The sequence below is a fragment of the Vigna unguiculata genome, chromosome 8, assembly GCF_004118075.2.
Source record: "Vigna unguiculata cultivar IT97K-499-35 chromosome 8, ASM411807v1, whole genome shotgun sequence".
NCBI classification, from domain to species: Eukaryota; Viridiplantae; Streptophyta; class Magnoliopsida; order Fabales; family Fabaceae; genus Vigna; species Vigna unguiculata.
The window spans coordinates 27,148,448-27,220,536 of NC_040286.1; the positions used below are offsets into that span (position 1 = coordinate 27,148,448).

At 33.2% G+C, this 72,089-nt stretch overlaps 5 protein-coding genes across 14 annotated transcripts; 1 reads left to right on the top strand and 4 right to left on the bottom strand.

Moving 5' to 3' along the window:
* The first annotated feature begins 15,301 nt into the window (after positions 1 to 15,301).
* On the top strand, positions 15,302 to 19,364 carry LOC114193458 (VIN3-like protein 2). Of its 2 annotated transcripts, none has more exons than XM_028083269.1 (4): positions 15,302 to 15,503; positions 16,891 to 17,536; positions 17,785 to 18,104; positions 18,289 to 19,364. In XM_028083269.1, the coding sequence occupies exons 1-4, from the start codon at positions 15,446 to 15,448 to the stop codon at positions 19,095 to 19,097; spliced, it is 1,833 nt and encodes a 610-aa protein (XP_027939070.1). In that variant the 5' UTR covers positions 15,302 to 15,445; the 3' UTR covers positions 19,098 to 19,364. The 2 variants fall into 2 exon arrangements, with proteins under 2 accessions (XP_027939070.1, XP_027939069.1); XM_028083268.1 differs by lacking the exon at positions 15,302 to 15,503 and adding an exon at positions 15,669 to 15,798.
* An 848-nt stretch (positions 19,365 to 20,212) lies between these two features.
* On the bottom strand, positions 20,213 to 25,835 carry LOC114194326 (protein SICKLE). Of its 7 annotated transcripts, none has more exons than XM_028084471.1 (4): positions 25,702 to 25,835; positions 24,934 to 25,252; positions 22,142 to 22,456; positions 20,213 to 21,442 (listed from the first exon to the last, which is right to left on the bottom strand). In XM_028084471.1, the coding sequence occupies exons 3-4, from the start codon at positions 22,449 to 22,451 to the stop codon at positions 20,580 to 20,582; spliced, it is 1,173 nt and encodes a 390-aa protein (XP_027940272.1). In that variant the 5' UTR covers positions 22,452 to 22,456; positions 24,934 to 25,252; positions 25,702 to 25,835; the 3' UTR covers positions 20,213 to 20,579. The 7 variants fall into 7 exon arrangements, with proteins under 7 accessions (XP_027940272.1, XP_027940275.1, XP_027940271.1 ...); XM_028084474.1 differs by having other exon boundaries at positions 24,934 to 25,243; positions 25,702 to 25,808; XM_028084470.1 differs by lacking the exon at positions 24,934 to 25,252 and having other exon boundaries at positions 25,702 to 25,811.
* On the bottom strand, positions 23,498 to 24,463 carry LOC114195050. The gene has a single exon (XM_028085446.1). The coding sequence runs from the start codon at positions 24,461 to 24,463 to the stop codon at positions 23,498 to 23,500; it is 966 nt and encodes a 321-aa protein (XP_027941247.1).
* Positions 25,836 to 37,150: 11,315 nt separating the features above from the next.
* Positions 37,151 to 37,813, bottom strand: LOC114195051. The gene has a single exon (XM_028085447.1). The coding sequence runs from the start codon at positions 37,811 to 37,813 to the stop codon at positions 37,151 to 37,153; it is 663 nt and encodes a 220-aa protein (XP_027941248.1).
* Positions 37,814 to 40,254: 2,441 nt separating this feature from the next.
* Positions 40,255 to 56,750, bottom strand: LOC114194189 (serine/threonine-protein kinase CTR1). Of its 3 annotated transcripts, XM_028084284.1 has the most exons (16): positions 55,347 to 56,743; positions 54,954 to 55,255; positions 54,686 to 54,830; positions 54,441 to 54,556; positions 53,866 to 54,044; positions 53,622 to 53,714; positions 53,217 to 53,528; positions 53,092 to 53,132; positions 52,787 to 52,855; positions 42,317 to 42,417; positions 42,129 to 42,213; positions 41,938 to 42,036; positions 41,776 to 41,844; positions 41,139 to 41,270; positions 40,851 to 40,945; positions 40,255 to 40,607 (listed from the first exon to the last, which is right to left on the bottom strand). In XM_028084284.1, exons 1-16 carry the CDS (start codon positions 56,145 to 56,147, stop codon positions 40,511 to 40,513), a joined length of 2,736 nt encoding a protein of 911 aa, XP_027940085.1. In that variant the 5' UTR covers positions 56,148 to 56,743; the 3' UTR covers positions 40,255 to 40,510. The 3 variants fall into 3 exon arrangements, with proteins under 3 accessions (XP_027940085.1, XP_027940084.1, XP_027940086.1); XM_028084283.1 differs by having other exon boundaries at positions 53,217 to 53,714; positions 55,347 to 56,745; XM_028084285.1 differs by lacking the exons at positions 40,255 to 40,607; positions 40,851 to 40,945 and having other exon boundaries at positions 41,139 to 41,335; positions 53,217 to 53,714; positions 55,347 to 56,750.
* Between the last annotated feature and the right edge of the window lie 15,339 nt (positions 56,751 to 72,089).

The window sequence follows — 72,089 nt, forward strand, 5'->3', positions numbered from 1 at the left end:
AATTGATTTTTAAAGGTTTTTAAATCAATTTGAGCCTTTCTAAAAATGAATTTTATTTGGCATGTGCATTTTGTGGTTACTGTTTTGCAATAGTCCGAAGACTCTTGGCATGGTGTTTTTGTGTCAAAATAAGTCTGGGATTTTACAAATAATCCATTGTAATTTTGTGTTTCTACATGAACTTCAAACAAGAACTCTTGTATGACTTCGAATTTTGCAAGAAAAATGTTTGGGTTCATTTGTGGTGAGAAGCTACAAGAGGCAACATAGGTATGTGTTTGGGTTCTTGGTTCAAATGTCAACCCTGTTTTTATTTTTTCTTCATCAATAGTTCCCAGCTTTAAAGCCATTTGGGCTTCTTCTAAAGAATTAAAGCCTTTGTAAGTAGACCAAAATTGGTCTTGTTTTGCCTCAGAAAGGTCTTTGAAGGAAGTATAAACTCCTTTATTTGGCCCTGTAATTAGGGCATAATGTGTAAATCCTTTCCCAGAGGGAGAGGCTGGTGAAGTTAACAGAACTCCTTTGTTATCTGCATTGCAGAAATTGTATAGTGCGCTAATGATGCTTTGTTTCACCTTAGTGACTTGGTGTTCATTTTGAACTGTGTATTTTGGAATATTCCATATGTTGTCAATTAAAACATTTAATTTGACATTTGTGTTGTCTCTACCAGGAAAATGGTAGGTATTTGTGAGTATTGACAATTCTTGTTTGTCATACTTTGTGTATTGTTCCACCACAAAGGGGGACTTGACTGGCTTAGGACCTGAAAATCCTTTCTTTGTGTTTTGTATAAATTCCATTTTGGAATATTTGTACCTGCAATATAGAAGCAAATGGGTTAAGCAATAAAATGTCTGAGCATTTGTAGCTGATACTCCAAAACTCTGATGTTAGCTTTGTAGGAGGTAAGTGTAGAATAATATTGGAAGGGATTTTGTTGGCATAATTCTGTTTTTCGTAGCCTTAGGCATGATATCTTTCTTTTAAACCTTTTTATTTGTTTAGTGATTTTAATGGCAGGATTAGGGCTAAAGACAGGACTAATCCCTAGTGGTTGTATTTGTATTCTGACCCGAAATCCAGGAGGGATTTCAGGATCTTGAATTTGAATACGCAAGATATTCATATATTATGACTGTATAGTCTCACTTTTGTATGATGTACCTGGAAAGGATATCAGCAAACATATTGTCATTTCATTGGAATAGTTTTATTAATGGTTAAATGTGTTTTTTAAACTATTTTCGAAAGTTATATTTTGTTTTTATATTTATTTTGTTATTGTATTTTATGAATTATATAAAACATTTTTTCTATAGATTTTCAAAACATAGTTTAAAATGTAAATTTTTTTATGAATGTATACGAGGAATACTAAATATATAAAATATATTAAAATAAAGAAATCTTTTATTTATATATTAATTTAGATATATGTGAGAAAATTTTAGGAGGACAAATTTTCCTTAATCTTTAAGTAAACTTCCATTGTTCTAGTAAAAAATAAGTAAACAATAAGTGAAGGTTATGTTATAGTCTATTATGAAACTTCAGTTGTCAAATGATAAATATTTTACGTGTTATATATCTTTTATAAAGTTTAAAGAATAAATAATTTAGATAAAATATAATTATTTTAAATAACATACATATGAAAAACATATTTAACTATTTGTTCATCATTCAAAATATCATTATAGTTTTAATCTATTATATAACTAAAAAAAACTTAAGTCTAATGAAATTTCTTTAATATCCCAACTTATTTTCTTCCACGTGTTCATTTGTGTGAATTTTTGGTCATTCTACATAATTTTGCATATCAATTCTTTGTTTGACACATGTACAACTCCTTTTTATACTTCATTCACTTCATCCTTCTTTTCATCTCCTTCTTTCATATTCATCTTCTTCCTTCAATCTTCAAAGCTTTCCACCTCCTGCGTTCATATTCATCTTCTTCCATCTAGCTTGAAAGTTAGTTCATTCCTTTCTTGGTTGAAAGGTTACTTTTGTAGATGCTTGATTGACTATGCTTTCTATTGGGTATGGTTGAGGTTGGACGAGGAATTATAAGGTGGCATGGTTGACTTCCTATAACTGTTTGTGTTCCTACTTGGTGTGATATCTGTTGTGGTGGATGTTGTGATGAGTGAGCAGCCTCAGTTTATATTGGTGGTGGCTGTTGTGATGATTCTGGTGGCTGATGTGATGACTGTGTTGCCTGATTCTGTGTTGGTGGTGGCTGCTATGATGACTAACTTGGTTGAATCTGAGGTGGTGGTGGTGGCTGTTCTGATTCCACATTTGTTGGTTGAGTTGTTACAGGTGGTGGTGGTTGTTCTGATCCCATATTTGCTAGCTGAGTTGATTGAGTTGGTGGTGCTGACTAAGGTTGTTGGGGACAACTTTTTAGATTATGGCCTACTTCTTTACATTTGCCACCATTTTTAGTCAAGCCATGTTTTGTAATTTGCTTCCCATTTTTGTTCATCTCCCAAGCTTCAAGTCTTCTTTTTTTTGGGTCTTCCAAGTAGAATTCATTTAGGAGGGGGCAATACATTTGGAAATTTTGTTTGAACCCACATTTGTTGACCATTACAAGGGTATATGATGGAATTTCTCTTCATAGGTTGAGATTTTGAACCAATGAGGGATAAAATCTTCTTCACTTAAGTTCAGATTGCAGCCATTGCATGATAGTAAGATATCCTTATTAGACTCCACTTCCTACAAGTGATGTTCGTTGTCTATGTTGACCATAAATTTCTCCCTAGTAAATGATTTGTGCCTAACCTCAAATATCTTATTTGTTGACCATTTGTGTATCATAATTCAATACAAGTATAAATCACAAATCAGGCAATGGTGACTAAATCAAAACAGTGGACAATAATTTACAAGTACCTAGGAATCCAGTTTGTGGAATTTGTTGTTTCGTTGTCCAATCTTGTCTTAATTCTTGGACATATTGAGTTTTTGAAGGATTTTATCTTTGATCTATTTTCAGCCCATCTTTGCATCATATAAAGACGTATTTCCTCCATCATGGACATTATTGGCTTACTCCTTGCTTGTACAATTATACTATTGATTGCGTCGTTCATGTTATTCACGATTGTGTCACACAAAGGTCTGGGGATGAACCTTGATTTTCGCCAATACCTATTCAAGTGGCACACACAAATCAGTAATGCTTCATAATCAGTTTTCAGCAAAGTTGATTACGTTTAACTTGGGGGTATTCCTAACAGATGTTTGAAAGCATCGATGTTAACTTCTTTAATCTTCCTCATGACTTTCTCCCATTGCTATGGATATGTGCTATGAGTTGCTTCCAACATTAAAGCTTTCAAATTCTTTCCCGAGAATTTCTTCCTAAAGTTTGCACATAAATGCCTCATACAAAACCTTTGGTCAGCCCTATGCAAAAGGGATTGAATAATAGGCAACAAACCCTGCAAACGACAATTAAATTAACTTAGGCAGGGCACCAAATGTCTCAACAGTAAAAGGTAATAACAACAGTGTGCGAAAATAATATATGTACTTTTGTTGGTCTGACATGAACGTGTAGGATGCACAAATATCTGGTCCCCTAAGATCATCAATTAACAACTCCAAAAACCATGTCCATGTGTCCTTATTTTCCACTTCAACAACTGCACATGCAATTGGTACCATTTGGTCGTTGGCATCCCTTCCAACAACAGTTAGGAGTTCACCTCCATACTTGTATTTCAGAAAACAGCCATCTAAACTAATAAAAGGGTAGCATGAAATCATACAATCTTTGCATGCTTTTAAACACATGTAGAACCTGCTAAAATATCTTTCCCCTTCATTTCCTTCAACTTTCACCTTTGTTGTAGAACCAGGATTAGATCGAAGAATCTCATGTGCATAGTCATAAATTCGATTAAATTGTTCTATAAAAGACCCATCAACTTGCTCAACAGCCAATGTTGTTGCTCTACGAGCCATGGACTTTGTCACAAAAATATTCCACTTCCTAGTTACTTTATTTTGAATATCAAGTGCCCTCAGACTTGGGTTGTCTCTTAATGTGTTTTCCAACCTACTACTTAACCACTTAACATTTAACATTTTTAGATTAAATTCTTTGTTACACTTGAACTTGCCATTAATTCTCCTTAATTGCCATATGTTTGTTGCAGTCACATAAGCACAATAGGCAAACCAAGTACATTTTCCTTTCGCACCCAAACATATCACTATACATCTACATTTATCATTTTTTTTTGAAGTTTTAGCCTTCTTCTAGATTGCACTCCATATGTCCTTATTGCCTTTACAAATGTCTCTTTATCAGGAAAATATGTTCCAACTTCCCACTGGTATTGGGCCATGCTTTTGGGCATTTTAAAGGTCCCAAAGTTTACCTTACATTGGTTGCCACTGGCCAATGACTCATCACTATTTGGATCATCGTTGTCCATGTTATTTGATTCCCACCCTTCATTAGATAAACCCCTATCATGCATATCAACTGGGTACTGCCATCAAATTCTAACTCTTCCTCCTCAATATCTTCTTCCCTATTTCCTTCCCACAAATTGTCCTCATAATGGACATTTACATCATGTCATCAGAATCAGTTTGACCTTCATTTCTTTCCTCCACAATCCTTATTTCTGCCTCAGCTCCAGTATGTGCTTCTAAATCACACTCAGTTTGGACACCACCTACTGCCTCATGTGTAATACCTATGTGTACATCAACCTCAGGTTGGTCACCAACTTCTGCTTTAATCTCATTATTTTCCTCAACCAGAATTTGATCCACTTCAGTTTCTGGTTGAACCTCAACATTGACATCAACCACAATTTCAGCATGCACTTCAATTTGTGGCTACACCCTAATGTTATGGTGATTATTAGCGTCATCCTCCAATTCATATTCCATGTGATAACCATTATTATCTTGTTGCATTTCAGTCTCATGAACCACGTTATTATCCTCCACATAATTAATGTGTTCTCCATCGCCACAACCACTATGACCATCCACCTCACCCTGGATCTCAACATTTTTAGTTCCTGTTTTTGCCACCACCTCTTCAGGGAAATTGTAAGACCCGTGAAAATTAATTAAGTAAATAATTAATTAATTAATAAATGCAGGTAGTAGGAGCCTTTAAGACATTTAATGCAGATTGATATAACGTGGAAAAGTACTAGCTTAAGTGGTTAAGAGTACTTTAATTGTGTGAAAGTACTTGTGTTCAAGTCATATGTATGCCATTTGTGTGTTATTTAATTATTATTGTTTTTAATAATATACTAGAGCATATTAAGTGATAATATAATCATAAAATTATATTAATTATCATGAAACATGAATTGGTTGAATGGTTGCTCATTGAATTGAACATTGACATGGCTATGGGTTCGAAACTTGGTGGACCCCTAAACTAAACTTTCTTTTTGCCAAAATTTCCTTTAGCATGAATGTGAAAAGGTAGAGAAAATCCTAGCTAAGTGAGTAGCCATGGAGGCTGGAAACACCATCACTAAATGAGTATTGAATGGAAGTTAAAGTCATGTTAATGCCAGTTTTCGTTTTGGCCATTAACCTCAATTATAAACCAATTAAAGTGACCAATTAAGGAGCAGAGAAGGGTTTGGTAGGGATGCCATTGTTTTGCAACAATTTGAGAGAGAGAATTCATAGCGAAATTGGACTTTGAGTGAAGTATAGAGGCGTAATTGGAGAGAATTAAAGCAAGCCATTGGAAGCAAGGGAGAAGCAAATCTTAATTGTGTTTACGCAAGGAGTTCCAGGTTAGGGGAGCTGTACTCCGCTATTTTTGTATTCGTTTTGTGAATGATATGCAATATATGATGAATTTGATGTCCTTATTCTGGTTATTTTTTGTGATTCTACATTTCTTGAATTTTTTCAGAAACCACCTCGCGGGTGATGAATCACCGCCAGGCGACAATTCATTTTGTTCGGGTTTTGGGGTTCCTGCAGAGGGATCGCCTGGCGGCACACCCCTGCGACGCAAGTGGTTTTACCTTGTTTTTTATGTTTTTCTTGTTCTGGACGGATTATGATTAGAGGGAAATCTAGTCCTAACTGTTTGTGAATGATTTAATGTCATATGTTGACGAGATCACATGTATTGGGAAAATTAAATTGGGAAGAAATCACATGACCATGGTTAGGGATTGGGAAATTTGGGAATTTCGTGACAATGGTAAATAACGCGTGAATTGCAATGATTCAATGTGGATTTAAGATTTAACTTGATTATCAATGCATAAAATGAAGGCTAGTCAATTGAAATAGGGTAGTTCACGAAGGAACGCGTTTCTGGACAACTTGGGAATTTGGGAGTTTAGTTCGCGCAGTGCAAAAAGGAGTTCTAGAAATTCCAGAAAACTATGATATGTCTGGCGGTGAGTTGTGTGCCGCCAGGCGCCATGACAGCGAGAGTGGTTGTTTTAAATGCTACGAGGTGTTGTAGTGAAGCTAGAGTTTTATTGGTTTAGAAAATTTATGAAATTAGTTGGAATTGTTGCTTAAGAAATCAATTAGCGGAAATTGAACTTGGGTAATTTGCTATTATCAAATGGAAAGAGTAGTATAATGGGATTGTTAAATAATGGGAAGTGTGCGCGAAATTGTATTGGAGGAATTGTTGGAGAGAAGAGTTGTGTTAGTGCTGAAAATCGGAGTAAAACTGCTCAAAACAGTATACACCGCCTGGCGGCACGGGACTGGCCGCCAAGCGCCATATCAGAGATGTGAGGGGTGCTCTGGTTCACGAAAAACGCTGTTTTTCGTACTTTTCGCGCAACAGGGACCGCCCGACGGTAGTACAGTCTCGCCAGGCGCCACATCCTCACTTTTGGGCGTTAGGCGCCACCATTTTTCTAGTTTGCGTAGTTTTCGTAAAACTGCATTTCCCGATTTGTTAACCGTCTGATATATGTGAAATTTTTACAGGTGGTCCATAACATGTGGTTCTTCACTTTGAACGGTGGAGATTGGATTTGGAGGTCATTAGCTAAAGATATACATTTCTTAATATTGTTGATTTTGGAGTGTGTAAAATACATGAACAAGCTCTGGATAAGTTCAAGTAACTTCTAACGAAGCATGATTGGGTTATGTGGTAAGTCTCTATCAATTTGAATATTCCTTTGGATTAGTCACATGTGGAGAATTGGTTTGGTGAAGGCATGGGTGTCAGTATTAACTTGCATTGGTGCATAAGATCATGTGCTTAAAATTGTTAGAGTGTTGCTGCTTATATTTTGTTTGAGCATGCTTGGGATGGTCTATATGACTAGGGGATGAATGCACATGTGAGATGCTATAATGCCTAGAACATTATAGATGACAATGCTTTTCATTAGGGGTACTCTAGAATGAGAGCAAATGAGAGCAACCTGTGTGAAGTGTGCTTGAACCTTAACTAAAGCCAGTAATGTGCAAGTACTAGTGTAGCGACTGGCAGTACGTGTCCCCCGCCAGGCAATCTGGAAGCGGTAGCGACTGGCGGTACGTGTCCCCTGCCAGGCGATTTTGCTGTAGCAGATTGGTGTTATGCTTGCTATGATGTGCGTGATCTATAAGGCTTCTAGGATATCTTAAAGGTCAACTTGTTGGTGTTCCTTGAGTTGAGCTCGGAACGTATCCCTTGAGTTGAGCTCGGGATAGGGATTAAGCACGTGGTATTCCTTGAGTTGTGGCTCGGAATAACATCTCTTGAGTTGTGGCTCGGGATGACGGATGAACACGAGGAACTCTAGAGTTGTGGCTCAGGTTGGCGAGTGTTGCCGGTGTGAGTGTGCTGATTGTGGCCAGTACGGATGGGTCCAGATAGATTGCCCTCCTCAGTAGTTGACTGACGAGTTTGGTAGTCTTGGGACGTTGCGAACTATGTTCGTATTTGGGAACTTCACCCGGCGTTACGGTGTATGATCCGTAACATGGTTTCCAGCACGTGCTCTATCGGTTGTGGCCGATAGGTATGGCAGCAAGACACCTTGAGGTACCCACTAGAACATGTAGAAAACGAATAACATGGTGGTGGCCATGTGATGTGATATCAAAGGATGAAATTCCTTTGGTGTGATTGTGTGATTGGTATATTTGTGTCATATATATATATATATATATATATATGGTTATTTTGTTAGCTCACCCTATCTACTTGTGTTTGGCGATGATCGTGTACGCGGTACACGAGAGCAGATGATGTTGCAGGTGGATCTGGTGAGGCTTAGCAGCGGAGCAGGGAAAACTCATGGGAATAGTTTTATAGAGTTTTATCATTTATGATTTTGGAATAAAGATGTAATCTATTATGAGACTGTTTTAGTATTTTATTGAATTTTGAGAAGATTTGAACTTAGAGTTATATTTATTATGAAATAAATTCTTTGAAATTCTCGCGTCTTTGGAAAATGGATTTATAATAAATGTGATTTTATTTTCTTATTTTATATTATATTTTAAACCCATAATATCCGGCAGGGATGTTACAGAAATATTCCAAAAAATTGTCCACAACTTCAGCTTCATAAATTTAGTGAATAACAAACATATGAACCTGCCCATTCCTTCTAGCAATAATGACCATGTGCATTGCACCCTTGTCATCAGACAAAATTTTCAAATTGTTCTCCATGTGCATCTAACTTACTAAATTTATACCATAACTCTTTAATGTTTACATAACCTATTTCCCTAAGTATTCCCATTATCTCGAAAAAACTCCACCTATCTGGGTCACAAGCCAACGTGGTCGTTAACCCATTACTATAACTCAATGTTTCATTCGTTTCAAAGTATCCCCCATGGTGCACCACCACCTCAAATCTATCATCACACATCCCAACCTATAAAAAAACTTAAAACAAGTTACTCTATGCACTACCAATGCCCATGGATACAACACATATTACAACCCATACCCCAAAAAAGTTAAACACAATCTCCTTTAAAAGGGGACCACAACCCATTGATAACAAACCAACGGGACCACAACCCACACACCATTAAAAACATACAAAGATAGAATCACACATAAAAAACAATAGCAACGCCCACAATTTCAACAATATAAAAGTAAAAGGCAACAACGAATCCATTAAAAACCTTAAAACTTACCTTCGATTTGGTGCCACTACGAGCAAAGTGAGGACCCTATGCCACAACCAAGGAGATCGTGAATCCTTCCTCTTTGAATCGTCATCCTTCGATCACTTCTTCCTCGAATCAATGTTCTTCTCCACCAATATCCTCAATTTCTTCACCACACGAACCCTAATTTTACCCTCTTCGAAAACCCCAATACAGCTTCAATTTTTTATTTTATTGTCCACATCATCTGATCTCCCTACATTATCACGTAATTATCAATTGTCACAATCTCACATCAGAACACTCTGCCGTTAAATTATTTAACATTGTTAACGTCGAGGACTAAATTGAACCTCCTAAACAAACTAAAGGATTAAATTGAACCCCAAAAAAAATAGGGACCAAAATGAACCAAGTATATAAATTAGGGGACTAAAAGTCTAATTAAGCCTATTAATAACAAGCATATCTTATGATCCATTTCATTGACATGTATTATTTTTTAAATTCAGTTTCCCATCCAACAATGTTTAATATTCACAGTATTGCTTAATTCACTTTTACTGACATATGTGAAAATTTTTTGTTATTGTTAAATATTTTACATATTTAAACTTAAGTTTAATACATGAAATCAACAAAATAAATTTAATTTTGGAATTTTTATTTTACTTATTATGATTCATTTTAATATTAAAAATATTATTGAGTAATTTATTTATTAAGAAAAGATATATATTTCATCCACCATATTCGATATTTAAATTCATTTATTATCTATGTATTACCGATAATTAATGACCTTTTCTTCTTTATATATTTATTTATTAATTAAAATTATATGTTTATAAATTAAAAAATAATTAACATTCAAAAAAGCTTCAACTTAACGCACGAGTCTCGTACTAATTATTTAGAAAAAAAAAGGAGATGAAAAATAATTTTGGCAGTTAAATATTTTGAAAAACATTAAAAAGTAAAAACATAAGGGTGTGAGAAATTTTTAAATTAGGAGGAAAGAAACACAAAAATGATGACTGCCAAACAAATGCCTAAACCTTAAAAACAATCAAAATGTGACAAAGAAGCATGGAAGTGAGGTTTTGTGTGTAAGTTGTCTCATGCATTAGAGAAGGTGAGGAAATTAGTGAGAGTGTAAATAAACAATATCTTATATACCATTAATAGTGTAAAACTCTACTTGCATGTTAAACCTAATCACACTTTTTCTTGTTATTGCTCTTCTTTGATGAACTTGAGCATATGTGCAAGTTATTGGTACTAATAAAAACACACTTCAAAGATTACATCAAGTTAAATTCTAACAAAATAATAACACAATAAAGAATGCTTCGGATGAAATTTTACTCAGGATAAAAACTTATACAAGTTATAATTAAAAGCTAACTTTTTGTTAATTTCTAAATTCAACCAAGAGTGGATGTTATAAAGCCAATATTAATTAATCATAATATTAATAAAAAAACAGTGACATTGTTTTTGGATGAGATAATTTAAAAAAAAAATAGTTCATTTATTTAGTATTTTTTTTAGTAAAATAAGTCGTTTAAATGAATAAATTAAAGAAATTGAAATTTAAAAATATTTTAAATAACTAAAATAATACAATTTGAAATTCAACTATTTATTTTCTAGATAGACACATATACATATATATTAAAAAAATGAAGTTGTTAAATATTATTTAAATATTAAAACCTGATTAATATTTTTTTAATTATATACTTTAAAATAATCTTTTTAAAATAAAATTATATATCTTAAAAGAAAATTGTAATTACTTTATAAAAAAAATACTTAAATATAAAATATTTTATTTACTCTATTCAAATAAAAATATTTAAAAAATAAAAATAATTTAATCAAAAAAAATTTAAATATTGAGTATTTTAATTTCTTAAAATCATAGAAATGCCTTATCCAAATACAATATTAGGTAAAATACAAAACAATTGTATTTCTTTTTAAAATACTATAAGAAATTTAAAATATTTACAAAATAAGATAATGTTTATAAATATTAATTATAAGTTATTGTATTAAAAATAAATATCATTTAATATTTTTTGTAATATATTTAAAATCTTTATAGAATATTACCTTATGTAATAGTAATAGCCTTTAGGATTGCTGGAAAATATAACTTGTGATAAAGTGTTTTTATACTATTTTTGATTAACAAAATAATAAAAAGTATGTATGTGTATGTTTAATAGAAAGTTATAAATAATTATAGTTGTAATTATTATTATTATTATTATTGTTATTATTATTATTTATATATCTTCTCGATGTATTGATTAGCCAAAACATATTTATGTATACTAATTATTCATCTCTCGCTATCTATTACTTCTATAAAATATATTATATATTGAAGACGAAACAATGGATTCGATTTTTTTTTTTACTGAGGATAATTGAAAATGGGATTCTTCACTGTTAAATGATCTATTTTGTACGATTCTAATGTGAAAGGTGATATTTCTAATATTCCGCTGGAAAATAAAACTTATTTTCTATGTTTAGCTTGTTATTTTGTTTATGACAAAATGATTTGGATTTCAACTCATTTTTATTTGATTTTTTAAAGTTACATATCAGAAATATATGTTTCTTTAAATCATCATTAATTTGGCATAATATTAAGGATGCATGTGATGCTATTTTTGAAAATACTTTTTTGACATTAAGTAAGGGATGATTGTATTAATCTTTGTAATGATTGTTGGTGTTCTGGCATTTCCATATTTAAATTAGCTAGAATTCCTTATTTTGATAGAGTAAGCTTATACTTTATTACTAGCTTGGTTTGGACATGTACTCATTGTCAAAATTAATTTTGGTGGTGAGAAATAGTTGGTGCAAAAATACAACTAACATTATTGTCCTGGTGGTGAACTTGATACTTCTCAATATTTGGTTGTATGACTCAATCTATTCTCGTGTCTGTGATGGAGATTGTAGTGCAAGCTTTGGTGAAATTCGTGGTGAAGCCTGTGGTACAGTTGTCGGTACAGCTTGAGGTTCAATTTGTGATTGATTATGTGGTAGAGCATGTAATGCAGCTTATGGTGTACCTTGAGGTTCAACCCGTGATATAGCCACCAATGCAACTTGAGGTTCAACTTGTGTGGTGCAACATATGGTGCAACAATTCGTGATTTAGTCATTCGTACAACCTATTGTGGTGAAGTCTATTGCGGTACCTCTTGTTGCTCGGTCACAACTTGTTATTGTCTCTTGTTGCTCGGTCACAACTTGTTGTTGTGGTTCAACCTAATAATATTTGTTTGGTGAATGGATCATATTCTGTTAATAATTTATATGCTTCTAATGGTTGTGAGCTAGTGAAATTTGATTCCTTAACTGATGTTTTTTCTAGAGAATGTTACTCCTATTATAAATAATTTGTAGGGCTTACAACAAGTTGATTCGCATCATAGTAATTTTGAGACAATTCCTAATTCTTTCACGTCTAAGGAAGCTCATCTTGTAGATAAATTCAAATTAGGTTTTAAATGAATTGATATGGTTCATAAAGGAGAAAATTCTAATACCGAAACAGAAGATGAGCTAGCTCAAACTACTAGGAAATCCTGCAAGGTAGAAAAAAATTAATATTACATCTTTCAAAGTAGGGATTTTCAATAAACACTAATGAATTTTAGTAGATTGTGATTTTTGTTTGAAGTTTCACATATTTGATATTATTGATCAATTTATTTCATTTGTTATGGCGAATAGTGTTAAATTACAAGTTTCTTATGATGATAGTGCTACTAATGAATGACATGTGGAGTTCAATATTTCTCATGTTTTATGCGAAAAAATCATTATGTACATAAGTTTGTCATCTTGAATTTTATTCATTAGGAACAATATAAGTGATTTTCATGTATTTATTTAGAATATTTATTTATAATATGTGTTATTTTTCTATGTGTTTTTGAGATTTTTTTTTTATCATGTTTGGTGTAATTTTCCATTTGTTGTTCTAATTTTTTTGTTTAATAAAATTTTCAATGTGATGACTATTGTTGGATTTTGGAGTGTCTAACATAGTTGAGATATTAAAGTTTAGTGATACGTAACATGGACTTTATTTGGGATTAATCCAACTTTTGCTAATAAAAAAAAGGTTAGTTAAACTTTTTGTTATAAAAAATAGTTTTATTTGAGTAAATTATTTTTAGTGGCATCACTCATTTCTTGATAGATCTTTTGAAGGAATATTTTTTACAAAGAGTCAACAATAAGACTCAAACAGTAAGACTCAAACCAAACTCTTATGAGAAAATGACATAACTTCTAATTAAAAAAACTTAAAACAATAAATTTATAAGTTGTTTATCTTATAAAACATTCAACCTTTTCATTTTTATTTGATGTGAAACTTATACTCACACTTAAATTTGTAAATATATCAGTGTGGAATAGCATAAAAAAAAGAAAAAAAGAAAAACATAAATAGGTAAAGAATAGAAGATAGATTAAAGTTGAAATGTGTGGTGTAAAAGGAAAAAGGAGAAGGAAGAGAAATAAGGATACCTAAAGTAATGAGTATAAAATGAATGTTAATTATATCATTGATTATATTGTTCAAAAAATCATTATCTTTTTATCATTTTACACAAGTGATTGTTAATCCGTACATAATTAATCATGAGTGTGTATGTATGTTTGTCGATTTCTATTATAATAACAATATGAATATTAGCAAATCACTTTTTCTTATTTTTTTAATTAAATAATTACCTTTTCTGTCTATTTTTTTTTTTATTTTTTTCTAACTAAGCGAAATTATTCAATATAGATATATACCCAAAACTAACACTTAATATATTTAATTAAGTTGAAAATTTTAAGAAATTTATAATATATAGTTTAATAAATATAATTTTATTATATAATTTCAATGTAACTTCAATATTGTTTTATTAAAAACTACTATTTATCTTTGTTTGGATGATAAAGGGAGAATAAGAGAGTAAAAATGGAAAGAAAAAAAAAGAAAGAAAAATTTAATAGGTGAGTTTGTTTGAATTGATGAAAATAAGTAAAAATAAGATAATTCTATTTGTTATTAATAATTTTATTTATTATTTATTTTTATAATAAAATAATTAAAATATTTGTATTGATTTTTCCCGTCTAAATATTTCATGTTATTAGTCTTCAAGAACAATACTAATCTAGAAATTAAAATTAAAATTCTTTGCCACTAAACTAGATTTGAGAAAGAAAACCTTAAAATCATTATTAAAATATTAAAATATTGTATAATTAATTTAATTTAACTTTATCAGTACGTTTTTGAATGAAAATGATCATAAACATATTTATGGATAACACAAGTTACATGACACATTCAATATTTTTTGTATGAAGTGTATTTTTTTAATCCAACTATTGGACTATTAGAAGTTCCAATCATTATATTATATATATATATAGAAAACTTATATGGTTCTAAAATTATTTCTTATATTCACCAAAATTGATTAAATATATAAACATAAACTATTTTATCTTTCTAAAATTTGACACACACTATCAAAATAATATATACTCACAATACTTAAACTGTAAAAAAAAAAATATTCATTGCAATTGTTAAAGGAGTGAGAAATCTAGTGTTACCTATCACTCCTCTCTCAATTTTAAATTGGGTTTTACATAAAGTTCCGACTCTAATATAATTATAGGAAGAAGATTCATTATTAGGGAAATACAAGTTTCTTCTATAAAAGAGCATGTAAAATTTAATATTTTAAATTTTTATTTTTTATATAATCTTTATCTTTCTTATTTTTATTTAATATAAAATTATATATTTTTTGAATCTTGAGCAAAAACCCACCATGATCATTAAAAATTGACTTAAAGAAGATTAATATTGAGGTTTAAACAGTAAATCATTTTATCTAAAAGTTGCTGAATTTATTATTAAGAAGTATATATGAGATGAGATTTTAGTGATATGATATTAGACAATGAAACCTTGTTATAAAAATCATATGTTAATTAATTACTTGTGTCAACCCTAATACACCAAAAACCCTTTTATTATTTGATATTTTGGCACTTTTTGTTTTGAGTTTCCCTTTTCGGGAATTACGTTATACCAAATCACTCGTCACAGCATAAATTTTGTATCCTAGCATTGAATGCTCAATTACATGCCACTCCTTCTATCTTTTTCTCTCACTCTCTTTCTCTCTCCCACCAATACCATTAGATCAGCAATGCCGCTACTCACTCTCAGATAAAACTGCAAATTCTTGTGTGTGAGAGAATCATGAGCGAAGAAGAGACCAAGGGTTCTGCTTTTCTGGGAGCCAACACCTCTTATTCAGGTTACTTTTTTCTCATCACTTTCTCTCTCTTTGCTTTTTCACTATCTGGGGTTTTACGTTTTTTTCTTTACCATGTAAAATAAAAAATAAAAAAATCATGAACTTTGACGTTTTTCACTTTGTTTTCTTTTGTATCTCCCTGAATAAATCGTGGGTGTTCTTCACTTCACAATGTAGGTTATGAAAGTTTCAGTCTTCTTTATTTGCATTATTGCTTTGGTGGTTTGTGTAGTTGGGTGCTTTTACATTCCTATTTTCATCACACAACTGTTGGAAAAATGGGAAATTTGTAAAGGTAAATGGTTTTTCTTTGAGGCCATTCTTGGTCAGTTATATAAAAATTAATTTTTTTTTCCACTTTCCTCATTTTTGTTTAATGTTTTCCCTAAAAGCGGTTCTGGGTTATGTAGTTATGAAGAAATTAAGGTTTAACATATTTGGATAAATCCCTGAAATCCCGTAGTTGGTTGTGCAAGTGTATCATCCAGTTTTTTCTCTCTAGGTTGAGACATCTCTATTCAGTATCTATATATGCATGTCCCAGGTTGTGCCTCTAGTGAATCTCTCTGATGCATGGATTACCGATTTCTACACTGAATAGTTTGGTTGCTAGCTTCAAGTTTTACTGATACTACTTGACCAATTGGAACTTGTAATCTTGATCGTTAAATTGTTAATGCAGTTGATATAGGGTTGTCCTGAGCTGTTTCAATCTTTTATCTTCGACAAGCTTTTCTTTTTAGAAAAAAATAGACCATAGGAATATGGTTAATTAATTTGTGACTGTTGTTATTTTCTTGTTCTCTTTCTGTGAGGATTAGACTCTTGTGGCACCTCCTTCACTTCTAAAGGCAAAATGTTGTTCGTTTTTATGCCTTGTCCTTCATCACATTAACAAATTAGGAATGGGAAATGGAAGTGTTTAGCTGCATGCACTGTTAAGTTCATAATAATATTCATTAATAATAATGCATTTGGAATTGAAGTGTATGAACTGTATTAGAGGTTAATGCAAATCAGAATTCAGTTTTTCAATATTCAGGATGCATGGTGATGGCTCAACTACTAGCGGGTTGTTGTTATTGTTGCATTATTTTGAATTAATCTTTGGTTTGAAAAACTACATGTTAAATACAGTATATAACGGTTTATTTCTTTTCTGGCTTGCACCTTCTGCATGTGTGATTTCAGTATTTTCTTTTGGTAAACGTATTAAATATTTTTGGCAGGTGATAAATACAGTGTTTAATTCACAAGAGGACAATCATGCATATTGTAAATTTGTTTAATTATATTTCCATTTCCATATAAGTCTTGTTGAGCTTCATTTATCAGCACCTTAGACACGTAATGAAGTTCAAGCTAACAATGCTGTATTTCACTACAGGTTTTCTTCTTGATCCTGCAAAATGGGGTGTGCTGAGTTTGCCGGAAAAGCAAAGACTAGTCCATGAGATTGCGCGACAGTCGAAAGATGCCTCTAGTATGCTTCAGACATTTACACGCCGGGAACTTCTAGAAATAATCTGTGCTGAATTAGGCAAAGAGAGGAAGTACACAGGCTATACTAAGAGTCAAATGATAGAACATCTTCTGAAGATAATTTCTAAGAACTCTAACTTGCACATAACCGGAAATATGCCAGCTACTACCAAAAGTTGCATTGGATCTAAAAGGAAAAAGAAACCTGCATCTGAGGATTTACACCATGCTCCTCTAGAGGACATCAAAGAGGAAATAGTGAAAACCTTTTTGTGTCAAAATGTCGCATGCAAAGCTACATTGAATCCAGAAGACTCTTTTTGCAAGAGATGTTCTTGTTGCATATGTCATTGCTATGATGATAACAAGGATCCTAGTTTGTGGTTGACCTGCAGCTCTGATCTTCCCAATGAGGAGTCATGTGGAATGTCCTGTCATTTGCAATGTGCTTTGAGCAATCAAATGTCTGGCATTTTGAAGGGTAGTTGTGGTATTAAGTTAGATGGAGCCTTCTGTTGTGTTTCTTGTGGAAAAAGTAATGAACTGATGAAGTAAGTTGGTTATATACTTTTTCTATACCAGCATGCAAAAGTAAAATATGCATAGATAATTACATACATTCGTAGTTTTATAAACCCTATTAATAAATTGTTATCTGTTCACATGTTATTGGGAGAACTTATTAACAAAAGAAGTGTTATTACAAAGAGTCATATTAGTTGTCTGCTGCAGTGTAAGGTGGCTCATGTAAGCTACAATTTTTATTTGTGTTTTTGGAATGGATGTTTGGATTTTACAGGACATGGAGAAAGCAATTATTGGTTGCCAAAGAAGCAAGAAGAATGGATATACTGTCTTTGCGAATATCCCTGGCTCACAGAATTCTTGTAGGAACAGAAATGTACAAGGAACTGCAAAAGATTGTAGAAACTGCTCTCAAATTACTGGAGAATGAAGTGGGATCACTTGATCATGTATATGCGAGGATGACGCGTGGAATTGTAAGCCGGCTTTCATGCGGTGCTGAGGTTCAGAGATTGTGCTCAACTGCAATTGAATGTTTTGATTCAAAATTTTCTGACCTTTTCTCTGTTTCTGTGGTAAAGAAAGATGCACCAAGTAAGCTTTTTATCTCATTCCATGGTAGACAATGATTGAGAATATGAAATTGCATTTCTTCTATATGATTATACATGTGTATGACAACATGAGAAAGTAAATCAATTGAATTGTTTTTGCATTAGTAAACTTTGCTTTAATTTACCCATGCTGATTTCACTTTTCTTGTGACTTGATTCAACAGCATGTTCAATTCGTTTTGAAGAGTGTCTTCCTAGTTCAGTGGTTATCGTGGTAGAGTACAACGACAAACTTTTAAAGAACTTTCTAGGGTGCAGGCTTTGGCACCGAGTATCAACTACAGACTACCCTGAACAACCCACCTTCATCGTCTTGAGGCCGGAGAAAAGATTCAAGTTAGAAAACCTGCACCCTTCAACCGTGTACTTTTGCAAGGCTTCTCTGTTCAGCAGCACAGGGATTTTGGGTGCTGCAGAAGCTAAATGGGTGACCCAGTGTGAGCCCACCAATTCTGCAAGACGAACAAGTTGTGCCGGAAATCGTTTTACAATGGAAATGTGTGGTCAGGATCATCCCACAGAATCTGGCATCTCCGACATGAAGTTATCATCTCGACAACATCCTGGGAAACCCATCAGTTTGAACATCAGAGGCAGGTTTGAAGAGTTCCTCTCAAAGCCTCAGTCTTTAGAGCCTTTTTCGTATAAAAATCTTGCTGCTGCAGTTTCACCTTCCACACCTTGTAAATCCTATGAGATGAGGCAAATTCCTGGGTTGAATGCTAGAAAACGGTCGAAGGAAAATGACTACGAGTATTCTGTGAGGGTGGTGAAATGGTTGGAGCATCTGGGGCACATAGATGAAATCTTCAGAGTGAGATTTCTGACTTGGTTCAGCCTTAAGGCTACTCAACAGGAGAGAAGGGTGGTTAGTGCTTTTGTTGATGCATTGATTGATGACCCAGCAAGCTTAGCGGATCAGCTCATACACACTTTCAGTGATGAAATATGTTGCGAGCAAAAACCCTTGTGAGGATGCGTTTTACAACACTAAATACTTGTTTTTCTGACTGACTCCACCGATAGAAAGTTGCAACGCATTGTGGGAGTTACAGGGACAGTCCATGGATGAGGTTTTTTCAGCTGTTCATTTCTTAGTTTATGCTCTTTTATACCATTTAGTTTCCATTATCTACTTACTGCTCACTGGACTGATTGTTGGATTATATCACATATCCCCACTTAAGCGCACTACCTTAAATTTTTCCTCACACTTTATTACTTATCTAACAATATGAAATGGCTTGGGGTCTTTTTTTTTTTAGTTTGAGTGAAATTCTAAGGAACTTTCTCACTTAACAATACAAACCCTAGACGTTGGATTGGTGTTCGGTTGGAAGCAACTTCAGAAGATGTAGTAAGATATTCAAAAGTGAAATTGAGTGTAATTTTAAATGATTGTAATTCAATTTATGCTAAATATAAAAATACTGAAAAGCAAAAAACTCAAAATTAAAGGAATTCGTAGGTAATGTCACGGTTTACCTACACAATCCCTGTTAATCTAAACGAGAAGAAGACTTGTTAATGCAATAAAAAAAAAATTAGAAAATTATAGTAAGGGAACATAAATTTGATAAAAAGTAAGAAAATTATAGTAACGAATAATGGAACAGTATATTTTGAGCAATGTTGTATCTCGCGATGGCACACCTATTAACCCGTATATTGTGTTTGATTCATTTACGATGATGTTTTGGACTAGAGTGTTTTCATTTTTGTTTGGTATTCTCCTAATTTGTTCGCTTAAAGCTAAGTCATTAGAATATATGATTTGTTTTTCTTTTGTTCCGATAGCGAAGGGTGGAAAAAGTTTTATTTCCATAAAAGATAAAGAAAGTATTTTTTTCAACCCATCTAAATTCTACTTTCGCTCTTATTTTAAATTTTAAAAACACTCTTAAAATTGATAATATCTTTCCTAAGCATTTTTTAAAATAGTCCCTAAAATAGCATTCCTAATAATGATATCATAAAAAATGAAATTTATAAGAATGTATTACAGCTTGCCCAAACTTTGTAGTAGTAATACAAAGATTAAAAGCGGTAAAAAATGTGAAAGACACAAATGTGATGTTAGTGATGGTGTAAGTCTAATTTGAAAAATACTTTCATATTAAAGCATTTGATCGTAACTTCACCGGGTACCAGCGCTCCACATGTGATTATAATTTTGCAGTTTCTACTTCCTAGACAAATTATGCATGAACTTTTTATCTGGACTGGTACAACTTTAGATAGTACAAAATTAATTGGACGTCAACATATCAAACCGTGCCAAGTACCGAACACATCCCTAAAATTTTCTTATGTTTGTGTATTAGTACAAACAGTAGCTGACCTCCTTGGCATTAACCTATGAAGAGAGTTCAAATTTATTTGGTTTTTCAGTGGCTGGAAATTCATTTCTCTCTGTAACGTCATGATGGGCCCTTCATGAAACGAGCAGCTGTCATCATACATTTTCTGCATCGTTGGCAGCTTCATTGAATGCAGTAGCCAAGTACTCAGCAAGGCTTGGTTCAGAACGGGACTTGACAGAAGCAGCAGATGATCCCTCTCCTGTTGTACTCTTTGATTTTGAAATCCAGGGTTTTACTTTTTCAGGTATACGTGAAGTATGTAAAGAACCATCAATTGCTTCCCATATTTTAGGCTCTAAATGGTTCCACGGATCTTCAACCATGGAGCTCTTGTAAAATCGACTGGGACCAGGACCTGCGTTTTCGTTGGACAAATGACCATGAAAATTTGGTCCTCGTCCACTACCCCGTCCTGAAACAGAGCTACCAGGGTTGTGCCATACACCCCTGCCTCGCCCTTGACCAGGCCTAGGACTGCCCCTGTATCCAGAAGAAGGATTGGGACTGTAACTGGGCCTAGGACTGTTGCTGTATCCTGAAGAAGGATTGGGACTGTAACTGGGCCTATGACTGTTGCTATATCCTGGAGAAGGATTGGGACTGTAACTGGGCCTAGGACTGTTGCTGTAAACTGGAGAAGGATTGGGACTGTAACTGGGCCTAGGACGGTTGCTGTATCCTGGAGAAGGATTCGGACTGTAACTGGGCCTAGGACTGTTGCTGTATCCTGGAGAAGGATTCGGACTGTAATTGGGCCGGTGAGCTATGCCCTGTGTAGAGTTATATAATGGACCACTTGATGGTCCGAATCTAGGATTTGGATGTCTACCCACACTTGATGGATGGCATAGGAAGTTATCGTGAGCAGGGCCTCTAGGTCCAGTCAAATCAAGGTTTCCATATGGTGCTGCTGGTACTTGAAAAGGAGGTAGAGTCATCCTTGGATTTGCTGATTCTGTTATATCCAATCAACGAATAACAATTGTCATTGAGGAATAGATAAGGTAAATCTAGATAGTAGAGTACACGAGAAATTTGAGGTAGTTAATACTAGAAAACATATAAAACTGACTCAAGCAATATGCTGCATACCTTTATTCAACCATTATTATATAAAAATAGACTAGAGAAACTTTTCATACATTACAGAGTAGCATGAAGTTTTAGTCCTTGAAAGATTGGGACTGCGTCCTTTGAATCACCCAAAAGTATTTAAATTAACATACAAATTTGTACCTTAAAAAAATCCAAATTGGACTCAACCAAATCCTTTATGCTAAATTGTTATGATTTAAACAATCTTTTGGAGGACTAGATTTCCTACTGATTGAGTCAATTTTCAAAACGGTGTATATTGTTGTCAATTGATGGAAATAATCTTCTGAAAACTGATTCAATGTAAAAACTCAACATTTTAAGGGTAAGAATATTAGCCTACTTGGTAAATAGGTGTGAAAGGGGTAGGGGTGTTGACGGAATGTAAAGTCCTCATTCCTTTATGCATGGACGTAGTATAAGTAATATTCACCACAAATCAGGCTTATTATCTTATTGCTACATGAATCTACAAGACTCTGACTGGATAGCTACTTATTCAAATCAAATTATAGGATACCAACATCAGGTAAACAGTAACTGATAAACATATCGGTACCTGGATGTGTTGATGAATATTGTGCCATAAGAGAGCCACCAACATTTGGAGGGAAACTATCCGGTGCAGCCTGGATACCGGTATTGTTCCTTTTGTTAGAAGAGAAAGCACTCATCGGATCTGTATAAAAGTCAAACCTTGGAGCAGCATATGATTTATCCCATGATGGCATAGTTAAAGGAGCTTCAATCAGGGGATTTGAGAGAGAACCGGCCATCGCAAAACCTTCCACAGCACCAGAAACTTCAGCATGATCAGCTTGCATGCGCATTTCTCTCAGCCTTTTCTTCCTCTGCTCTGAATCCTCCATGTAACCTGAGAATCCAAATAGTAATTACAGGCACAATATAAATAAGCAATAATAGCCACCATAAAAATTGTCTCAAACACATCAACTACTGCTCGTAAACAGCAAAAACAATAAGCAAAACAAACAACTCATAAACTTATGAAAAGCTGTTAATTTTGCAAGTAATTTATTAACTTCTCAAGTCCCAGATTTTTATTCAAAGCGCAGTTTTACCTATTTCAGAAAACGCATAAGACAGCACTGGTCAAATTTGAACCTTTTCACTCAACACTGGATAGTAAATCACAACATAGTTTACCAAACACATACAGGACTACCTGCAAGGAGTACAAATATTTACTAGTTCACTTTTAGTATAAAAGAGAACTTTGTGCCTTTCAAAACATTAATAGATAAATCCTGTACAAATTGCAATTAGGACAACCAAGTTAACAATCAATTGATCAAAATTACAATTGAAACTTCAATTCAAGCTTTGTAGAACTAATAAATCACCTTGCTTGAACCTATTTTACTGGGTCGTGCTGCAGACTATGAGAAGAAGAGTCTAAATATAAGGCAAAATCGAAGAGAGGGAGAGAAAAGTAACAAGACCTGCAACCTCAAACTGAATTTTGTAGCAAGTAACTTCATATATACTATTGTAACCATTTAACTCCAAATAGCGGGTGATTTTATTGTTATTAGAAAAGTGATCCAACAGATCTAATACACTGACGAATATAGGAAGACAAGGTGCAAGAGCAAACACACGAGACATTTGAAGAGATCTATAGGCATCCTTGCAGTCAAACTCAACCCTTACTGTATCACATTTCTCAAATTTTGTGTAGTTCTATAACCTTTTAAGTCTGTCTCTACCCACTCTCCAACTTCAAATAATCCCATCTAACAATCAACACGACAAATTAATAATGTCATTCTTTATCGATAACATCAATTTATTCATTAACTATATTGATTCCCACTCACCACTCAAATTTTGTGTAGTCTATAATAAAGAATTTGTTACTAATTTGATGACTCTCCTGTACCAACTGAAGGCATCAATTTATCAATTTCCCATGTATCTCCCGCATCAACAACTTAGAATTAGCAGCAATGTGTTTGCTTTTATTAACAATATCTCTACATAACTCATGTCTAGGAGCTGGCCTCACTGTTCTTAATTGAAAAAGGGGACTTCTTAAAACATTGCTACTATACAATTCTCGCGCTGGATGAACATGCTTCCACCAGAAATCATATAGGGCTATTTTCATTACATCCCAATACTCAGCATCACGATGCAACCTGAATAGACTACTACCATTAGGAGTCCAAACATAAAAATCCATCCAATCCCTTCCTAGAATCTCCATTAAACCCTGAGCTTGAGGAATATAGTGAATTGGAATACGAGACCAAGGGAAAGCTTTATTTAAGTCCCCACTGAAATATGGACACTTTATCTCCAGTACTCCACGAGAAGGCAATTCATGCACTAGACTGTCAATTACACCATCTGGTGAAGCAGCAAGCCAGCTGTCTTGTGGGTGTGAATCATAGACCTGAAATTCAGGAAACAACACAGTATTTCCAGTTATCAGTTTGTATCTTTCAAGTGCTTCCTCCTCTTTGATATTGCTCCAACAGGTGGCAAGGTTTCCAGAGAAAGGTTCAATAGCACCAATCTTCTCTAACCACAGCTGGACCCTTTGCCGACGCCAAAACCCAATCGCAGCAGCAAAAGTGCTAGCTGTCAATTTGTTTCTCCTAAGTGCTTGCCAGTTTTTAAACCAATGTTGAAGGCAGCTAGCTTGAAGGACTGAATAAGTTTCAACAGATCTGTATTTTAACATGCCACCAAGTGAGTGCAATTTTCTAGAAGGTTTCTGAAGCACGGTATTGGTATTAGTTTCTCTAAAAACCAGCACAGAAGCATTACTACTAAAGTTTCTCTTATTACTTAGGCATGACTTAGGCATGCAACAAGTGCATCCACATAACAGCAACTTTGGTGCCTGAAACATTGCAGCCAAACATGAGAGAATGAAAGAGCAATTTCACCATCGTTAAAAAAGAGATAACTGTCACTTGAACTTTAGATGTAAGCTAGGCAACAATGGGTAAATGGTATTTAAGAGAACAACAGTGCATCATGGCAATGGCAAGTTTTCTACAAACGTTGAACATGTATATGGTCTCATTCCCGGTTAGCAAAGAAACATTAGTAGAAAGCTCATCGATTGAAATTCTTAAAATCAGAACAGCTTTCCTCATTAAAGTTCATAGGAATTTATGTGATAATTGTGACATTTCATTAAACATAATGACACAAGGATTCACAAACCCACAGAAACAGAACATAGCTAAACCATGAAGAACATTGAAGAGGTTACGTCCTTATGATCCTATGATCGTGGGCCGATCCTTCTGGTCGATCCCTCTGGTCCTATGATCGACTCTGGTTCTATGATCGACCCAACCCCAACGCTCTTACCTTTTTCAACTAGGGTTCCGTTCGTCGATCTGAGTCGCCGTCCTCGCAGTTGCCGGTGCTTGCCGCCCTCACACTAGCTCGCCGTGCAGTCCGCGATGCTTAGCCTCTGGTTGTCTCTTTTATTTTGCTCTCCGACCTCTGTTTATTTTAGGGTTCCTTTGGTGATGTAGTTGCCTTGGTTCTTGGTTGTTTTGCGGGCAGCCCGATTGGTTGTTCTGCTGACATCCACACAGTGTGTGTTTGAACAACACACAATAGTTGATTCTACCTTAGTAAATCATGGTCAAACCATGAAAAAGTAGAAGGAACGCTGCTTCACCTTGACCATGAAAAAATGATTGATTTTTTCTACCGAGAATCCATTCCAACACAAAACAAAAATCCAGTGCAACCCAGTTTAGGAAATAACATGCCAACTAACTTCAATTAACTCAGCGGCTATCATTGAACTCCATTCTCTTACAAAAAATCACTTCAAATTAAAATGCTTGAAATTCTAAGATATTTTAAGTACGTGCAGAGGTAAATTTTCAGGGAGAGCGCTAAGAAAGAGTCAAATCGTACATCACACAATCACCACAACAACGATGGAAAATTTCCAAAGAGAACAAACATTAAGTAATTTTTCAATACAAGTTTAAGTTCCCATCCCCTTTTTGGGCTTTTTCCTTCCTAACCTAAAATCAGACAAAATTCAGAAAAAAAAAAAAAACATAATTGCGCGACGAAGATTTTGACGTAACAAAGAAACGTTTAATGTAAACTCACAGTGATTCGGTCTTCTATCCTCAAATCCTTTAGCTGAAAGTTTCCAAGAAAACAGAAAATGAAGTTCTAAAGAAAGCGGGAAAAGCTTAAGATTAGGTTATAGCAAAATAAAAAGTGTGAGAAGGAGACACATACAATTACGATAGTAACCCTCTGAATCGCATTGGAGATGCATTAAACGCGATTCATTGACACGGTAGCGTGGAGGAACTTCAGGCCCACATTATCATTTTCCGTTAAAAAAAATAATTAGTATTTAGGAACTATAAATGTTTATTTTATATGATTAAAAAATAGTATTTAGAAATATATAAATTATACTATTATAATTTATTTTAAATGGAAACTATTTTATTAGACCAATTGTACAGAAAATTAAATTTAAAATAGAATTAAATGGCACATTTTTAAAAGTTAAAAGGTAAGTCTGTGAAATATGGAGTATGGATTCAAAATGATAAAAACTTTTTACAGTGAGAAAATGGATGATCAAGAGATCTAATTAAGTTACTTCAACCCATACGTAAATTGTTCTACAACTAAAAATATTAAGAAAGACGATTATTTATATAAACTGTGGTAAAAAATAATTATAAAAACACTATAATGAAAAGTTACTTAAGGGATTGAAAAAACAAAAGTCACTAAATTTTTAAAGTAAATGTCCAATTCTCTAACTTCTTTTAAAAAATTGTCTTTGTGGCTTCATGTAGGTTCATTCGAAAGCTTCAATGCCAAATAAAATTGTGTTTGATTAAAACAAAGCCTTTTTAGTATTTTGGATGTTTTATGAATTAAAAAAAAATCAGCACAGATGCAGTAAAAGTTCTATTTGTATATATTATTGATTTATATAATAAAAAAAACCTATTACAGTATACTTTATCTTTTTTTCACACATAATGTCACAATTTAATGAAAGTAACACTAATATAACAATCATTCATATCACTTAATTTACGTTTGATCCACAGCACAGCGATTAGACGTTAACCATGCACAATGACATTTTTGTTGTTATTAAATAATTAAAATTTAGTTTGACATGTAAATATCATATGTAATGTTGTTTCGTTTTAAAGGGAGTAAATTTGCGAGGAAAGAAATAAGACATTTTGTGATGTTCGTTTAAGGGTATTTCTGCAAATGGTAGAGCGGGGATGCCAGGAATCCATCATATTTGTAAATCGCGGGCATAATGCGAAAATTTGGTGGGATTGGTTTGGAGTATTACATATTTATCCCTCTCATCTCTCTCCGCTGCAAACACACTCTCGTTGCAACCATGACTCGCTGCAACCATGAGAATTGTTGCGGAGAAAACCAGATCTGATCCCATGTGTGAAGAATTCGATCCCACTGTGCTGTATCGGATACCTGGTCTTGGATTCGATAGTTGGATCGGATACGTGCTCTTGGATTCGTTCCAGGCTGGATCGGATATGTGCTCTTGGATTCGTTCCAGGCTGGATCGGATACGATTTCTTTTTATTAATTTTTTTTAGTTTCATTTGTTGTGTTTTAAAAAATTAACAAATTAATTTACAATACTAATTTAACTAAGGGCTAAGTGATAATTTGATTATTACTTCTACTAAAACATATTTTTTAATCTATCACATCAATCAAATCTTTCCCAAACTTTCACAAAAATTACTTCTAAATTTACTCACCATCACTTCTAAATCCCTTAAAAAAAACAACACAAATTTCACCCTTAAATCAACTCAAACCCATCCACTCACTCTCTCTCAATCACTCTCCTACAAGTGAACACAGCCTAAATCTATATTTGTTGATTTTATGTCATACATAAATTTATGCTTCACCTATAAGGGTTAAATATAAATTTCAAAATTTACGTCTAGCACTTGTCAGACGTAAAATTCTTTAAAAAAGTCCTACAACATGAATTAGTTCTCACTTTCTTCTCTAGGCAAAGTGTATTGTCAATGACAACAAAATTTTGGAGGGTGTTAGGTGTTCCATTGGTGACCTAAAGTTGTGTTTGGCCATTTTCGTGTGTGGTGTATTGGAAAACATCTTTCTCTTTGAATATTTTTCTTCATTGAGGTTAGCTTCACATCCTTATCGTATGTGTGTGACTGTTTTTAGAAGAACTTAATCATTGTTTTGCATGAATATCCTCCTTTGTTGAGTAAAATGTGAGTTTGATGATTTTTGTTTGATATATTAATTTTAGATTTATTAGATGTTTTATGTTTAAATTATCTTAGATTCATTAGATGTTTGACTAATTTAAAATTTCATTAAATTATAAATTATTATTAGGTGCATTGTAAGTTTATAAAGGTGCATTGTTAGTTTATATTAAGATTTATTAAAATTTTAGATGTAAACATTAATTGAACCTTAGTTCTCGTTTGAGATTTAGTGCAAATAATTAAATTTTAATTGTTTGTATTAAATTTTGAATTGTTCATGGGACAATTTAAATTTTTTTTTCATAATTTATTAATATTGTACATTGTAAGTTTATGCATAAATTTGATAAAATTTTGGTTCAAATAATTTTGTGTTGTTCTTTGGATGCCTACTTGACTATGGTCATGAGTGACCACTTTATTTTGTGTACTTTGGAGATAAATGTTACATATTGTTGAAATTTTATCAAATTTATAATGATAAAATTCTTTGTGTACATGTTAGTGAATTATGATTTTTTTTTTCTAAATGGATAGGGTCTCACCTTGTGATAATTAAAAATTGAGATTGATGAAATTTGTTACCAATGTAGGATCAAAATTGGATGAATGCACGTACATTAGTAAATAATATGAAAAAGGAGTTTATGAGTTCTTGCAATATGCTTAAGAATACATTATCTTTGTGAACGAGGCGTATTGGTGTCCTTATGTTCGTTGTTTGAATTAGATACGTCAGGATTTGGGCAAAATGCATTATCACTTATTGATCTTCAATTTAGTAAGGAGTTATACAATTTGAACTTGGCATAAAGAAGTATTAAACAACCCTACGACATCATGAACAACAAAATATGTGGAAAAATGAATGAATGATCGTTTAAAGGACATAGTACATGATGTTGGTGAAGAAAATTTTGGAAGAGTTCATTTATATAATATTTTGAAGTCCGATTCAGATGAACAATTTTATCCAAGATGCGCTAATTTTACGTGTTTGTCGACAACTTTGACATCTTTCAATTTAAAAGCAAGAAATGGATGGACGGATAAAAGTTTCACAAAATTGTTGGAGTTATTGAAGGAGATGCTTCCAGAAAATATCATATCACCTAATTGTAATAAAGAGGCAAAGAAAATTATATGTCCAATGCAAGAATATACATGTATCCCTAATGATTGTGTATTGTATATAGACAAGTTTGTTGCATTGATGGTGTGTCCAATGTGTAGGTTATCATAGTTTGAAAAGAAAGTTGATGGAAATAATGTTAATGAAGGAACAGATAGTCCTCCTGGTAAGGTGTTGTGGTACCTTCTCATAATACCTAGGTTCAAACGATGGTTTGCCATTAAAGAAAATGCAAAGAACTTGACATGACATACAAATGGAAGAAAGTGTGACAACATGACGACATGATAAAAGGTGTGAGACCCTACTATTGATAAAGATGATGACATGACGGAAACAAAGGATGATCCTCTTTCAAACCTTGTCGACATTTTTCCTAAGTTGAATAGAAAACCAATAAAGATACAATGGGACTTTTGAGTATTTGTAATCGAATGTCATGTCCCATTTTACATTACCCTTTCTGATGCATTGAAGCTGGTTGGTGGAGACAAGATGTTATAAACATTTGTATCATCCAAATTTGGTGCATGTAAGTAGTAATGTGTCCTCTATATTTACTATATTAAAATTACTACATTTAATGTATAATTCATTGTCTTAGGTATATGGATGCAATGAGTGCGGAATGTATGGAATTTTTTAGCCTCAAAGCATTCAAAGATATGGCATCATAAGGGCTTAAGCCACAAAAGATATGGCATCATGGATTACCACCTCACTAAGACATGTTTACTTTGCTCCATACATTGAACCATTAGTCTTAATTAGTGAGTCATTTTTTTATGTTATGGTAATTATTAAACTAACCAGTTCTTCTTCATTGTAGGTCTCATTGACAATTAATAGTCCTCATTCTTGAAAAACCTAATTGTCTGGTTTTATTCCATTCATAAGAAACCCAACAACAAACTAAAGGCTTTTCTACACTAGTTTGTTAAAACTTTCATCCAATTAGTAATTGACTAAGGTGTCTTCAATTTAGCTAGAGTTGTGGTTGCAACAAGTCAATTATTATACAGGAGCAAACAAAGACAAATTCAATTTATATATCTTTAGGTTAGATATCACAACTTAAATTAATTATTTTGTGTAGAAGTTGTACGATATTAATTTTTTCGTCTATTATTTTAGCGTAATAAGTAAAGTAATTCCTTTCAATATGGGTACTACATTATGTATTGGATCAAAACTACCATTAGAGCACGAGTCATTAGAAATTGGACAACGGTACGTAAACACTTATAACTTGTGCATGAATTGTATGGTTTGAGAAACTTTATACATAATGGTATTTAGTAATCCCTCACCCATATCAAAGGAGAATGTGACTGAAATAAGATGAGAGTGGGCAAGCTATCTCTTCAAGCATGTAGATGATTAAGTTTTGATTAGTTTTTTCTTTCAAGTTAGATTACCTTTTTTATCATTAGATATTTATTTTGATTTTGTAAAATGTACTGAAAATGTTATATTCGAAATGTATATGTTGTTTTGGATATTTTCTAGTTTTTAGGTTTTTGTTTCATGCCCAAACCAATTTAATTTAAAATAAAAATAAAAACTAAAAACTTTAGGTCTACTATTGCACTGACAGACATAAATTTACGTCTATTAGGACATTAGCAGTACGTCTGTTATTGTTGTATCAAACGTAAATTTGATGTAAAATATAGAAAAAGGCTAAAAAGTTATGTTTCTTGTCTCTACATCAATTGTACATTACAAATGCAACAAATGTAAATTTACGTATGTTATTTGTTCAACCGATGTAAACTTACGTCTGTTATGAATGAAATAAACATAAATTTATGTTTGTTATTTTGTCAACAAACATAAATTTACCTCAGGAATTTTAGGAGACGTAAATTTACGTTTTCTACAATTATGTTTGACCTAAAATAGACATAAAAAACCTAAAATATCAAACGTAAAAGCCATTTTCTTAGTAAGTGCAACAATTTTTAATATTAAAAACTATAACAAATCATAGTTAGGAATTTTAAGCATGACTTTAAAGTTCTATATGGACTAGAAATGAGAAAGTTAAGTGACATATAATAAAAAAAGATAATCATAAATGTTGAACAACAAGGTTATGTGTTGGAAGTTGTATAATGGTATCTTATATATACAAATCATAATTATTATAGTGAATCTTCATAATTGGTGGCAGAACTTTGTTTGTTTTTAGGAGTCCCCCACACACCTCAACTTTTTTTACTTCTTCTTCATTGTTTTTTATTAAAATCTAATAATATTTTCAAATTTTTGAAATATAAGTGTTCAAAATGTTATTTTTTAAGAGATAAAACTCAAATAATTATAGGATTTAAAAACATAAAGAAAGATGATAACATTTATCATGATTTTTTTACTTTCACTTGTCATCAAGTATTTTGTTACTAAATTTTTAATATCATATTCAAAAGAAAACTAGTTTAAAACTTCAACTTTACTATTTTATTGTAGATGTTCTTAACCATTCAAATTTGATCTCTTTGTTAATAATAGAAAATACATTTTACTCGATAAGAATTTTAGTTTTCAATAATGATTAATCAAAACAAGATTGAAAAATAAAATGAAAAATAAATGTCTTATACAAAATATGATTATTTACATTAAAAAAAACTAAAAATTATGTATTTGGTTTAATTATCGACAAACTCAATAAATTGAAAAAATAAAAAATAATTTATTAGATATACGTAATTTCTTTTATAAATATAATTACATTAAAGTACACAATTATTTTTTTATATTAATGATAATAATAAAATATATAAATTTTGAGTATATTATTTTTACTTTTCAACATTAATGCTCAAAATTTACTATTGTTAATAATCTATTTATATACAAAATTTCAACATTAAAAATTCAAGTATGAGTTGAAATACCCATATTAAAAGCAAGAAAGTTGAAAAACATATAAAAAAAAAAAAACACCTACAAAAATTCAACATATTTAAAATAAAAAGAAAATGTATGACAATCATACTCTTTATACATTTTAGTTTGGTTTTGATGTTTAACTATATATCTGTCAAGAAAAAGTAATTTAGGAAAGGTTTAATCATGTCTTTGGTTCCCATTTTGAAGTCAAAATCTCAATTTGGTACCCGAATTTTTAAAAGTCTCAAATTTGTCCCTTTTTTTGTTAAAACGTCTTAAGTTTGTCCTTTCTGTTAAGTTTGGTTAGGCGGTGTTAAATGGGGTGTCACGTGTCAGTTCCTCAATTTTTTTATTATTATTTTTTTATTTTTTATTTTTTGAATTTTTTTTAAAAAATAAAAAAATTTGCCACGTGTCAAGCTGTCGTAGTGCCACATGGTAGTGATAGAGTGATGTGGTAGTGACAATGACACGTGTCAGTATTATGCCAGGTGTCATTTTCTTGGTCTCAATTTGGTCCATGTATTCTAATTTTTGTCTCAATTTAGTCCCTATTTTTGTAAAAGTAATCCAATTTCGTGTTTCTCCAAATTAAAACAAAAATTAATTTTATATAAATGTTATACAAATATTTTTATTAAATTTGATATTTTTATTCAAATTGATATTTTTATTATATATTTTTAACATAGCTAAGTTTATTTAATATTGTATTTCACATTCAACTTTACTTAAAATTGTTTTCAAATTTTAAATTTATATGTTTTTTATTGTTACATAAACTAGTTAATTTATGAATTTTTTTTCTACTAACATTATTTTCTACTAACAACTTTAAAACAATTTTAAATAAAGTTCAATGTAAAATATTAATTAAATGAACTTAATTTGGTTAAAAATATTTACTTGAAATATCAATTTTGATGGAAATATTTATGTACATTTATATAGAAATTAAATTTGATTTCAATTTGAAGAGAGACAAAATTACTAATTTTTACAAAAATTGAGACTAAATTGAGACAAAAATTAAAATAAAGGGACCAAATTGAGAAATTGGAAATGACATAAGTGACACGTGTCATTGTCACTACCACATCACTTTGTCACTGCCACGTGACACGATGACAGCTTGACCGTGGCAATTTTTTTGATTTTTTTTTAAAAATTCAAAAAAATAAATAAATAAATTCAAAAAATCCAGGAACTGATATCTGACACCTCATTTAACGTCTTCTAGTCAGACTTAACAGAAAGGACAAACTTGAGACGTTTTAACAAAAAAATGGACAAATTTGAGACTTTTATAAATTCGGGTACCAAAGTTGAGATCTTAACTCCAAAATGGAAACCAGAAACAAAATTAAACCTTTAGAAAACGTCCCAAAATGTTTGGACTGTGCAAAAGTCAAAGAATAAAATAATATATAAACACATAACAACGAAATGTACGAAGAAATCCTCGTGTCATTATATTAAAATTCAAAACTAATTGATTATTATATATATATATATATATATATATATATTTATATATATATATATATATATATATATAATATAAAAAATAAATTAAAAATTAATAAAATTATTCACAAACTTTTTATTTTTTTTTCACTTTTTACTTTTTTCTTTAATTCAAACAATTTCATTTTTTTTTCTTAATTTTCACCATTTTTGGACTCTTAAATCTACTCCCAAATTCAAGCTACCCTTGTAGTTTTATGATCAAAGAAAAAATTGGTTGGTATTTTAACTCATAATCATGATGGTCGTTAAATATAATTAATTAATTATTGTCATTAGTTATTTTAATTATATTTTATCAAAAGTGTAAGTCGTAAATTTTGTGTGATTCATTGTAATAAACTTGATGGTTACGGAATAAATACTAAAAAAGTGTCTCATAATAGTTTACGCTCTAGTTATTACCATTCAAAAAAAAAATTATGCATTTGTTTTCTGTTTTCTTAATATTTATTCAACCAACATGAAATTCTTTTCATTTTTCACTTATGAGATGTCAGTAACAAGACATAGTGTTTGGTACCATTTTTTTTTTTCTTATCTCATGTTATTTTCTTTATTCTATAACTGGACTTGGAAAACTATTGCATGACTCATGATGTTGTTCATAATATATAAAGGTTAACTTCATATTCACTTTCAAGGTCTTCAAAGTGTCTTGCACGCTACGTACGAAGTCCTTCTTTGTTTTTGTGTAATGATTTTGTAATTATATTTTAGATAATATTAAATCCAAATATTAGGTAGAAAAGTTTGTCAAACTTGAATAGAATGAAGTGTTGTTGATCTTCACTATTTTCTATTCACTAATAATTCAATCAATTAGCACACATATCCCCACATAAATAGGTGAGAATAAAATAATTGTTGACATAAGTGTTTAATATTATTTTTTCTTTCTTCTCTTCCATCATCTTATATTTATCTTCAAGATTTCTAAAGTATATATCATATACACTATTTTCGATGTCTTTGAGAGATTTTTATGAAGGAACAAGTCATCTTCAATGCAAGTTGTTTCAATATCAAATACTTTTATGAAGTCCCTCTCATACATTTGTTAAGGTATCACCTTAAAATCTCTTATACTAGTTTTTTTTTAAGATTTTCATGTTATCTTCTTGAATAAAAAGTTATAGGAAGAGAAATGGTAAGAGATGACTTGAATGTATTATCATTATGAAATAAAAGTCTTATCATGAGTACAATATTTTTACATGACGTCTTCTGGCATCAACCGTTATATTTACCTTTATAGTATGTCCATTCAATATGCACACAAACTCCACTTATTAATACAATTTTCTAAGAATAAAATAATTTTTGACATAAGTGTTTGGTACTATTTTCTCTCTCTTATCCTCCATCATCTCATATTCACCTTCAAGATTTCTGAAATACATATATCCTTTGTATTATTTACAATGTCCTTTGAGAGATTCTCATGAAGGGGCAAGTCATGTAGAACACAAGTTGTTTCAATATCAAACAACTTGAAGAGAAATGGTAAGAGATGACTTAAGTGTATTATCATTATAAAATAAAGGTCTTATCATGAGTACAATATTTTTACATGACGTCTTGTAACATCAACCATTATATTTACCTTTATAGTATGTCATTCAATTTGTGCACGTGCTGCACACTAATACATTTTTTTAAGAATAAAATAATTTTTAACATAAGTGTTTGGTACTATTTTCTCTCTCTTATCTTTCATCATCTCATATTCACCTTTAAGATTTTTGAAATACATATATCCTATGTACTATTTGCAATGTCCTTTGAGAGATTCTCATGAAGGGACAAGTCATCTAGAACACAAGTTGTTTCAATATCAAAACTTTTTAAGTCTCTCTCATTCATTTGCTAAGGTGTAACTTTAAAAACTCTTTCACTAGTTGTTTTTTCAAGATTTTCATGTCGTCTTCTTGAATAAAAAGTTATATGAAGAGCAATGGTAAGAGATGACCTAAGTGTATTATCATTATGAAAGGTCTTATCATGAGTATGAGGACATTATTTTCACATGACAATGACATCAACTGTTATATTTACCTTTATAGTATGTCCATTCAATTTGCGCAAGTCCCACCTTAATACAATTTTCTAAGAATAAAATGATTGTTGACATAAGTGTTTGATACTATTTTCTCTCTCTTATCTTCCATCATCTGCTATTCACCTTCAATATTTATTTATGAAGTATATATATATATATATATATATATATATATATATATATATATATATATATATATATATATATATATATATATATATATATATATATATATATATAAAGCACTATGTGCAATGTCCTTTGAGAGATTTTCATGAGGACTAAGTCATCTTCGGTGCAAGTCGTTTTAATATCAACACTTTTATAGAGTCTCTCTCATACTTTGTTAAAGTGTCATTTTAAAAACTCTTCTAATTATTTTCTTAAAGATTTTCATGTCATCTTAAATAAAAAGTTATAGGAAAAAAAATGATAAGAAATGATCTAAGTATATTATCATTATGAAATAAAGATCTTATCATCATAAAATTTTCACCCAACGCTTCTCAACATCGATTATTATATATGTCTATCTTTATAATATGTCCATTTAATTTGCACACAAATTTCACCTGTATACAATTTTATTCTTACAATTTTATAAGAATAAAATGATTGTTAACAGATTGATACTATTTTTATTCTCTTATCTCACTCACATGATTTTTTTGTCATACAATTGAACCTAAAAAACTACTTTAACAAAAAAGGTACTCATTATTGTATATCAAGTGACCGACGATGTTGTGCATAAACTTTTAATATCAAAAGCTTAATTTCAAATTCAACTTCAAAGTATTTAATGTATCTTATGTATTATTTGTAAAGTCCTTCGAGAAATTCTTATGATGGAAATAAGTTATCCCCGACTTAAATTGTTTCACTATTATGAAATTTCTCTTGTAGTTTTTGTTTAGGCGTAACTTTAAAAACCCTTCCATTAGTCATTTTCATAATATTTTCAAATCATTGTTTTCCAAAGAAAAGGTGATATAAAGAAGAATGATAAATATTGACTTAAGTGTGATGTCATTATGAAATAAAGTTCTTATAGAATGAATTCAATGATTAAGAATTTTCTAAGATGTTTCCAAGCATGTGGATGTTCTCCATGTGAATAGATTTTACAGGACAACTTAATATTGATGCAAGAAAATGTGTGAATCTTTAATAGGTTTAATTCGTGTCACTCGTCACTATTTTCTATTCACTGGTAATTTATTTACGTTTGAATTCTAAAATAATAAACACAAGATATATTCTTTTTGATAATTTTTGTCCATTTAAATATTAGACATCAAATTTTGTTTCTGTTCTCTGATCGTGCAAGAACCTTTCTCTTCAAACTCTTGATTTTTCTTATTCTTCTATCACTAATTTCAACTACACAAAATTCCAACGTGGTTCATTGTTACTAATTTCAATGGTTCCCAACAAAAAGTCACACAATTCAGACTCGGCGACTTCTTCAAAGGTGAAAGTGAAGCAGAAACAAACGATCACCAAAACCTAAACCTAATTGCGATCTTCCAATTTCAAAGACAACAATTTATCACAAAAACTAAAGATTTTCATCTCAAAGTGTGAATTGTAATCGGTGAAACACAATTGAGCGAAGATGAAACTGTTACTCGAACACGATAACATGAAAACCGGTTCAAGATCTCAATTGGTTTTGGGCGAAGAATCCAACCTGTGTAGGGCTTGTTGAGCGACGAGCAATTGGGGTTCCAATTCGAGAGCATGCTGGTAGGCCTTAACGGCGTCGTCGTTAATCTTCTTCCGCTCGAAGCAGTCTCCGAGGGCGAAGAAAGCCTTGGCGTTGTTAGGGTTGAGTTTCACGGACTCGGAGAGATCCGCGAGGGCCGAGTCGACGCGGGCGCGCTGAGTTGAGGCGAGTCTGAGTTCGGCGCGTTTGAGGAGCGCGTCGGCGCGCTCGGAGTGGGAGAGGGAGGTGGCGGCGAGGGGGGAGAGGGCGTCGTCGAGGGAATCGAGGGCGGCGGAGCGGAGACCGAGGAAATCGAGGGCGAGGGCTTTGAGGAGGTGAGGGGCGGCGTCGCGGGGGTCGAGGGCTATGGCGCGTTGGGCCTGGGCCTGGGCTTCTTTGGCGAGGGCCTTGGATTTGGAGGCGCGGGCTCGGGCGAGGAGTTGGGCCCCTTGGACGAAGTGGCGCTTGGCTTGGATGTCGGCCCGGTTGCGGAGACGGAGGTCAGACCAGAGCTTCTTGGGGACGTTGTGCATGAAGAGGTAGAAGAGGAACATGACCACGACCATTCCCATCTGCAAAACGATGTCGTTCGAGGCCCAGTTCTCTTTCGATTTATCCATTGATTGCAGAGAAGAACCTCTTGCTTCTTCTTCTACTCCTGCGCCTGCGGGGCTTTCATTTATACTTCAACAAGAAAATTATCTGAAGAAAAAATAATTAGTCAAAATTACTAATTAAAATTAAGGTGCAAATGAGAGAAGGTAGAACAGTTAAACATCAATTACTTCGTTTCAAATATTAAAGTGAAAAATCTCTTCGATGTAGAAATCTTAAGATGTTCAATTTTATATATACTTGTGAGATAATAGTATTTGAAATATATTTTGATTTTGATGAATACATGTAAATTCATAAGTTCAATATTGATTGAGTGGAGGTTTTATAGGAAGTTTGGATCCACATGTACACTGTAGAAAAAAGAAAATGTGGCTAACAAATATGAAGTACTTTTCATTTTTCGATTTAGAAGTTTGAGTAAAAAAATGGGATATAAAAAGTTGAGGGGAGGATGAGGGTATTCCCTTTTATGTGTGAAAAAAAAAGTCTACATTTTTGTTCATTTTTTACACTGTTTTACTGCATTACCTTAAAAATATATTTGACATATTTAAAATATCAAAATAAAAATGAATGTATTTCAATGTGTTAGAAAGGCTTAAAACTCACCTAAATCCATCATAAATATCTTTTTAGTACTAATTAATATTTTTTCTTTCATTATTTTTTTAATGATTTTCTCAATGATATAAAATATTTTAGGAAAATATGTTTCAATTTTTTTTTATTTTTTAATTATCACAAGGATGTAACTATTTTATATTCTAGACGAGAAATTATGACAATTGTTTTAAATAATTTATTAAACAACTATAATAACATTAAGAAAAATACAAATTAATTTTAATATCTAAAATCATTTTCACGAATTTAATATATTTATAATTTAATAATCATCAAATTATACACTTTTAATTAATGTGCTTCCTCTTTAATTAATAAATATTTTAAATTTGGGTTTTACTTTATTAAAGTATTCATCACTTTTGGAAAGAAAATAATTAAATAAATATTTACTGATCTAGTTATACTATCAATAATACAAAATCTTAAACACAACACAAATATAGTAATTGAATTAGGAGTAATAAAATAGGTTAGTTCAGCATCTTTTAACTCGATTCGTTCATGATTAAAAAAATGGATGGAAGACTTACCCATGAACAATAATCATATTTTGTTATATATAAGATAGGCTAACATCGGACCGGACTAATCCATCAATTTCTTCTTTTTTTTAAACTTTTTTTGTTTTCAAAATTTTTTAATTTTTAATTTTTAAAATTTGTTTATTTATACATAAAAATTAATATTAGAAATATATTTAATATAATAAAATAATTTAAATTTTAAATTAATTAGTTAATATTTTTAATTAGATAAAATAAAATAATTATTATATTACATGTAATAATTAAAATTTAATTTTTAAATATTTATAATTTAAATTATTATATTATTATATACTATATAAAATTAATTTTTTTAATTTTTTAAAAATGGGATGACTAATATTTTGGTTTATCAAATTAATTGATTCAATTAGATGAACCAAAATAAATTAATGAATTAAAATTTAATCCAATCCATCTCTTTTTAAGACGAACTCTTTTTAATATGAATTGACCTTTTTATCACTGTTAGTTTGAATTTGAATTGTGACATCAAAACATGTAACAAGTCTCCCCTAAGAGATTGTTTTCACTTTTTTTTTTTCCATGATATTTCTCCAGCTCCACCAACGAAAGGAAAGATATATCAAAATGGGAGTTTCCTCAAGTTCACAAAAAAAATGTAATGTAGAGTGATATTGAGACTGCAATGAAGATGTGTAATTGAATTCATAATTTATAGTATAAATATGAATATTTATGTTATGTAATAGTTGGTCCTTTATTTCTTTTAAAATACTTTCTTTTTAAAAAAATTCATATTATTAGGAGACCTGTACATATATAAATTTCTATCCTTTATGAACTATTCCCATGAGCTGAATATTTATCGATAGCACTTATAAGTTGTAATTGAATCGTTACATTGAATACATACAATTTTTTTTTTTCAAAACTACACATAATTAAACATAATTATTAGGTTATTAGGTTATGTTTTGAAGCATTATCGATTAGTGGTAAATATTGACAAAATATTTATAATAAAATTAATTACACTTAAAACGAAATATGTATAAACGTTCTTTCCAAATCTGCGCAGTGTTACGAGGCGTTAGAGTTATGTTCAATTACATCCTACCCTGCAACTAATTTGCATTGTTCAGTATAATATGATTTCAGAAGAAATCAACAAGTTCACCACTGGAATGAATGAAAGCTACATGGAAAGATCATAGCTTTTCCAGATTTGGGATTATCAGCTTCAGACAAGATGAGATTACAGAATGCCAAAACGATTACTACTGAAAAAAAAAAAAAAAGAAGAGAAATTCCAAGTTGCAAAATATTTTATTGATCTCAAAGCTATAGATAAAAGAGCTTGAGGTCATGATTTAAAAGTTACCACAGACTTGATTGCTGCCCACAGGAAATTGGTTGGCATGAATGAACCGATCGATATACAATTGCAAGAAACAATCAAAAGGGCTTCATGCCATCATCAATAGGAGTACATGAACAAGGGAGGGTTAGGTTAATAAATTTCATCAACAAAAATCCTCAATTATGGGCAGCCTACTACATATGTTATTTCCCTCCCATTTTAATCGCATCAGCGGGTGACTTCAGTAGCTTCTTTAGAGATTCAACTATGCTTCCAAATGATGGCCGATCACCAGGTTTACTGTGCAAAAATTACCAACCGTCACAAACCAACTCAAATTCTAAATCAGAAGGCTAAAATCAAAATTACTAATCCTTTACTCAACAATATTCCAAAATGAAATTCATTCACTCAACTACTTAAATGCAAAATAAACCAAGTGCAATAATAACGCACAAAAAAGCCTGTTAGTATTAATGTAAATGAGTTATTGGTAGTTCGGAAATTCCCATAAACAGAAGAAATGGCAAATATAACACTTACTCAGCCCAACAAGCTTCCATGAGAGAGGCCAACGCTGGGGAAATGTTTGGAGGGATAGCAAGCCTCCTATTCTGGAAGGCGACAGCTCCAACTACCTGAACGTACACATAAATATCACTTTAAAAAACTGACGAATTACGTCAATTTGCATTACGCCTCGTTCCGTTATAGTTCCTGCTAAGTTTTAAATTTATAATTTCTTGTAGTGATACCTCAAATGAAATTATTAAGCAAGAAAAATCAACTTTAAGCATAACAAATTCAGACCTGAATGCTCAGAAAATTTACCTGGGCATGGCTAAGTCCATTCCACGGTTGTTGCAGGGTCACAAGTTCCCACAGGATAACTCCAAAACTGTAAACATCAGACTTCTCATTTGAAGGTTCTCCACGAAGAAATTCTGGAGCCATCCACTCGGGCTGAAAATAAAATTAAGAGAGTTACACACTTATTGAAGATGTGGCACCTGAAGTGAAAGTTCAACCTGCAAAATATTAATAGAATGACCACTTTGTTGAAAGAAAATTGCATCTATCAACACCAACATGCAGAACCTACTAAACCAGATAATTTGCTTGACAAAAAATCACTTCCTTAAAACACACCTGAAAAAAACACATTATCCCTACCCAAAGACCGAACTGTCATCAAACAATTGACAACCATACATACTGGTATCAACCATCTATCTGAATCACTATTATATAATTGAACTAAGCACTAACACCAGCTTATAAAGGAAACGTTGATAAGAAATGACAGGACTGTTGTCTATTTGAACGAGGAGCACTCATGTCAGCAACATTAGTTGAACTCTTTACTTCAAACCTGAAATTGCTACTCAAATAATTTTCAAACCTAACGTGCATAATTTTTTTTGTCATCACCATGCTTATGTACATAATCTGAGAACAAGAAACGTACAGTTCCAGCAACAGATTTTGATGACAAGAAAGTGTTCGCCTTAAATCTGGACAATCCAAAATCACACACCTGAGCAAGAAAGGGAAAAAAAATCATTTATTAGCACAATTATTTTACAAAAACTCGGTGAGAAACTCGCGTGCGCAATCGTTTCCATCATACCTTGACAGTCCAATTTCTGTCCACTAACAAGTTCGGGGTTTTCAGATCCCAGTGCACAATTGGAGGCTTCAAACAGTGGAGATAATTTATCCCTTTAGCCTGCAATCAGATAAATTATGTATCTATCATACATCATAATATATAATATCCAATTGATCAAAGAAAAATAACAGTATCTGGCAGGCACAAACCACGTCTAAAGCCATTCGTAACCTTCTCCTAGGATCTAGAATTTCACCAGATGCTGGCTTATGAATTAGGCGGAATAAACTGCCCCTGTCATAAATGCACCAGGAAACAACAATAAGACACTCAACTAAAACCATTACGAAAGGAAATTCAATATAATTTTACTGTAAAAGAGGGTTGGATGGATTACCTAGGCAAATATTCTGTTACTATAGATAGATGTGGACGTTTAGTAACCGCACCCATGAAAAGCACCACATTTGGATGACGAACTCGTTTCATTATGGCAACCTAAAAACAATGAAAATATCAACTTGAATATTAACTTGCTTCGTTTGCCCCATTAGATAAGGAACCAGAGAAGTGTTTTTGCAAAATGAATTCCCAACATTATTGTACTCAACATAAGGATACAAAAAGGGATATAACTTTAGGGGCGACACGAAACTAACTGTTGGGTATTGGGCTCCCTTCCTATGTGGAGAAAAGGCCCAAAATTTGAGAAGCCCATGTCTCACTTAAACCTAGTGGAGAGGAGGCTATAAAATAAAGAGAGAGGCAGAACAATAGAGTCAGAATACACTGAAAGCCCTAACACATAGAGGGAGAGGTAGAGGGAAAATTCTGTTCACGTTTTTCATAGAGCTGTCGCAGTAAATTCGGCGCTGCGGATTCGTTCACCGTTGGATCGGGCTGAAATTTTTACAGCAGGTTCGGAACTCATTGCTCTTCATTCTGACCGGTCGGATCTTTGATACGAGGTCTGAGTTGGGAGATATTAATTTCGCACTGCAGCAGTGATTTGTAGAGGTTTTCCTCTCTTGTTCTTCTCTATTTGAAAGCTTTGTTGCTTTGTTATTTGGTTGGGTGTTGGCACTAATTTGTGCTATTGATTAAGACTCTTTTGTACTCTTGTTGATCATAGTGAAGCTATTTCTTTGGTCTGGACGACTCGTGGTTTTTACCCTTGATTTGAGGGGTTTTCCACGTTAAAAATCTTGGTGCCTTTATTTGTGCTTTTGGTGGTTTATTATTGCTGCTCTTTGATTATTGCTCCTCATAGATTCTTGCAAGTTAGGGGAAATTATATCCGCTGCATTCTCTGGTATATTGTTTGTTATTGTTTTCCCCATCAGAGTGGCATCAGAGCTCTTGGTTGGGCTATATTTACTTGCTTGAATGATGGAGGCAAATGCAAAGATGGTTGCTTTGAATGGTACAAATTATCATTTGTGGAAGGGCAAGATGAAAGATTTATTATTTGTCAAGAAATTGCATCTTCCGGTCTTTGCTACACAGAAGCCAGATTCTATGTCTGAAGAAGAATGGGACTTTGAGCACCAACAGGTATGTGGTTTTATTCGGCAATATGTTGAAGATAATGTTTATAATCATATTGCTAATGAGACACATGCCAGAGCTTTGTGGGAGAAGATTGAGTCTTTGTATGCTTCTAAGTCGGGCAATAATAAATTGTATTTGTTAAATTGCTTGATGAATTTGAGGTACAGGGAGAATTCTTCTATTTCTGATCACTTAAATGAGTTTCAAGGGCTCCTAGATCAATTGTCAGGAATGAGCATAAAGTTTGATGACGAAGTTATGGGATTATGGTTGCTTAATACTCTACCAGAGTCTTGGGAGGTATTTCGGGTTTCAATTACGAACTCTGCCTCGAATGGTGTTGTTTCTTTTCAGATGGCAAAGAGCGGTGCTCTTAATGAAGAGATGAGAAGGAAGGCACATGGTTCTTCATCTCAGTCTGAGATGCTTGTTACAGAAGCTAGGGGGAGAAGTCAGAAAAAGGAACATAAAGGTGGTAGAGAGAAGAGTAGGAGCAAGTCCAAGTCAAGATACAAGAATTTAGAGTGCCATTTTTGTCATAAAACTGGACACATTCAGAAATACTGTTTTAAGTGGAAAAAGGAGAACAAAGACAAGAAGGGCAAACAGAGAGAGAATGATCATGATGATGATGATCGTGTCACTACTGCTACAGATGGTGATCTTGTTCTTCTTCGTGACTTTGAGTCCGTTAATCTTGTATCTGATGAGAGCATGTGGATTATTGATAGTGGTGCTACACTGCATGTTACACCTAGGAAGGAGTTCTTCACATCTTACACTTCTGGTGATTTTGGAGTGTTGAAGATGGGTAATGATGGTGAGTCTAAAGTGATTGGTGTTGGTGATGTTTGCCTGCAAACCAACATGGGAGTGCAGTTGTTGCTTAAAGGAGTCAAACATGCTCCGGATGTTCGTTTTAATTTAATCTCTGTGCAGTTGCTTGATGATTGTGGTTATGACAATCACTTTGGTTCTAGTAAATGGAAGCTCACTAAAGGTAACTTGGTTATGGCCAGAGGGGAGAAACAATCTAAATTGTATTGGACTAAAGCTTTGGTTGCTAAAGACAGTGTGAATGCTATGTATATGGAGGCATCTTTGTGGCACCGGAGGCTTGGTCATATAAGTGAGAAAGGGCTTAACTGCTTAGCTAAAAAGGATGTGCTTATGGGATTGAGAAATGCAGAATTGGAGAAATGTTCTCATTGCATGGCTGGTAAACAAACCAGAGTATCTTTTAAGAAGCATCCACCCTCAAGGAAGTCAGAATTACTTGAATTGGTGCATTCTGACGTTTGTGGCCCATTAAAGGTAAAGTCATTTAGTGGTGCACTTTACTTTGTTACTTTTATTGATGATTGTTCCAGGAAGCTATGGGTCTATGCTCTTCAGCGGAAAGGTCAAGTACTTGAAAAGTTCAAGGAATTTCATGTTATGGTTGAGAGGCAATCAGGTAAGAAGCTGAAATGCATCCGTAGTGATAATGGTGGTGAGTACCGTGGACCTTTTGATGTTTATTGCAGGCAGCATGGTATTAGACACGAGAAGACTCCTCCTAAAACTCCTCAGTTGAATGGTCTAGCGGAGAGGATGAACAGGACCTTGGCTGAAAGGGTTACATGTATGCTTTCAGAAGCAAAGTTGCCTAAGCACTTTTGGGGAGAGGCATTGCTTGCAGCTGTGCATGTTATTAATCTCAGTCCCGCAGTTGCTTTGAATACTGAGGTGCCAGACAAAATTTGGTTTGGTAAGAATGTTAGCTATGATCATTTGCGTGTCTTTGGTTGCAGGGCATTTGTTCATGTTCCTAAGGATGAAAGATCCAAGTTAGATAAAAAGACAAGGCAATGTATCTTTATTGGCTATGGTGAGGATGAATTTGGCTACAGGTTTTATGATCCTGTTGAGAAGAAGCTTGTTAGAAGTCGTGATGTACAATTCATGGAAGACCAGACCATTGAAGACATTGATAAGGTGGAGAAGACCACACCCGAGAAAGATAGTAATCTCACTGATGGTAATCCGATGAGGTTGCCCACTCACAATTTGGAGAATGTTGAAACGGAAGCTCAAGACAATGAGCAACATGGTGATGTTGATGATCAACAGTTTGGAAGTGGAGTAGAGGTTCCAATTGATGATGCTCAAGAGGAACATGATGATGATGACGATCTTGGTGATATACCTGAATCACCTCAAGTCCAACTCAGGAGGTCTAATAGACAAAAACAACCTTCTACAAGGTATTCCTGTGATGAGTACATAACCTTGACTGACGGTGGAGAACCTGAGTGTTTTGAAGAGGCTTTGGATAGTGAAGAGAAGAAACAGTGGCTGGATGCAATGCAAGATGAGATGAAATCTTTGCATGATAATCACACTTACGACTTGGTGAAATTGCCTAAGGGCAAAAGGGCATTGGAAACTAGGTGGATTTTCAGGGTGAAACAAGATTCAAATTCTACACTTCCAAGGTACAAGGCCAGATTAGTGGTGAAAGGTTTCAGACAGAAAAAGGGTGTTGATTTCAATGAGATTTTCTCACCTGTGGTGAAAATGTCATCCATCAGAACTGTGCTAAGTTTAGCTGCTACTCTTGATTTGGAGGTTGAGCAGATGGATGTGAAGACAGCTTTCCTTCATGGTAATTTGGAGGAAGAGATATACATGAAGCAACCTGATGGTTTTCTTGTTAAAGGCAAGGAAGAATATGTGTGTAGACTAAGGAAGAGTCTATACGGTTTGAAGCAGGCTCCAAGGCAGTGGTATAAGAAGTTTGAGTCTTTTATGTGTGAGCAGGGTTACATGAAGACTACTTCTGATCATTGTGTCTTTGTTAAAAGTTTTTCTAATGATGACTTTATTATCCTGTTATTATATGTTGATGACATGCTTATTGTTGGAAAAGATATTTCCAAAATTGACAGGTTAAAGAAGACACTTGGCGAGTCTTTTGCCATGAAAGACTTGGGAGCTGCTAAAAGGATTCTTGGCATACATATCTCACGTGATAGGAGAAAAAAGAAGATTTATCTATCACAAGAGCAATACATTAGGAAGGTGTTGCAGAGATTCCAGATGGAAAATGCTAAAGCTGTGAGTACTCCTCTTGCTACTCATTTTAAACTGAGTGTTAAACAGAGTCCTTCAAATGAAGTTGAGAAGACCAATATGAGTAGAGTTCCTTATGCATCTGCGGTGGGCAGTTTGATGTATGCGATGGTGTGTACAAGACCAGATATTGCACATGCTGTTGGTACAGTTAGTCGATTTTTGTCAAACCCAGGTAGAGAGCATTGGAATGCTGTGAAATGGATTTTGAGGTATCTTCATGGTACAGTTGATATGAAGCTTTGTTTTGGAGGTGATAAACCTACTTTGATGGGTTACTCAGACTCAGATATGGCTGGGGATATTGATTCCAGAAAGTCCACTTCGGGCTATTTGATAAAGTTTGCAGGGGGAGCTGTGGCTTGGCAATCAAGACTACAAAGGTGTGTAGCGTTGTCTACTACAGAAGCAGAGTTCATTGCTATTACTGAAGCATGCAAGGAGGTGTTATGGTTGAAGAAATTCTTGCAGGAGCTTGGTTTTAGGCAAGATAACTATTCATTGTTTGTTGATAGCCAAAGTGCTATCCATCTTGGTAAGAATCCAACTTTTCATTCTAGATCCAAACATATTGATGTGAGGTATCATTGGATACGTGATGCTTTGGATGCTAAGTTGTTGGAGTTGAAAAAGGTTCATACAGATGATAATGGTGCTGATATGATGACTAAAGCATTGCCAAGAGGAAAGTTTGAAGTTTGTTGTGAGATCGCCGGTTTGGCGGTTATCTCCACATAGTTGTGAGGGGGAGATTTGTTGGGTATTGGGCTCCCTTCCTATGTGGAGAAAAGGCCCAAAATTTGAGAAGCCCATGTCTCACTTAAACCTAGTGGAGAGGAGGCTATAAAATAAAGAGAGAGGCAGAACAATAGAGTCAGAATACACTGAAAGCCCTAACACATAGAGGGAGAGGTAGAGGGAAAATTCTGTTCACGTTTTTCATAGAGCTGTCGCAGTAAATTCGGCGCTGCGGATTCGTTCACCGTTGGATCGGGCTGAAATTTTTACAGCAGGTTCGGAACTCATTGCTCTTCATTCTGACCGGTCGGATCTTTGATACGAGGTCTGAGTTGGGAGATATTAATTTCGCACTGCAGCAGTGATTTGTAGAGGTTTTCCTCTCTTGTTCTTCTCTATTTGAAAGCTTTGTTGCTTTGTTATTTGGTTGGGTGTTGGCACTAATTTGTGCTATTGATTAAGACTCTTTTGTACTCTTGTTGATCATAGTGAAGCTATTTCTTTGGTCTGGACGACTCGTGGTTTTTACCCTTGATTTGAGGGGTTTTCCACGTTAAAAATCTTGGTGCCTTTATTTGTGCTTTTGGTGGTTTATTATTGCTGCTCTTTGATTATTGCTCCTCATAGATTCTTGCAAGTTAGGGGAAATTATATCCGCTGCATTCTCTGGTATATTGTTTGTTATTGTTTTCCCCATCAGAGTGGCATCAGAGCTCTTGGTTGGGCTATATTTACTTGCTTGAATGATGGAGGCAAATGCAAAGATGGTTGCTTTGAATGGTACAAATTATCATTTGTGGAAGGGCAAGATGAAAGATTTATTATTTGTCAAGAAATTGCATCTTCCGGTCTTTGCTACACAGAAGCCAGATTCTATGTCTGAAGAAGAATGGGACTTTGAGCACCAACAGGTATGTGGTTTTATTCGGCAATATGTTGAAGATAATGTTTATAATCATATTGCTAATGAGACACATGCCAGAGCTTTGTGGGAGAAGATTGAGTCTTTGTATGCTTCTAAGTCGGGCAATAATAAATTGTATTTGTTAAATTGCTTGATGAATTTGAGGTACAGGGAGAATTCTTCTATTTCTGATCACTTAAATGAGTTTCAAGGGCTCCTAGATCAATTGTCAGGAATGAGCATAAAGTTTGATGACGAAGTTATGGGATTATGGTTGCTTAATACTCTACCAGAGTCTTGGGAGGTATTTCGGGTTTCAATTACGAACTCTGCCTCGAATGGTGTTGTTTCTTTTCAGATGGCAAAGAGCGGTGCTCTTAATGAAGAGATGAGAAGGAAGGCACATGGTTCTTCATCTCAGTCTGAGATGCTTGTTACAGAAGCTAGGGGGAGAAGTCAGAAAAAGGAACATAAAGGTGGTAGAGAGAAGAGTAGGAGCAAGTCCAAGTCAAGATACAAGAATTTAGAGTGCCATTTTTGTCATAAAACTGGACACATTCAGAAATACTGTTTTAAGTGGAAAAAGGAGAACAAAGACAAGAAGGGCAAACAGAGAGAGAATGATCATGATGATGATGATCGTGTCACTACTGCTACAGATGGTGATCTTGTTCTTCTTCGTGACTTTGAGTCCGTTAATCTTGTATCTGATGAGAGCATGTGGATTATTGATAGTGGTGCTACACTGCATGTTACACCTAGGAAGGAGTTCTTCACATCTTACACTTCTGGTGATTTTGGAGTGTTGAAGATGGGTAATGATGGTGAGTCTAAAGTGATTGGTGTTGGTGATGTTTGCCTGCAAACCAACATGGGAGTGCAGTTGTTGCTTAAAGGAGTCAAACATGCTCCGGATGTTCGTTTTAATTTAATCTCTGTGCAGTTGCTTGATGATTGTGGTTATGACAATCACTTTGGTTCTAGTAAATGGAAGCTCACTAAAGGTAACTTGGTTATGGCCAGAGGGGAGAAACAATCTAAATTGTATTGGACTAAAGCTTTGGTTGCTAAAGACAGTGTGAATGCTATGTATATGGAGGCATCTTTGTGGCACCGGAGGCTTGGTCATATAAGTGAGAAAGGGCTTAACTGCTTAGCTAAAAAGGATGTGCTTATGGGATTGAGAAATGCAGAATTGGAGAAATGTTCTCATTGCATGGCTGGTAAACAAACCAGAGTATCTTTTAAGAAGCATCCACCCTCAAGGAAGTCAGAATTACTTGAATTGGTGCATTCTGACGTTTGTGGCCCATTAAAGGTAAAGTCATTTAGTGGTGCACTTTACTTTGTTACTTTTATTGATGATTGTTCCAGGAAGCTATGGGTCTATGCTCTTCAGCGGAAAGGTCAAGTACTTGAAAAGTTCAAGGAATTTCATGTTATGGTTGAGAGGCAATCAGGTAAGAAGCTGAAATGCATCCGTAGTGATAATGGTGGTGAGTACCGTGGACCTTTTGATGTTTATTGCAGGCAGCATGGTATTAGACACGAGAAGACTCCTCCTAAAACTCCTCAGTTGAATGGTCTAGCGGAGAGGATGAACAGGACCTTGGCTGAAAGGGTTACATGTATGCTTTCAGAAGCAAAGTTGCCTAAGCACTTTTGGGGAGAGGCATTGCTTGCAGCTGTGCATGTTATTAATCTCAGTCCCGCAGTTGCTTTGAATACTGAGGTGCCAGACAAAATTTGGTTTGGTAAGAATGTTAGCTATGATCATTTGCGTGTCTTTGGTTGCAGGGCATTTGTTCATGTTCCTAAGGATGAAAGATCCAAGTTAGATAAAAAGACAAGGCAATGTATCTTTATTGGCTATGGTGAGGATGAATTTGGCTACAGGTTTTATGATCCTGTTGAGAAGAAGCTTGTTAGAAGTCGTGATGTACAATTCATGGAAGACCAGACCATTGAAGACATTGATAAGGTGGAGAAGACCACACCCGAGAAAGATAGTAATCTCACTGATGGTAATCCGATGAGGTTGCCCACTCACAATTTGGAGAATGTTGAAACGGAAGCTCAAGACAATGAGCAACATGGTGATGTTGATGATCAACAGTTTGGAAGTGGAGTAGAGGTTCCAATTGATGATGCTCAAGAGGAACATGATGATGATGACGATCTTGGTGATATACCTGAATCACCTCAAGTCCAACTCAGGAGGTCTAATAGACAAAAACAACCTTCTACAAGGTATTCCTGTGATGAGTACATAACCTTGACTGACGGTGGAGAACCTGAGTGTTTTGAAGAGGCTTTGGATAGTGAAGAGAAGAAACAGTGGCTGGATGCAATGCAAGATGAGATGAAATCTTTGCATGATAATCACACTTACGACTTGGTGAAATTGCCTAAGGGCAAAAGGGCATTGGAAACTAGGTGGATTTTCAGGGTGAAACAAGATTCAAATTCTACACTTCCAAGGTACAAGGCCATATTAGTGGTGAAAGGTTTCAGACAGAAAAAGGGTGTTGATTTCAATGAGATTTTCTCACCTGTGGTGAAAATGTCATCCATCAGAACTGTGCTAAGTTTAGCTGCTACTCTTGATTTGGAGGTTGAGCAGATGGATGTGAAGACAGCTTTCCTTCATGGTAATTTGGAGGAAGAGATATACATGAAGCAACCTGATGGTTTTCTTGTTAAAGGCAAGGAAGAATATGTGTGTAGACTAAGGAAGAGTCTATACGGTTTGAAGCAGGCTCCAAGGCAGTGGTATAAGAAGTTTGAGTCTTTTATGTGTGAGCAGGGTTACATGAAGACTACTTCTGATCATTGTGTCTTTGTTAAAAGTTTTTCTAATGATGACTTTATTATCCTGTTATTATATGTTGATGACATGCTTATTGTTGGAAAAGATATTTCCAAAATTGACAGGTTAAAGAAGACACTTGGCGAGTCTTTTGCCATGAAAGACTTGGGAGCTGCTAAAAGGATTCTTGGCATACATATCTCACGTGATAGGAGAGAAAAGAAGATTTATCTATCACAAGAGCAATACATTAGGAAGGTGTTGCAGAGATTCCAGATGGAAAATGCTAAAGCTGTGAGTACTCCTCTTGCTACTCATTTTAAACTGAGTGTTAAACAGAGTCCTTCAAATGAAGTTGAGAAGACCAATATGAGTAGAGTTCCTTATGCATCTGCGGTGGGCAGTTTGATGTATGCGATGGTGTGTACAAGACCAGATATTGCACATGCTGTTGGTACAGTTAGTCGATTTTTGTCAAACCCAGGTAGAGAGCATTGGAATGCTGTGAAATGGATTTTGAGGTATCTTCATGGTACAGTTGATATGAAGCTTTGTTTTGGAGGTGATAAACCTACTTTGATGGGTTACTCAGACTCAGATATGGCTGGGGATATTGATTCCAGAAAGTCCACTTCGGGCTATTTGATAAAGTTTGCAGGGGGAGCTGTGGCTTGGCAATCAAGACTACAAAGGTGTGTAGCGTTGTCTACTACAGAAGCAGAGTTCATTGCTATTACTGAAGCATGCAAGGAGGTGTTATGGTTGAAGAAATTCTTGCAGGAGCTTGGTTTTAGGCAAGATAACTATTCATTGTTTGTTGATAGCCAAAGTGCTATCCATCTTGGTAAGAATCCAACTTTTCATTCTAGATCCAAACATATTGATGTGAGGTATCATTGGATACGTGATGCTTTGGATGCTAAGTTGTTGGAGTTGAAAAAGGTTCATACAGATGATAATGGTGCTGATATGATGACTAAAGCATTGCCAAGAGGAAAGTTTGAAGTTTGTTGTGAGATCGCCGGTTTGGCGGTTATCTCCACATAGTTGTGAGGGGGAGATTTGTTGGGTATTGGGCTCCCTTCCTATGTGGAGAAAAGGCCCAAAATTTGAGAAGCCCATGTCTCACTTAAACCTAGTGGAGAGGAGGCTATAAAATAAAGAGAGAGGCAGAACAATAGAGTCAGAATACACTGAAAGCCCTAACACATAGAGGGAGAGGTAGAGGGAAAATTCTGTTCACGTTTTTCATAGAGCTGTCGCAGTAAATTCGGCGCTGCGGATTCGTTCACCGTTGGATCGGGCTGAAATTTTTACAGCAGGTTCGGAACTCATTGCTCTTCATTCTGACCGGTCGGATCTTTGATACGAGGTCTGAGTTGGGAGATATTAATTTCGCACTGCAGCAGTGATTTGTAGAGGTTTTCCTCTCTTGTTCTTCTCTATTTGAAAGCTTTGTTGCTTTGTTATTTGGTTGGGTGTTGGCACTAATTTGTGCTATTGATTAAGACTCTTTTGTACTCTTGTTGATCATAGTGAAGCTATTTCTTTGGTCTGGACGACTCGTGGTTTTTACCCTTGATTTGAGGGGTTTTCCACGTTAAAAATCTTGGTGCCTTTATTTGTGCTTTTGGTGGTTTATTATTGCTGCTCTTTGATTATTGCTCCTCATAGATTCTTGCAAGTTAGGGGAAATTATATCCGCTGCATTCTCTGGTATATTGTTTGTTATTGTTTTCCCCATCACTAACCTCTCTCAGAAATTCTTTCAACTGATCATCCTGGAAATCCTGAACTGTTAAAACCTTGACAGCAACATCCTGCAATTTTAAAACCACAGTACACCATTATGAGTGAAAATTATAATAGAAAATTAATAAGCTGTATTGAAAATATTTATTCAGGGAGACAATACGAGATATGTCACTGGTTTGATACAATAAAGTCATCATGCAATCAACAGCAATCAATCAGACTTAAGAAATTAGGGACTACAAAAACAATACGAAGTAACATTCACCAACGTGTTTGTGCATAAGTACGTATTAAAACTTACCGATCCATGCCATTCAGCACGATACACTGTCCCAAATGATCCTACACAGAGAGAAGATAAATTAGATTCGAAGTCACCAGGCTAGTCGCGTGCTCTAAAAAACAAACAGGAAGCAGAAAATTTACCAGCACCAACACGCTCTTTGATTCGTAAATCGTCCCATGGTATCTCAAGCCAGTCCATTGCAAGTGACGGTTCAAGATTCAAGTATCTTGGAATATTACCAGCACCCTGATTTTCAAGTTTATTTTTTACGTGTTCCTGTTCTGGTTCGGTGGATGAGCTCAGTATAGATTGCTTATAGATGCTTTTTACCCCAGAACTCCCCTTTACAACGATCTCTTTGGAAGCTTCTATAACTACAACTGAATCTTTACTGAGCCTAGGGTATTCATGGATTGGTGCTCCAGAGACTTCGTCGAGATCTTCAGAAACACCTTCATAGATGGGAGGAAAATTTAATAAACCCAGAACAGCACATTCCTTATCATTCCCTTTCAAGCCACAAGGAAATAGAGGTTGTTCTGTACCTCCACGAGTTTGATCTATTGCAGAATAAATAGAGCCATTATTATTTTTCTGTCGATCAGTTTCGTCAACTCGTTGATCTTCTTGTACAAAGCCTGCAAGATATTGAGTAACAACTAAGAAAAACTTCAGAGAAAAGGAATGGCCTCTGAAGGAATGTATCGAGATTAACGGCTACATGGATTATGTACTTGAAATAAGGAGTAGAAAGACCACATTTCCAGGTATATATAAAGCACAACACACCTGAATAAGTGTTATCAAGAGATTGAGAACATGCTGTAGCATCCACATATGGAGATTGGGATTCTTTCAAATGAGAAATTTGAAATGGGGAAGGTATTGATGACGCATATGCTCCGTTAATTGAGGAATCTGGCCCAAGGATATTTCCTGGTTCTCCAACCAGATCAACTACATATTCTCTGTCGAAAATATGAAATAAACGTCAGGTTCTTGATAAGGTGATCTAGAAGACTATAACAGTTAACTGAATGTTCAACAATCTCAATAAATCATCGGTCTGAAGCCAAAATTTTGAAACAAAAAATCAAAACAGAAAGGTGAAACATACAACTTAACAATCCACAAATTTGTAAGGACAATGAAACCCGGCAAATCTAGATGATTATGAAAAGGTACAGGTAAAATTAACAATGGAACTCTGGGGCAAGAAAAAGTAAAAATGATCATAACAACTGAAGCGACCCGCTACGATTATCACCAAAGCAAAAGTACGTGGACAGAGACATATTTTGTTTAACTTTAGTATCAAAACAAAACTCAGAAGAACAAAGCAAAAAAAGGACCATTGCGCTAACCTTGAGAGCTGTCTGTCATCTTTAATCTTGACAAGGCAGGACGATCTATGATCTGAAACACAGTATCTACAACCTCGGGCAATGCGGCATGGCAAACCAATGTAATCTGCCAATCTCTACATCCGAAAAACCCAAATAAAAATAATTAATTATTTGAAATGAGTAAATATAGATTACGAAAATCAATAGGAAAGACTAACACGTCGTTTTCAAATGATACAACAACAAAGAATCATATTCTTCACCTTGAAGAGAATCGCGCGATGCCTACAGAGTCCACTGGATAAGCTACCAACAGGAAGCACAACACATTGGTGAAAGTTCCTCAACCTCTTGCTAACCAACTTCCACCGCTTGTGTAGATCTCCTTGCTCCACAGGAAACGTACCCCTTCGCACACACCATTCAACACAAATAAGCAAAAAAACAATGAAAATAATAATAATAATAATCAAAAAGGACGTAAAAAAGGTAAAAAGGACGGTGTATCGTACTCTTACGATATTATCTTACCCCATGCATATGGCAACGAGTTTTCCGAGTTTCTCCACCAGCACCAACGCGTTCTCCGAAGCAGAATACAACTCCTGAGCTTTATCTTGAAGCTGCTTAAGCCGAGAGTCCTCTTGTCTATCGAAAAAAACTACCTCTATGGAAGTCTCGCTAGGTTCAACCGCCTTAAGCGCCATCAGCGTCGGTAAACGCTTCCCTTCTTCCTCAACATCATTGCACATCACCCACAGGTATGGATTCATCCCCAGTATGTTGTAAAATCCGTCAGATATCTTGTCCGTGTACGACAAACATCCACTCACCTGAAAATCAACCAAAAGAACAAGTTACTAAACGATAATCTACAGCTGCAGCAAGTGTAGTTTCGTTTCGTTGTCCATAGTAAGTACGCACCCATAAACGATACGAAACGGATTCAGCGTCCCAGGTTTCGGGACCAGCGTCGAGTGCGAGAACAGGTTCAGAAGCGAGGCTTGCTAAAAAAGAGAGTCTCTGCGCCAACGTCAGTTGCAGGTAGTAGCTCTCCTTATACTTCTGAGCCGTATTGAGTTTTACGTTTTCTTCCTCTTCTTTCCTTTTTCTCGCGTCTTCTTCAGTAAAGACTTGAAACGACGACGTTTCGTCTTTCGTAACGTCGCTGGAGAATGTGGCGGTGCCGTCCAGCGTGAACAAGCTTCCGGCGTAGCTGCTCCCGCTGGACAACCGCGGGAGAGAAACCTGCCGATCGAAGCTCCGGTCAACAGCATCCTTCACCACCTGCGCGGCCGCCGACGCAGGCGGCGGCGGCGGTGGAAGCAGAAGCTCACGTTCATCTTCTTCCTCCTCCTCGTCGTTCGGATAGGTCCTTAAACGGTGACTAGGTCGGTTGATGTCCTTCTTTTTGTCGATCAACCAATCGCAGAAGGCGGCGATTTGCTTCTGCTTGGTGCGGAACTTGTCGGCACCGGTGAATAGGTCGGAGACTGCGGATTGCTTACCGGATGAGAAAACGACGTCGTCGTTGTCTTTAGCAGCAGGCGTGGGAATCGGTGTTGGCTTTTTCGGCGCGTCGCTTTCATATGCAAAAGTCGTATCAGATGATTTGATAGAGTTGACGAGTTTTCTCTTTTCATGATCCAATCTCTGCTTGGAAGACTCATCCAAACCCCTCTCCGGGAACTGCCTCGGGAAAAAGTAAGTCGCTCTGTGAGGCATGTTCAGAAAAATCTGACTCCTCCTTCACTCAATAACCGTGATCCCAACAACCTCAACAACAACAACAACCTTTCTTCTTTTAACACACACGAAGGAGGTGCAACCACTCACGTGCGAAGACGAACCACTCTTCTCCGTCGCTGAAGCAAAAAACAAAGACGCTATTGCCTTATAACAGTAACCGCCATGGAGCTCCGTGTGTTGCGTATTCCAGTTCAGTCCCGAGAGTTGCGGATTGGATGATGTACTCCGTTCAAATCTGGCACGTGCGTCCAAAGTCGATGACGACGAGGCCAGCAGCAATTGACCCCTCGCAGAACGTGGAGGCAGCGTGAGTTCCCAGAAGTAGTTTTTTTAATTCAAAGAACAATAAAATAAATAAAATAACGATAAGAAGAAGCAGCAGCAGCTGCTAAAGCAGCACCGAATTCAGAAATGGCGTTTGCGAGGCGGTGGAAAGCGTAACAGAAAGAACGAGAGAGAAATAGAAAGAGAGAGAGAGAGAGAGAGAGTGTTAAATTTGGTGGAAGCTATGGCTGTGAGAACGTTGTATTTTATGCAGAAGAAAGGGTTGGCATGCTAGTTGAGGGATCATGGAATGCTGCAACGGATGGGGAATCAAAAAGTGTGAAGTCAGTGCTAACGTACACCTGCTGGAGTTAGTGCGCACCCTTCGTCATGTTGCGACACGTAAAGCGGTCACCAATGGGGTTTCTACACGTAAACGAACGCACGCGCTGCGCACCTGCGCGCAGTTTTGCAGTCAGGAGCCGCGCTTTTCTTTTGGGAAAACAATAATAATGAAAAATAAGAAATAACACTTACAATATTATTTTATTAACTTGAAAAAATTATATGCGAGCTAAACTTAGATTTGGTTACATGTGCATTGTTTCTCACTTACCATTTTTTTCTGTGACGCGAAATAAGTGTGACTAAAGATTGTTTTGATTTGATTTTATACAATAGTGGCATGTGAGGAGTGTAACACTTTTGGGAGATACGAGTGCAGCAGTGTGATATTGATGGTTGGATGAATGTCTTGTATTATGTGTGCTGTAAAGGGGGTTAGGGTTACTATTTTGGAGTTGAAATTTTAATTGTTTTTCCTCTTTCTGCTCCTTTATTCACTTGCTCTGCGTGAACCAATCCGCATCTTAATCTAATCTAAGCTTTTCTACTTGTTTTTTCGTTAAACAGGTATACTTCCTCGTGCTTAGATTTTCTTTCCCTTTTTGTACACTCTCTCTCTCTCTCTCTGCCGGATTGTCGTTTATTTTGGCTCTATGTCCCACACCTTTAAAAACTATAATCTCTCACTCTAATTTCTTATTTTACTATATTATTTATTATACATATACATTTCTTTTCCATTGATCAATCTTATTATTGTTGAAGGTATGTAAATTTTATCTTCATTTTGTAATATTAAATTAGACTTAAATTTTATTTTTTAACATGATATTAGAGTCATAAGTTTGAATATATCATAACATGGTTTATTATTTATTGAATATATTATTTCACTCGTTATTGTATAATTATCAGATGATAATTCATTTAATATCTATTCTCATTATAGCTTTATATATATATATATATATATATATATATATATATATATATATATATATATATATATATATATATATATATATGAGAACGTGTATTAGAAGTTTCACATTCATTAAAAAAAATTATAATATATAAATAAATGTAAATCTTATCTTATCAGTTATTTTTTAGGATTGAGTTAAACTTAAATTTACTTTTCAACAATTACTTTATTTACGTAAACAAATACATTCCAACACTCTATGGTAATAATATTTTTTTCAAAACAGTTGATAGTGTGTATTTGGATGGAGATGTTTTTAAGCGATATGCTTTTTTTTTTCAAAAAAAAAGAAAAAGAAGTTAAACTTGAATATGAATCATAGATCTATACTTAACTTGATATGACACAAAAGGAACTTTATATCATTCAATACTTACCAAAAGAAGTTATGATTTTATGAAAGAGATATGATAACATGTGACCATAAACTCGTGTCCATATGCTTGGAATATGCCAAGGAACCGTGACATACTTTTACGTATAAACTGAAATATTTTCATTATCTTGCAACAACATTTCAACCAATTAATCAATTGCCTAAATTTTTGTAATCAAATTTTTCAATTGAATAGTTGATGTAACGCATTTCCTAGAATCTATCTACCTCAATTGAGTCAAATGTAGAGAACTTAGGCCATTTATAAATTAACTCAATGTACCTTTTAAATTGATTGTTATAGTTCTTTAGTTAAATATATTGTATTTGTTAGGAAAACAAACGTGAATCGAAAGTTTTATATTAAATAAAAATAAATAACATGAATAATATATAATTATAAAAACTCATAAACCTATTTTTTAAAATTTTAATTAGGAGTAGTGTAAGAATTTGTTTATAATTCATTGTGTCAAATCTATTTGGATTTTCTTTCCGAAAATCTTCACAGTATTTTATGTGATATATTATAAATGGTAGATGTCTCACCTTTATAGAATTGTTTATCTATTTTTTTTTTATATTACTTTTAGGTTATCTTGATTCTTCATATTTTATGATACTTTTCTCCTACGTTTTCATATACACGTTATAATTACATTACTTGAAAATTTTCTATTGTACCATAGAAGTTTGAGCAACATATACCTCTTATTAAGTTCTTAAGAAACCACATCTCAATAAATCTAACAAATTGAAACTTTAAATTTTATGTATAAACTTCGAGTCCAGATTCTCTACTAGATTTGTTGGTACTATTTTTTGCTGAGCATTAAAAATACACTATGATGGTATTTTAAATATTTTTTTAATATATTTTAAAACGTTAAAATTAGTGGTAATCAGTGTATTATGACAATAAAAAAAAAAAAGTAGAGAATCCAAACACATAAACTTCACATTCACAATGAATAAATATAAATATAGTTGTCTACATAAAAAATAGTTGTATTTAAAAACATTGATTAAAGCACATAATGGATACAAATGCCACTTAAAACAGTCATAAAATTATTGTGTTTGTAGAATAATGTCTTTATAACCAATATAGTAAAAGTATCCAAAAATATACGCTTCATTATCTTATTGATATTTTAAGAAAGTGATTAATAGCTCCAATTATCTCGATAAAATGTTTCTTTTTTAACTAAATTATACTAAAGAATCAACTTTATTAAAGTCAAAGAAAGAAAATTAGAAGAGAAGAGCATATAGAATAACATGATTGATTAATATTCCAACAGCACAAAATATACTACAAATAGAGTGGTATGTGGAATGAATCACATCAATACATGTCTTCATAAATTGAAAATTAATATAGTACATAATTATACAAATGAAATATAATTAGGATGACTTACACAATATTATAATGTACGGGTAAACTTTAACGTTAGTCATAACGAAAAAGACATGTGTAGTAGTTAAACTTTGAAAGTCTTATATTGGTTACTGGTTTATTTATAGTTAATCCTTTGTTTTTATGCTATTAACTATTGTTCTTGAAGGTTCCATAAACTCTAAATTTAAAATATTGAGAGTGAATTGATAAAATTTTAAATCTATGAATAGACCAAATTAATTATTACTTGATGTTTTCTTTAGCAAGCAAAGAATACATTGTTTAATCTTCGAGATTTAATTTATAAGATGTTTGAACTTTAAGAAATTTGTTCTGAATTTGTGTTCCACACGGGTATCGCTACTATAATAATATATATTTTTTGTCAATTTGATTTTTTTTTCTATCAAAAATACTAACAATTTGTTAATAAATTATTATTAATTTTTTTATAAAATATTTTATGTAAAATATTTTTTAAAATAAATTTTATAAAAAATACTTATAAATTTTATTATAAATTTTATAATTGTATAAAAAAGTTATATATAAAAAATTATTTATTAATTAAAATTCTTAAAATAATGAAAAAAATTATTACAAAATTTTATAACAAATTTGTGGAGAAAGATTTCATAAGATTTGTAAGAAAGATTTCATAAAATATGAAAAATTTTAAAGTGTATTTTTAAACTACGTAATGTTCGAAAATTGAGGTTAAAATAGAATCTATTAAATCAAATGATTTGATAACAAACAGATCAAATATATCCAATTACTCTATTTTAATGTTTCTATCATTGTCATTTTATAGTTAAAAAAAGACTAAATCAAAAGTATTTTATAAAAATAAAAGGCAATTAAATCTTAAAAACGGAAATGGCATATCTGAAACAAAAAAGTTGCAGTAGAAAAACAAATATCTGATTCATGGATTTATTAAAAAAACATGAGAGAGAAAGGGATCTTCACGAGAAAGCATGTCCAAGTTCCTGATTCAATGTATGGTTCATTCTGGCATTAAATTAAAAAGGGGACATAGTGATCATTCAATGAAAAACAGACACCAAACAACATTAGACATAAAATAATGACTGAAAACTAGATTGTTTAATTAACTATTACCATAAACAGCAAGTTTGTTTGGCTAATCTTGAACAAAACATTTCATGCATTGACTTAATTAGCAAGAGTATGATTTATAATCCCACTGTTTTAACCACTGCGTTGTGCTTTTATTTGCCTATGATGTAGTACACTATTGTAATATACTTTATAAATTGCCCAATGTGAAGAGTTCCTAAGTTCATAGAAAATTTCCCACTATCACATGATGGGATTGTCTTTTAGAGACAGAAGGAACATGCCCAATGGCCACATCATTTTCTATATCAAGAATGTCCATTATATTATATAATATTATCCACAATTATTTATTATTACTTTAAAGGATTGTTTACAATGACTATATGACAAAATAGGTTTATAGTGTGGAGTGTTATCAATTAGCCACTCAAAAAATGAAAAAAAAAAGAGTATTTTTGTTATAAATAATCTTAAGAATTATAGAGTATATTGAGAAAATGATTTTATAAAACTTAATATAAGATAAAAGTTATTGTATTTTATGTATCTTTCAAGGTTGAATTAAAAATTTTATTAGTTATTTCAATAGTTAAATTTTTAGAGTACGGTGTTAGACATTCTATATTGATAAAAAAATAAGACTAAATTATATAAATAAGGACAAATTTTATCTTACTAAATTATTGTAGTAGAGTTAAATTTAATTTCATTATCTTAACATAAAGTGATATCTAGATTTGGTACGATTCAATTAAAGATAAATGATTTGAGTTTGATTATTTTAAATAAAGTTTTGTGATTCAGTTTTATAGATAGAACATATTTAGAATAATCGATTAGGATATTTAAATAAATTAATCCTTAGTAAAATATTAAAGAAATGAAAGAGTAAACTATGTTGATCACCATCCTCTCTTTTAAGAAAAGCAATGAAAACAAAGTATATATGAACATAAAAAATTGTTCTAATCGCACCCACTTTCTTGGAAATGTAAGCCAATAATGATAATTATTCTTTTATGGGAATTGCTTACATATTAAATAATCAAAATATTTTCATTCAAAGATGGTTGATTAACCGCATAATCATTGTCACAATATATAATACATGCAATGTGTCGAAAATAATAATTTTCTCCAATCTTTGATTGATTCGATGAGTTTTTATATCCATCCAAAGCTGCCAACATGGATCAATAAAAATAAGTATTTTCATTAATATTGTTGAAGAAACAAAAGTATTTATAAAAGTGGAGAGATTTTAATTTGATCTAAGAGTAAAATTTGTTCCAATATCTCTTAATTTTCTGTTTTATAAGTATTTGACTTTTTTTTATTAGTTTTTTCGGTTGAGTCTCAATTTGTTTATCCTTATATTGAAGTTTATAATTGTTTGAATGTTTTACTATCCCTATAGGATTTTAGGGTCACCTATCAATTGTATAATTATTTAGTTTACAAGTAATTGTCAACTAAAGGAAATCACGTTTAAAGCATTATTACATTAAGTTTATTTAAGGAAACAGATTTGTTTTTAGGATGTTCATGAGTGTATAAGTGTATATAGTTGAAATTTGTAATATAGTCTTGTAAGAGTAATTCAAGTATTAGATGTTTTTTTTTCTTGAGTGAGTGTTTTTGTACGTTGGAGTAGAGAATCATTCTAAATTAAGGTTTAATATTTAATAAAAGAATTATATTGAATTGAAGTATGTTTTGGATTTGATTAAAAATTTGTTGTTGAATCATCTTGAACTTGATATTGGGCAATGGAAAATTAATTTGAGATAAAACCTTTCGAACATGTAAATTGTGAAAGGAGTGGTTGGAATTCTATATTTTAAACTTGTTGAAATATATAGAGTGGTGGAATTGAGTTGAGACTAATTTTAAAATAATTATGCAAAACTAGTGGTTTTTCATAATTTGCTCGATGAATCTCAATTCGAGAGGAAAATTCATTTCAAACTTCAATTCACTCAACGAATTTAGATTTCACTTGATGAATCTCGACACGAGAAAAATTAGGATAGATTTTTATTTAAATTGTCTCAATAAGTTGTATTTAAGTTATGATTGAACTAATGTATCATATGTTGGGTGTGAGGTCTAATTATTTAGATAGTATCCATTTTCGTTCAAATGTGTTAATTTAGTACTGACTTTTAAAAAGGTGTCAATCGAGTCCCAATTTCTAAAGATGTATCTCAATTAAGTCTCTTTCAGTAAAATAATTATTAACGCTACTAACTTTATTCATGACTTTTACTAACTAATTTTAATATAAATATCAATACTTGATTTTGTAAGTCATTTTTTAATACAGTTAACGACATTAATATTTTTTTTCCTAAAAGGAACCTAATTGAGATATCTTTTCAAAATTTGGGACTTAATTGACACATTTTTAAAAGTGAATACCAAACTGACACATCCGAAGAAACATGTATACCATTCCACTAATAAACTAATGTATGATTGGATTTGGTCATTTAAGCCACAAAACTAGGATGATATGTTGACTTAGTTTGTGGATTATATGTAATAAGTACAAGAACATATTACTAATATAAATAATCTTAATTAATGATCTAATTCAAATAGGTGGGGAAATATTAAGGAAAATTTTAATCATACTGGTGCAAAAAATAGATTGAATGATGACATATTATAACAATTATAATTCATCCATCATAATAAGTGAAATAGTGACACAATTATAAATATGATTAGTGCTTTTAAGCTTGTTATTACTAGAACCATCACAAGAAGTAAGACGGTGGTAATTTTGTAATAAAATACAAGTTTATTATATTATTTTTAATTTAAAATAGAGATATGATGACATGTAATTTTTGTAACCAACATAATATCTTTGATTTTGTTCTTCCTTCCCTCTCACCAGTCTCGTTATCACCAGTCTCCTCGTATGCTCTTGTTGCTATCGGTAGTCACTCGTTTTCAGTTTTTTTTGCTTGTGGTCCTTTGTGTTTTCACTCGTTAGGGTTTTCTCCTTTATGTTTAGGGATTTTAGGTTTCTAATCTACAAGTAACTAAAAGATAAAAAAAGTATGCCTCACACTTCCTTCAACTCTTCCTCTTTTTCTTCTTCTAGGGTTTCCCTCACAATTCTTACATTTCTTCTGACTGTAGTTGAACTAAAGAAGCATATCTCACGTTTTCAATTGTCTAATAAGACCGACGCCTATGATGCCTAACACGTCTAACTTCACACAAGTGGGTTCTTGATTTATTCTGTTTTCCTTTTTTCTAAAATTTTTGTGAATATCAATTGGAATGCCTTTTCTTATTTTGTATTTTAGGCAATGAGAAGATTTACTTGTAAAACAATTTAGGATCTTTAACATTTAAGATTCTCACACAATAAAATATAATAGAGCATTAATCTTAATCCATAACAGATCTTATGAGAAAATGTTCTTCAATGTGTTCTCCAACCACCATTTTCCAATCTATCTCTTTGCCTTTCTTTCTCATTTCACACATTCTTGATGACTTATTGTGAAAGAACCTTATGGCCAGAGACAAAATCACATGTCTTTTATAAACCAATGTCCATCAAGTTGGTTTTTATTTTATCTTTATTTTATTTTATTATAACTTCTCATAATAACTAATAAGTTCTTATATTTTATTAAATCACAATTTGATCCATTATAGTATTTTAAATGAGTCATGATAGAATTAATTCGTTAATTAATTCCAACATTAGTGAGCAACCTAAAACTTAAGACAAATATGTAGAGGTAAATCATAAAGAACTTTTTCCATATTTTATTTTTGTAATATATGCATATGCATTCAAGTTATAAGGAACAACCTTATGATTTCACATGGAGAATATCAATTGGATATTAATTTCGCTAGGAGTTGTCTTCAAGTGTTTATAGGAGTTGTCTTCGAGTGTTTGTAGTGTCTAATTTTTCAATTAAAGGTTTAAACAATAATAGTAAGTAAATAAGGCTTTCAGAGATTTTTTGCTCTTACATAAACCCATTGCTTGGAAAGCCTTCTTTTCTTACTCAAAGTTATTCATAACTTCTATTGATATTAGACTTTCAAGCAAACCATATGATATGAAGGTGAGTTAAATATGTTTTTGGTCCCTTAACTTTTAGTGAAAATTGAAATTAGTCTCTCTTTGAAATTTCGAACCAATTTAGTCCCTCAACTTTAGAAATGATGTGTGAATTTAGTCATTTTAATCAAATTTTGTAAGTTTATTTGACGTCTCAAACATGTTTCGCAACTAACATTGAAGCTAAAATGTGTTAAACAGTTTAAACAACTTAAATGTTATCATATCAAAATAGAAAGTAATAAAAGAAAATGTGATGGAGCACACGCTCCAAAAGGAAAAATACCTTAGACAATGGTGATTGACAACGATTCTATCATCAGACTTGAGATCGAAACATTGACACCGACCGTGGATTCTATAGCAGAACCACATGTCCCTTAAGTCATCCATTGGGGATGATTCATGATTCTCTCTTAGATCTCGATTAAGGAGTTTATGTTCCTATCACATCCATCCATATTGTTTAGAAGTCGAAGCTTAAGATGATTTAAACACCTCTTCCTCCCTCCACCCTCTAAGAAGCTGTTTAAGGACAAAGTGGACCATATCTCCGATGTGTTTTCATTGACAAACGATTCTATAATCAGACTTGAGACCAAAACATATATATTATTTTTTTAAGAATTTGATTTTAAAAGGACCCTTTCTTTAAAAATTTATAATATATTTGTTTGTATGGTTTATAATTATAGGATGGTTATATGATATGTCACGCTCATAATTTTCATAATATTTCTTTTCTCCGTCTATATCCGTCTCCCTCTATATATAATAACAAAACAACTCCACTGCATAAAATTTTGATAATAGAAAATAAAATGAAAATAAGATGTAGTTTTACATTTACAAATCTAAAAGAACACGTTTTTAAGAAAAATCATATTATTACATTTTATCATAGTAACTTGTATAACAATTTTTTTTTTAATTTTATTAGCTTAGAAGAAATATAACATAAGGTGGAGGAAGTGTTTTGTTTTGTTTTTTCTTTTTTAAGTTTTTGAAGAATAGAATCGGCACATGTTTTAGCCTAACTTAGACTCACTTAGTTTATACATTACAGAAAATATGGTTGATAGAGTAAATAAAATGTCTCACAATGGAAGTTTTGTCTTGTCCTCATCACCATGACGAATAATATTTTAAAAAGAAAATTGTACACCCAATTTAACAAAATAACAATTTGTATGGTTGTTAATTAATAAATTAATGAGGTTATGAAATGATGATGATGATGATGATATTTGAAGTATGATCCCACGTGATGATGAGAGGTGTGAGTCTCAACTATCCAAACAAAAAAGCTTCAATGAAGTCACATTAAGTATTTCGGAGCCACTTGATATTTGAATCAAACTTCAACTTCACATATGAATCTTTCGAAAACAATCACATCAAAAACCTTTGACTGTGTTTTCTTGTTCTTTCCCTTTGTTTATGAAACCTAAAAGGTAATGGGAAGAACACCAACCATGCAAATCAATGGAAGCCACGATATATGGCTATGTTAGCTGGTTAGTAGCTTTAGGTTAACTTTTATAGGAAAGAAAAAAGTTTTTATGAAAAGTAAAAACATATATACACATGCATGGACAAGATTTTCCTTAAACCACAAAATATAGAGATAAATATTTATCTTTTTCATTAGTTAAAGATAATTTTCCTAAAAGTTCTCTAGAATATTTTTTCTAAATTTTTATTTTGAATATAGAGTAACTTTTAACTTTTTTTACGAAAGTTATATTTTTTTTTCTTCATTTCTAAAAAAATTGAAAATTATAGTCCCTTGAAACTTTGGCTTGTCTCAAGTTCCACTCATGATTTAATTATAAAAATCTTAATGAGTTAACACATAAATTTACATATTTAAAAAATGTCTCATTTCTTTTCTACCTAATTAAGATCATCTCTATGTTTTTTTAGTTTCTTTAAAAATTAAAATTTATAATCCTTGGGAAATGTATGAATTTTCGTTTTGATTTTTGAAAATATTATTCTATATTTTTAATCTTCCAAATTTGAAACCACTAATCTCAATTTTAACCTTCATTCGCCACAGGATAGATAAGATTATAGTTGAAGATATGAAGCAATTATTCAAATTTGTCATTTAACTTTCCCTTTAACACATAATTGGTTAAAAAGTATCACATAAATATGGGAATAACAAATAATAATTTTCAATTTTTAAAAAACTTAAATAAAAAATTATAGAAACCAAATTAAAATACACATAAATAATATTTTTATATGTAATTCTAATTTGTAACAATAACAAAGAAGATTACTTTTAGTTACACAATTCTTCTTCTAAAATTACTTCAAACTATTATTTTTGTCCATTTATACAATTATTTAACTTCTAATCTCTTGAACTTCCATTTAAACAAAATTATTCTTTATTTTTATCAAAAGAAAAACTAAATAAAAAATAAGATATTATTCAACTCTTTACAAATAATAAAGAAAAAATACTTTTAAATAATAATTCATTATTGAAATAAAAATTAACATTAAATTATAACTTATTTAACAACTATTTTTCTTTTAATGTTGGAAAAAGTGGATGATACTTGGGAATCATTAATGCAACACAAAGTCCAAAACATACTAACTTTTTTATTTTTTAATTTAATGCTTATATTGCATTCTCTTATTATTAGTCTGCGCTGGCTAACAGCCAATAGTGATCTGAATCTTTTCTCTTAAACTATTAATCACCAATTATTTCTCTAAACATAAACTAAACAATTCCCACATTGGCATTAGGTTCAATAAACTATGGAATTAAGACATTTATAATCAAGATTAGAGTCAATGATAATAAGTTTAAGATATGACTTTTCATAAAATTTGATTAAAAGATATTAAAAATAAAATTTTAGATACTAAAAATAATTTGACTAGGGTTTCATGGGTCAGAATATCTAAAAATTTGTAACCCGTGCAGAGAAGGAAAGGTGCACATTATGAAGTTCAATTAATAGGAGGGTTGCATAACTACATTTTGTTGACTCTTATGTCTTATCCAATTAACTTTCTATTTTTTGAAAATGTTTTTAAATTTTTTGCTTTTAGTTTTTTAAATTCTCTTCATATTATTTGTTCTACACCACTTCAAAATAATAATGATAATAATGCAATTAATTTAGAAAATATAAATTTAAATAAATAAATAAATTTTATTTGATATATTATTTTTATATTTTTATTTAATTATACTTTTTATTAAATATATAGTAATAAAAACATGATATATATATATATATATATATATATATATATAAATCATGATTAATTATGATTTTAACTTAATCAATGTTTAAGTTATAACCGATTAAATCGGTGTGAAAATTTCTTTGTAAATTATTTAAAAATATTTAATTGGTAACATCCCAATTTTAACAGCTTAAAAACTAATAAAGTAGGATTGTTTTACTATGGGAGTCAAAATAGAAAATCCAGTGTATAAAGTATATTAATATAGTCCTAGAACAGATAGGACTATAAAAGTATAACATTTATACAAACCAATTAAGAATCAGAATCAATTCTAATATCTAAGTATGAATCACTCACTTACAACAACTCCCACATAAACTTTCCACAGCTCCCACATAAACTTTCCACCAACCTAAAAGATGCCTCATCATCCTCTAGAGGTGCCTCTGACATTGCAACCACATCTACTCCCACCAATAGGTGATCATCACAAAAGAAAGACAAACAACACAGAAACACAGAAGAAGGGTAAGCTCACTAAAAAAAAAGATATATAGTGTGGGTCATTTTATGGAGGTTAAAAAGACCTCCACAAATAAAGATCATATGGGCTAATTATGATGGATTTTCTAAAAGTTGATAATAGAGGGGTTTTTTTATTTTTTTTTAGGAGGTTTATGACCTCCTAAAATTGCAACACATTCTTCTCTGAGTGAATTCACGTGTTCCCTCCCAAATCAGAAAAGTTGAATGAATTTTTCCCTTTCACTCGAAAAACAAGTTAACAGTGGACGTTCAACCAAATCGTTCAACCAATATCAATCGATTCTGCTCCACGATTAACCTATGTCGTAGCCCCTGTTGTAGCGGTCTTCGTCGCGTTGTCTTCATCGCGTCGTCTTCGTTGCACCATCTTCGTCACGCCATCTCTGTCGGTGTTATCTTTGTCGCGTCATCTCGGTTCCGCTATCTTCGTTGTCCTGTCTCCGTTGCACCGTCTCCGTCGTAGCCTCTGTGGTAGCCTCATTCGTAACAAATTAGTGATTCCATGATTTAGCTTCGTTACGCCCTCTCCGTCACTATGGCCCTCCGTCACATGTGGTTGTGATCCAGTGGCTTCTGTAGAGTCAAGGTACACCTGGAATTTTTTGTTACCTAAAGGTACATCCAAAGTAACCAAAACAGCAAAAACAGGAAAACGGAGTAATTGGCACTATACGTGAAATACATTCAAATGGTGGAAACCATTTCTCTAACCACAGATTTCAAAACAAAGATCTCACCGGTCAAAATGAATATTCACGTGTCTAGGATCAACTGTCAAAATTTCATCTTAATCCGACAGTTAATGAAATGAGAATTTTCATTTTACCAATAAGACGCAATGCTGAAAACTGGGTAGCGCTCAATGTAACATCCCTAGGGAATATTACTTAAAAATAAATAATAAAAGAACTAATTATATTAATAGTCATCTCGATAAAAATCCCAATGCGGGAAAATTTAATTTCATGAAAGCACGCGCCAAAACTTATAACATAATTAGCCAAGTGTTACAAGTTCCCATTATTCGTGTTTATAATAAAAACATAAAGTAATACATGTAAGAGAAAATCTTAGCTCTAATCCCACGCTAGCCCTCACTCCGCCATCTGAACATCCTCAGCACCACCTGTATCAACATCAGCTCCCGTGTAACGAATTACACGATCATCGCCACACACAAACAGAAAGGGTGAGCTGAGAAAATAAAATAACAAGCATATGAAACACAAGATAAATCATATACTCATTTTATTCATTGTATATAACTCTTGGCCAAGACCTTAACCCCAAGGCTTTAGAGCCTTCAAATCACACAACTGGTTAGCCTTGGGCTCGGGAATATGATGCTCACACGAACCTGCCCGCTCGTGGTCCTGCCTCTACGAACCTCCCTGCTCGTAGTCCTACTCTACGGACCTGCCCGCCCGTAGTCCAACACATGTGATCCACCAGCCCCTTACCTCCCCGCACGTGGCATCTCTCAACGTGAGCACGGAACATACGAACCTACCTCGCTCGTATCCCCACGTGAGAGTAACTGGATATGAACCTCCCCGCTCATATCATCACATGTCATCAACCATCCATGAACTTACCCGCTCATGGCACAACATCTCCCGATCCAAGCGAAGCAACATCGTTAATTAAAAGCAACACACCAAGAAAGCAAGAACAATAGCATTTCCGCCTGGTTCGGACCACACGTCGCCAGGCGAAACTGTTCCAAACCGCCTGGCGGTAACCACTGACTGCCCGGCGCCAGCGTCATTCTAGAGTTACTGTTTTCTCGTCACCGCCTGGCGGAGCACATCGTGCCGATAGGTGCTCCACGGTGCATATTCTCTCATGCTAAGTCTATCGCCTGGCGGTTATTAGTGGGCCGCCAGGCGCCATACCAGAAGCACTATGCAGCTGGTTTTGGCACTCGATTTGGTTGGTTCTACAATTCAAATTCCTCTAAGGCCAATTCCCCTTTGGGTCTCAGTACTCAGTCCTGATCTATTGCCAATTCCCAATCTATTTTAATTTCGCTATAGCCCCAACATTATCATTCACACATTTCCATTAGAGGTTTATTTATTCTTAAGTCATGCCATCATGTCTTAATTCACAAATAACAGATCCCATTCCTATATCTCTCTTTTGCACCATTATGCTCATCCATACACCCCATATACCCAATCAACAGTTCGTGTATCCTTTCATCCTTCACTATATCTTCCCACTCCTCTTGCCCATCTCACGCAAATTCTTAGTCCCCACTTTTCTACCATTCTTCTCAACTAACTCTTCTTTACTATCATTGACCCACAACATCCACTAATAATTTAGCAACATGTTCAGATTTTATTTAAACATCAAATCATTCCAAATGCATTTCCTCTCACTCATTACACTACCTATAAGCTTAATCCACTTCCTATCCCTTTACCCTGCCTCCTTTCAAGCTACCTCTCCTTTCCACTTCTCAACCTTTTCAATCCTGAAGGCTTCCTCTCTCTCTCTCTCTCGCAGAAATCCCCAGTACCACACCCAACCAGAGCTACCACACATCATCGCCTGGCGGACAACACAGCCCCGTCGGGCAGCACACCAGTATCAGACCACATGCATGCGTTTCTGCACTCTCCACAAGCCTATCTTACTTTTCTCCTTCCTCGAGAACCACCACACATACACTTACATCCTTTTTTTAGCACCTAATCTCAGCAATATTACCATTATCGCATTCCTCAATTCCAGTTACTTCCTAATCAACCCAACAATCCCATATTCAAAACCCCAATATGATCATACACATTCCAACAAGAAGTCTATGACAATAATTCATTATACAATTTTATACGGACATTGGAGACTCAGTAGTCCATTATATTCACCCAATTTAGCATCAAAAACCATCAAACAGGACGCAGCCAAGGTCGCGCCGCCGGGCAGGAACTCATCGCCGCCAGGCGACTCAAACCAAAACAAGAACATACGCTCAAACCAAAACGTACATGTATTAAAATATCAACAAAACAACTCCCCTTACCTGGATTCCTTGCCAAATTCGAATTTGTATGCCTATCCCCTCACAAAACCTTCTTAGCCTTTGTTTCTAGTCCAATCCTTGGTGATTTCAGCCCCACCACTTCTCTCAATCAACCCCAAGACTCTAAAAAAAACCTTTGCTTATGGTGAGTACGAATTTACAGTGCACTCTTTCTCAAAATTGGCAAAAAGAAATTATTTAGTTCTCACCAAGGTTTGAACCCACACTCATGCATATACCCAATTAAGGCCAAACCATTCAACCAATCCTTATTTCATGATAAGTCCAATAATTCTAGGAGTTTATCATCACACCACGCATCCAATATATAATTACATAAAAAATGCATAATTTAATAACATCCAAGTGACGCACATAGGACTTGAACCCAAGTCCTCACACACAATAAAATATTCTCAACCACATGAGTTAGCACTTTTCCACGTCATAGCTCCTCACATTTATTGCTTTAAATGTTCTCATTGCCCGTCCTAATTAAATAACTATTTAATTTTTCCCGGGTCTTACACTCAACGCCAGAAAGTGGTGCGCA

Bases quoted from the DNA above. Each gene is read 5' to 3' on its own strand.
- LOC114193458 (XM_028083268.1), top strand. From the start codon at position 15,684: ATGAAAGTTTCAGTCTTCTTTATTTGCATTATTGCTTTGGTGGTTTGT. The intron at 17,537-17,784 runs GTAAGTTGGTTA...TGGATTTTACAG, and splicing joins AAAAGTAATGAACTGATGAA to GACATGGAGAAAGCAATTAT. The intron at 18,105-18,288 runs GTAAGCTTTTTA...TTGATTCAACAG, and splicing joins GGTAAAGAAAGATGCACCAA to CATGTTCAATTCGTTTTGAA.
- LOC114194326 (XM_028084471.1), bottom strand. From the start codon at position 22,451: ATGGAGGATTCAGAGCAGAGGAAGAAAAGGCTGAGAGAAATGCGCATG. The intron at 21,443-22,141 runs GTACCGATATGT...TGGATATAACAG, and splicing joins ATATTCATCAACACATCCAG to AATCAGCAAATCCAAGGATG.
- LOC114195050 (XM_028085446.1), bottom strand. From the start codon at position 24,463: ATGTTTCAGGCACCAAAGTTGCTGTTATGTGGATGCACTTGTTGCATG.
- LOC114195051 (XM_028085447.1), bottom strand. From the start codon at position 37,813: ATGGATAAATCGAAAGAGAACTGGGCCTCGAACGACATCGTTTTGCAG.
- LOC114194189 (XM_028084283.1), bottom strand. From the start codon at position 56,147: ATGCCTCACAGAGCGACTTACTTTTTCCCGAGGCAGTTCCCGGAGAGG. The intron at 42,037-42,128 runs GTTTGTGCCTGC...ATCTGATTGCAG, and splicing joins TACGAATGGCTTTAGACGTG to GCTAAAGGGATAAATTATCT. The intron at 41,271-41,775 runs GTACGTTTCTTG...TTTTATTTTCAG, and splicing joins CAAAATCTGTTGCTGGAACT to CCCGAGTGGATGGCTCCAGA.